We start from the raw sequence: 72089 nt of genomic DNA, 5'->3' as shown, positions 1-72089 counted from the left end.
AACTTGATCATCTGATAATTTGCTGATGACACATAATCGTGTCATCATGGCACGGTGTCATTTTTTTCAAAATTTTATGTCATCTGCCTTATTAAATCTTCTTGATGTTTTTCTTTTAACGTTTTAGGTAAACACATTTGGCAGTAGATAGCATCAGCAGTCCCCCGTGGGATGGGGACAGGCTGTGGGAAAGTATATAAAAGCACTCAAATGATGATCACCCTTCAGATGGGACTCTAATTGTCGCTGTCTGAACACCTCCTCCCAGTCTTAGAGACACTGTCGTCTGAAATTCGCTGACGCTGTTAACAATCGTCTGCTGATGTGCGCAGCAGTGCCTCAGCTCCAGACATTCGCTGCAGTTGGTAGGCCGACAAACCTGATTAGGGTGTCGGAGTGCTCCAAGTTCCTTGGTTGATGCAGTAACTACATGTTTCTCAGACAAAGTACTGTAGATGCAGACAGATAAATGCAGCTATGACGAACAAGTCAGAATGAAAAAGATAACTAAAGATTAGCTTGAAGATTTACTGTCACAAGAAAGTACATCCTCTGTTAACTGTAAGTCAGGATATAAAAAAACGATCCAGTCCTTACCAGGTCTGAAAACTAGCTAAATGCAGCTTGAGATGAAAAACAGTACATGACTGTTACACTGTGGCATTATTAAGAAACAGTGTATAAATTAGGTACACCATTCAGTATCATTAGGTAGCTTATAGAACCACTTTTATCATTTAACCTAATTTTAACTCAAAGCCTCTGACATTAAATTCTTTTTTTTACAACGTTGCATCAGTTCATGGATGGATGGATGGATCAGTTCATTTTTTAAGGTTCAACAACAGTATTTCTGTCAGGCTGAGGTCTGGACATTAAGTGGGCCATTGCAGCACCTTCATTTTTTATTTTTTTTTTGCAAACCTGCAAATCTGCTTTATAGATGTGCTCACTCTGGCTAATGATCAATTAATCAAGTGCATGTGATTATCAACATCTGACTTACTCTTAACCTCCACTTAATTCATATGGAAGCAGTAGAGGCACACTTAGTTTTTCACACATTGCCTCTGTATTTTAACTTCACTTTTTAAAAAAATACATAATGAATGTGTAAAAGGTCATGTTCTGTATATCATCTAAGTTCACATTTAGGTAATTTTTTTAAGAATAGCTGAGCACCAGATGATTTTTATTATGTCCTAACATGCACAACCTTAGACTTTAAAGAGACTGTACTTTGTCATTACTCTATATTGACCTTTATGAAGTTTAATATCAAATTGTTTACCTGTTTCTTCTCAAAATGTGAAACACTATCAGACATGGATTGTTCTCTCCAAAAATCAAAATATTAAATTATAAATTAAAATAAAAGTTGTATTTTAGGACCATATCAATTAGTTGCATATTAGCTTATCTGGCATAAAATCATGCACAATTCACAGATTCTTGTAATGAAGTGATATACAGATAGAATGATTTTGTGAATTATAAATGGCTAAATGAACAACGAACAGATTGGATACCTTTTATCCGTCCTTCAGGCTACTGAACTATCAAAATCCACGTATTATTCCTTTAACACCCAACAGCACTGTCTCTTTAAAAGTCCAGGCCAAACACAGCTGCTTTGAGCAAAATCAGCATGCCAACATGCTCATGATTACAAAGTTCACATGGTGATGTTTGCCATCTTATTCCCGACATGGTAACGTGCCATCGTTTGCAGATTAACACTTCAGACAAACTACAGCAGACTTTGATCAATGGTTCAAATTCATTTTGACTCGAGGCAACAGAAATTCAGTCCATGAGCAAAACACACGCATCAGTTCCACTGTTGTCTATTTACTGCATCCAAGGGTTTGCAGATGTGGTTCATCACTGCACACAGAAGAATATAGTAAAAAGAAATCAACATGCAGGATTGGTAACATATTGTTCGGGGATCCATCCAAATCCCTCGCAGAATGCTGAGGAAATTTTGGGAAAGGTATGATTTTTAGAAAAGTGCAGGTGATCACAGGTCTTCCCTGTACACTTGATTGGCACTGTCAGAACAACCTATTAGCACAGCTGACCCCTTTGAACATTTAAATCACATTTAATTAAATGTTACGCATTCTAAGCACGTGAAGCATAAAATTAGCACAGAGACCCAGGAAAAAGTCTCTCTCATTTTGTTTTAGAAAACTGGAATCTCCAGAATGCAAATCACACCAGACTCTTTTTCCCTGTGAAATAAACACATCAGAGTGGATCAAAACAGTTTAGCTTGAGTCAGTGTTAAATAAGTCCCACATTTTGGCACTCGTGTGCTCATGTACAATCAGGCAGATGGAGTAAGACATTTTGCACCTGCTGATAAAAATTGTACAGCATGTTTCATGAAGTTTAATAAGGCAAAACCACATATACAGCATGTAGAGTCAGCAGGTCAGCATGTACTCAACCAGTCATATCAAAAGAGCAACTAGTGCTGCCATGTTTTGGTCCCTTAGAAGAGCTGTAAAGAAGAGAATAGGGGCCACTAAAATGTTAGGATTCTGAGTTTAAATCAGAAATGTGAGATCTTAACTCAGGATTTGGACTTTTTCTCAGATTTCTGTTATATGTGCTTTTATTTATTTATTTATTTATCTCAAAATTGTAATTTTTTTCATCATTCTGAGAAAAAAAAAGGCCCAAATCCTCTTCCATAGAGGTGAGCTGCCGCACATACTTATATGAAAGCGTCTATGAAAATGTGCCTGTAACTACATTATAAATGTGGCCTCTGATTCTGCCAGTACTGAGTGTCTGAGTGAAGCCATGACAACAAGTAACATAAAAGTTTAAATTAATCCAAGTCTGCTGACATTCATTAAAATTCTCTCTTTAAAAGAATTAGTTCTTATAAAAAGAATAAGAATCACGAAAATATATATTTTTTTATCCTTTATGCCACACACAGGCCACACACGGGATATTTATAGTATAATATACATGTCCCAGTAAATATAGTGGATGTGAAATGTACCAGAATAATCCAGGGGAGGAAAATGAGCCACTTTCTCTACCAACAAACTGGAGAGATTTAGGAACGTGGCCTCAGACTTGGCACAAATATGGAAGAGAGTCACGAAGTTGAATGTGGGCAATAAACAACAAGTCACGCAAATGTACAATTCACATGCAACACAGTTGGTGATTCACTTAACCGTCTGGCTGAAATCTTATTCCGTTTGGCTTCGGTTACATATGCCATCATTTCTTATTACAGCAGAGAAGAGACAAACAACTGAAGCCGAATGCAGGTTATCAATATAATACTCACAAATTACACCATGCAGGGAGAATCCAAGCAAACCACTTTCACTGCCAACTTAATTTGAGACAATGGAAACCTTTTGGTCTCCCCTCCCTTTTGAGCAGTCAGAACACTGCTCCCTCCTTACGTCAGCTCCGCTCCCCTATTAAAACAATATACGAAAGACTTTGTGAAATGCTACTAATGACTAAAGGAATTAATACTGAGCTGTGGCCATGTCTCAAAGGGTTATGCAGACTTCCCACACTATGAGAGACTGATACAGTGGGCCTCCATGACCACCAGCGTCGTCAGGACATCATTCCTCTTAATTGGATGCCTTTCATCAAACAGTTACCAGCTTGCTTCTGCCAATGAGCTGGGAAGGGAAGGGCTTGAGAGAGATAACACAATTACATACGGTGGATGAAGGCAAGTGAAATCAAACATGCTAGGGCAGCAAACGAGATACGCAGGCAGAGAGCCAGTCTCAAATCACTCTTTTCCTAAACACATTACGGTTTCTCCTCAGTGCCAACGTAATTTATCAAATGAAAATTATAAATATTTGTAGGCCGAGAAGACTTGCAGCCTTTTTGATTCTGACTAATGTCATTTAGTTATAACGAGCAAATGAAAAGAGCTCTTGTCCTGCAGGAACATGCATTAGAGATTTGTTTGATTTGCAGAAAAAAATCATTTGTGAAGTATATTGTGTAATTTGTAAGAAGACGTATTTTAGAATAAGGAATGCCGGGCAATTCATAAACCCCTATACAACATGGTCCCCACTGGACAGGTGTTTTTACTCATTTTGGCTGATTGGAGCTGTGCTGAACACTGTGTGTGGCATCTGTGTGTGTGTGAGTGTGTGTCTTGAGGAGGGCAAGTTGTTAATTTCTTTGTCTGTCAGCACGATTATCCCAAACATACCAGGCTGAATTTCATGAAACTTGCTAGAGGGGTGATGCATGAGCAAAGGAAAATCCATTTATATTTTGATGCAGATCCTGGTCCCTAAAAATTGTGACATTGGCCTTGGCGGAGGGCTGTGCTCGCCAAGTGCACTTATAATTGCATCTGTTATGTTCGAATTGTGCTTCCCTGGGATAGACGTAAATGTCTCTGTGGAATTTATGCAGCAATGGATGGGAAAAAGCTCACAAAAAATCCCACATGCACACCTCCCAATTTTTTCCAGCAGGCCTGCATGTTGAGCAAGATTTTTAATTCAAGTCCTGTCACAACGCAGGCTTAAAAATAAATATGAAAATGAACATAAACATGTTGTAGCAGATGCTTCGCACACTTTGCACTAAATGCTTTAGTTGGCTGTTTGTTCTTATGGGAAATTTGTCCATCGTCTGATCAAAGTTCAAATTGGAACTTTCTGAACTCAGAAAAGAACAGCCAGACATTACACAGCCTTAGAAAAGAACAGTATTGCCTGTATTAAATTACTTTACTCCGTTATTTAGGGCCTTAGTCACTAGTTGGTTAGAGAATGGTTGGCGACCTCCAGGCAACCTCTAGTTGCTAGGGAAAAAAATGTGCATATCTCCACCATCTGGCGAGTGGCTGTCAGAGGTTGCTTGCTGTCACCAGGTTGCAAATTGAGAGTGCTGCACCGAAACTCCTTCGGCGCAAACTATAGTTGCCCAATATTTTGCGCCGAAGGCCCAAACCTCTGTGCAGGCTCAGGTTATTCAATGCAAATTGGAAAAAGAAGAACATTCACGATCAAAGTAAAAGTTGTGCTTTACCACTGCAGGCAACGCACTTCCAAAAGTGCAACTTTTACTTGGAATGTGAACTCTCTCTGCTCAGGCATTATTGATTGTACAGAGGAGGCGCAGCTGAAACAGAGGTGAGGTTTCAGGCACAAATTCGTTTACTTCCAAAGTCTTAAAACATAGAGAAAATCTGAAGCACATCTAGCAGTACTTTTTCAACTTGTAACATTCATTGGGTTTAGCACTCAAGCAATAATTTGGTTCTTTGCACTACATGTTGCTGCTGAATTACCAAAAACAAAAGAAAAAGCAGACTACAGGCTATATTGAAAAATAAGGTGGAACACAGAGAAGGACATCGGGGGCAATAGTAATTTCTTCTAACATTATAAATCTGAGTATTAGCCTGTGATATATTCTGGCCCCTCATACCAGAAGATTCATGTTGTGTTTATGATGGAGTTAGCAGGTTTCGATTCAAGGAAGCAACCTGAAACAAAGGAATACGGAGACTGACCTGACCTGGCTTTGCAGTGTGAAATCCCTCCCAGGTCACATGTGTTTCTGTTCATCCCCTTCACCTTGTGGTTTCAGAAGACGGCACAGATAGCACGCCATGGTGCACCAGACCTGCTAGAGGCCACCATGCCAGTCCAGATGCGGTCTTTCATCTTTTTTTAGAAGCACAGCTCAGTAATGATTTCTGCACTGACAGAAAGCCTGCGTATGATCACAGCATGCTGTTGCTCGAGGACAGAATAGGCATGCGGACTATTATTCTAAATCTGGAGTATATTTCATGGAAATATTCTTTGCTTTTCAAAGTCTTTCACGCTATTGTTGACAGCTTCTCCACAGCAAGACACGTGACTTCTGGAGCTTCTCGATCTGCCTGCCATTTCAGACGTGGATCTTGCAAAATGCTCATTGTCAGATTTATCACACTGGTGGAGTTGTGAAACATTCTGGATAAAACTCATAGGCTCATAGTTGACAGTAGACAGTCCACCACCCCATCGAGATCAAATGAGTGCCATTACGAACTGAATCGCCGCAAGTTTTTCTCGATAAGAGCAGCAGTGTGAGGCTCTCCAGACCAGCTCAGCTGTCCCTGCACAGATAAATGGCTTCCTCTTTTGAAAGGTCCCACTCCTCATTTGGATAAGAAACATAATCAGCAAAACACTTTCAAAAATGATATCCTAATTAATGTTCACTTAAACTTTGAAGCAGGGCATTCTTGTTTGCACCCGAGTCAGTCTGGACATAATCCATGCACCGATGACTCTTTGAAAAGCTGAAGCTTCATTGTTCATTAACAAAGGGATTTAATAATTCATTAGAGAGTCGAACTGTTATTTTGGCTTTGACAGAAATGACATAAAACAGAGCTTCTGCGATGAAAATGAAAAAAGAAAAAAAAAAGTCTTTTGTCTTCCCAAATGTTTCATGTCAGAAACACAAAGGAACATCACAGCTGCAGACTCACATTTTTTGAATAAAACAATCCTTTTTAGTTTAAATTTACATAACTTTAAGCCTCGTAACAGACGGAGCATAACAGCAAGACATAATTTAGAGTGAAAACAGAACTTAATGACCATCAAAAGCAGATGGCAGTGAAATGTCTAAGAAGATGTCCAAATATAGACTCCTTCTACTCTTTCACTTAAAATAAATGCACTATTTTTCTTTTAAATGCCTCATCACTTTACAAAACCATTTTTGTACCTTCTGTCTGTTAATTCAGCAAGAATGAAGCAGAAGCGTCTCACGTTAAAATCAGAATTTCCACTATTGCCCTATTTGGTTGGTTTCAGGGCAAAAAGCTGTGAAATATTCAATATTCACACATAAAAAATGTTCAATGTCAGAAACCACTGGCTGGTGTAAAATTGAAAACACCTAACATGAGGTTCCCCGCTGTTTCCAATTACCCTCTACAGTTATCCAGAAGGACTGAAATACAGTACAGCATGTGGTTGTATTTAAACATGTGCTCTACTTGTCTGACTAGTTGTAAACACTTTGTCAGTGTGGAAAAAAATGTGGTACGTTTTGTATCTTAATAATTCAAATATAATAAAAATTGTCTAAAAAGTCTTGAGAGGTAAACAGTTATATGACAGTTCTCTTTAAACTATAAAGGTATTTTCAGTTTGGAAGAGAAAAAACATTTTTAGGCAAACTGGACTGCGTTTTTTCAATAAAGTTCATGAAACTTTTGTACTTTGTCCAAGTTCACATGGGCATCTGTAGTGTAACCTCTGAAGGTGTTCTTACGAGAAGACCTATAAGCTGTTCATTTTGAAAGAAAGCACAGTGTAAGATATACATTACTTCTTAATCACTTCCACTCTGACTGCAGTGACAGTGAGGTTTGCAAAACTAACACAAATAATTCAACATGTTATAAGAGGATTCGATTGTTGCAGTCATAATTTCCTGCTTGCAAAATATATCTTGTGTGTACTTTCATGTGAATAAGTAAAACCAACCTAGAGTGACTCTGACTGTGGACTAATTTGTGTTTTATCAAATGCTGAAGAGCTCAAGGTGCTTATACACTGATATTTATGTACTAGTTTTCTACTCAAACATATACACGCACACACATTTGTTTAGGGCTTTTATTTATTTCTAAAATAACTCTCTAATATTGATACACACACTCACGCTCAAGTGGATCCTTCAAGGGCCATTCAGGTTTCATTTCAGTATTTCAGTATCCAAGGTCACTTCATCATACAGACGAGAGAAGCTTGGGATGGAGCTTACTCACTGATTTTCCTATTAGTGGACAACCTGTGCTACAGCCTGGGCCACAACTGCCCCCAGTTACTCCAGTTCATGCTGTCCCTCTGAAATGTCATGGTTTGCTTTGTTTGAGTCTGTCACATGTAGTAGCTGGAACGGGTGTGCATATGAGATAAAGGCAGGTAAAGGTAGTCTTTGACTTCACATCACAGGCTTCTACAGGTTTTAGTTTAGTTTAGGGGCGGCTGTGGCTCAGTAGGATGGAGGGTTGTCTATTACACACAAGGTCAGCGGTACAATCCCTGGCTCCTCTGGTCACCTTTAAAGTATCCTTGGGCAAGATACCTTGGAGCATTGGTGTGTGAATGGGTGGGTGAATGATGCTTGTGGTAAGAAAGTGCTTTGAGTGCTCCAACTGAGTAAAAAAGCACTAAGTATTTAAATATTGTTGACTTATTCCTGGGCACTGTATGTATTTAATATTGAAAGTAAGTGTCCCTTCATCTCAGCAACAATACTACTCTGTGGAACTTGGATTGTTTTGGATGTGGAGAGTCGAATGTTTGCACGAGGATGTTAAATAATCAAAATTAATAAACTACATATTTATTTACTTCAGAACAAAACAATGGACAATAATAGAGTATCCACAGAAACTAGATAAAATCAATTTGAAAATTACAAAAAAAGAGAAGAATTTGGTGATAAAGTCCTTGCCCACTGCAAGTGGCACATGTGATCTTCACTGAATTAAAAAAGCAGGACTGTGTTACCTTTTATGGCTATAATAAATAAATAAGAATTATTCTGAATTCTGAAAGCCACAATAAAAAAAAATAAAGAGAAATGAGCGTAACTGGGTCCTCTTTAAAATGTATTGTGAGAAGAGCTTCTTTTCTAAATGAGAAAAAGGCCTGTTTCCGCTGTCCTCTTTTAAAATTTGCTTTTAATCTGTATTGACGCTGTTGCACAGCATATCAGCCAGTCATAACAGGCTTTTGGAAAAGGGTGTAGACTTAACAGTAACAGATTAAATTTATGGACACAATGGTTTAAAACTGAGCCCACCCCTGACTGTCAAAACTAAATGAAACTTGAGCTCAGAAGAAAGGCTTGTAGAGTTCACAGAGTAACTGTGTCAGGAATGAACTTTGTTGGGCTGTTCGTTTTAAATGGAAAAAAAGACATTCAATTTTTTCCCATGTGTGTAACATCTTTCATTAATGCTGAAATACTTTACCAGTTGGAATGTTTTTGAGATTTTTCCCTATTATGAAAATGCCAACAAAAAACAGCTCTGGATTTACTGCTTGTTGTCACTTCAAAGTGCTTGTAAATCTAAACTTTGAGAGAGTAACCTGCTGATGTACTTTGTTATCTGTTAGCTACAAGTCACCAGATTAACCTTTGGCATAGCTTCTCGTGTGAATTTAATGACAATCAAGGTATTGTCTTTTTTTAAGTAGCTCTGTCATGATCACATTGTTGTGTTTCTTGTATGAATTGGGCCAAAGAGTGATCACGCAGCCTGTGCTGTTTTCTCAGCTGTTCAGTCGAGTGTCCGCGGTCATTGTTGCGTCCTCGGCCTCCAGTCTCTGCATTGTTAGACAGGAAGATAAATGCGACTGCTATGGGCAGCATCATTATTAATGAAAAGTGACATCATCGCGTGGTCTGCTTAACGGCAATCAGGCCTCTTTCTCTGCAACGCTCAATGCAATCCAGATGTCCGTTTGATTAAAGGCTTAAACAAGATTGGAGAGGGTGAGAAAGAGGAGGCATAGCACAGGTCAACCCCTGGATTTTAAAACAAAGGGTTTTATAAATTTCTCCTAAAACAAAAACACGTGGATGGAAATAAACCCCTCCAACATTTCTCCCGCTTCTTAAATGACGGTCGTCACCTGGTTTCAAGCAAAAGCACTTGTTCATCTGCATGGAAATTCTTGCCTAATTGAAACCACGACTTACTGTGAGATATTGCATATTTCCTATTCTAGTAGTTGTGGGAAAGTTTTTTTCTTTCTTTCTTTCTTTTTTTTTTGGGGGGGGGGGGGGGGGGGGGGGTTAATCCACCGCTGGAAGCTAATTGGATAGTGGACAGTCACTATTTGTTGCAATCAGTGTTTAAGCAGCACCAACAGTGTGGCTCTAGGGATGGCAATGTTGGTCTGTTGTTTAGGCAGGTCCCTTTGGTTCCAGTCTATCGATAATTTGCCAAAAAATTGATGGTCCGCAGTGGATGATGCTGACAAACTTTTTTGGTCTCTGGACTTTTTCTCCAGCACTAACAGTGGACTGCAGCTAATCAAATGCACTTGCAGTAATATCAACAGTCTTGGTAGGATTTATATAACATTCAGATGCTCATCATTCCCAGACAATGAAGTTTCCTCGTGCCACGCCATGAGCATGTCAGTTCAAAACATTACTCTGTAGTGTTTTGCTTTCAAAGTCATAAAAAAGAACATTTTCACAGGATTCTGTGGCATCCTCTAAAAAACTAAGTATGCTGTTTCCATAGGACTTAAGTGTAAATAGCAGCCAGAATTTTCTAATTAAATTCACCTCATTAGTGTGAGTACCTCTATATAAGTAGATGTTTTTCGCTCTAAAATGAACATGGCAGCACAACTTGAGTATACAAAGTTGTATCTGAACACATGACTTCTGGAATAATTTCTTTTGGACCGATGAGACCAAAGTGGGGATGTTTGGTCAAATGCACAACATCATGCCTGACAAAAACCAAACACAGCACATCAGCACAAACACCTCATACCAACTGGCAAGGACAGTGGTGGTGTTATGGGCTTGTTCAAAGCCACACAACCAGGGCACTTTACAGTCAGTGAGTTGACTTTGAGCTCCTCTGTGCACCAAATTATTTTAGAGTCACATGTGAAGCCATTTCTCTGACAGCTAAAACTTTGATGAAATTCAGTCATGCAATGAGACAATGATCCCACATCACTGCAGTAGATCTACAACAGAATGGCTGAAAAAGAAAAGGTCAAGGTGTTACAATGGCCCGGTCAAAGTCCTAACCTCAACCTGACCAAAGAGAGTTGTGCATAAATAAAAATCCACAAATGAACTACAGCAGGACTTCATGAAGGTTAAAAGTGTCTTTTTAATATAACTGTATCTTTTTCATTGAAGTAAATCCTGAAGGCATATTGTAGAGGCTGTAGACTAATGATATCCTCGACATTTAGACTGGTTAAAACTCATATTATGCAATTCTACCTTCCACTTTAAATTGCTAGAAAACTGTAATGCAGCTAACAAGTCAAAACTGATTGTATCTGTTGGTATTTTCTGACTACACCAATTTGAGAGTAGTAAAGGAACATAATTTTGATATAATCCACTTTGTCTTAAATAGTATTTCAACATGTTGTCTAAATCAGGAGTTAATGATGCCTTGAAAGCCTCAAAATGACAGATCCAGTCATCTGGGGGGCAAGAGACTGTCTAGCAAAGAGAGATTTAGGTAAACAAAAAAAAAAAACTCAAATAAAAACACACCTGTCACAGCCCAGAATGAATTAAGTCTACCTCGATTTTTCCCTTCTTTCCAACCACCATTTGACCTATGATGGCCACAAGAAGACGCGGGTGGTTTGGACTGACTGCAACCTGAACTGCCACATAAAATGACTCACCTGACGCTGGCTGGGCGTGACCATCATCAGCTCACATTTTCCTCCAGCAGTTCTTTTTGCCAGCAAAGCCGAAGTTGAAACTGAAGCACAAACCCACCCAGCGCTTTTTGGCCCACTTGTTTTCTTTAGCGTATATGTTGCTGATGCAGAATGGATAGAAGGATGAAAAATGAGAATCAGTGAGTCACTTTATTTGCTTTTTTTTCGTCTAATGGCAGGCACGATGTTTATCATGTTACTATGGTTGCTCTGAGGGTATCCCAAGTTCTGTGATGTGCTGTTTTCCACCATGTTTCCATGTATGGGGGTCATTCAAAAGTCTAAATATCCCCAAGACATGTATTTATGTTTTATTTTGACTGCAGGTAGCAGACAAACATGCAGTCCTTTGGAAACTCCCGTTTCTGCTGCCAAATAATATACAGGGGTAGTTGTCGCTCACTGTCAGGACTGCAATGATGCTATCTGTTGGTATAAACTTGACAGGTACTACACATTTTGGCTACAGATCCTGTGAGGGTGGAGGGCCACAAGGGACCTTAAGGCAGTTATGCAAGGAAAGGTGTTTAAGCAGGAGGTAAAAGATGACATCAAGCAAAAACAACAACTGAATGCAGACTGTGTGAGGACTGTTTGTCCATCAACTTATTTGGGTGTTTGTTTCACCAATGAATGTTGTTTATTGCTTTGGATGTTGGAAGTGGAAGCACTTTTTAAGACAATTACACTCACTACGTAAAAAATAATCTGTGAAAACATCATACCATTTTAAAGGTTGGTCTGCAGTTTTTAATCAGACATTAAATTTTGAAGTTTGCCATTTATGGAAACTTACATTAATTAAAAAGCATAATGTGCTGGCAGAAAACTACCAGGGCTTTTATCCATTTTTTTTTACACATTTCTTTTTACAGTGTACTACCTCTAGTTAGTATCTTTCTGAAGGTTTTATACAGCAGCAGCAGCAACAGCATAATTACAACAAATACTCCTTTTTGACTAATACAATTCGAAATGAACTCATACTGAAGTATGAACTCACAGTACTTCTGTTAAATATTTGCAGTATGTCAACACTAGGATTGCTTAAACAGTAACTAATTTGACAACCTTACGGTACTCTGGTGGCCTGGGGTTAAGGCACACACCATGAACCACAACATCCTGTACAAGGCTTTTGTGGCATGTCTTTCCCCATGACTCTTTCCCATCATTTCCTGCGATCTGTCTAATGTACAATAGAAGCATAAAATAAATAGCCTGAAAATTGCCATGTACTTTGCCATGCAATAGGAAATAATATTAGATAATAATATCCTATTGACCCATGGATAGATGTTATAGCCGAAGCCTCTAATCAAGTAAAACCTAAATATTTTTAAAGTGAAAATGATTGTAAATTTAGCATGATAAATATTTGAAGAGCAACACTGGTTTTCAAAAGACAAAACATAACTATGTCATTCAAAGCTGCAAAACACAACAAATATCTTTATCTCTGTTTAGACATCTTAAACTTATCTTATCAGGAGGGACTTCTGCTTTCCAAACACAGCCTCAATCTCTTTCCTCTCTAGTCCAAAGAGACATGCAAAGCAGCTCTCTAGTCTCAGGATGTCTGTACCCTGTTTGAAGTTTATCTAACTACCATATGTATTTGTTTTCCCCAGCAGAGTAAATGATAATTCTCTCTGTCCGCTTATCATCCAACGCTCCCATCTCCACCCACCCAAGTGCATGTTATTTATTATGAAATGACACCTCACTGTCCGGAGAGCCTCGCTGCAGTGGGCATGATTCACGGAGACACAGGATGAGACACAGGAAGACCATTAAAAAACCTATCAACATCATGATGCAGTCGGTGTACTAAGAGTAGGAAAAGGGGAAGCCAGCGAGAAGTCTTGAGTTCTTGTACTTTATTGATAGTCCAGAAAATGGCGATATAATCCAACATTTATCCCTGACTTCACATGATTATATTTTCAGTCATCTAAATCTTGTTTGACATCTCGGAATCTGCTCAGAGTCCGATTATACCACTGCGATTGAAACCTTATTGCCTGGAGGTAACTGTTGTTGTGATGTAGCTCTATATAAATAAACTGAATTGAATTGGTAGCACTCTACTAACACGTAATATGTCATTTGTTTATTTATTTAAAAAACAATCATTTAAATAAATGATTTACATTTATTTACATCATTTATTTAAAATGATTTTAAATAAATGGGTGTGTGCTAACAGAATTGTATTGAATTTTGGCTTTAGTAACTCATCCAGTCAATGGGTTTTGAACTCTGATAGGGCCAATAGCATTCATAGTCTTTGTACACCATCTTTGGCAAGATGATGAGTGAGTGTGATTGCTGTGTGGGTCTCTTGTGGTGAAGAGAGAGCTGAGAGTGAAGCTGTTGGTTTCCTGGGTAATCCACATTACTGGGCTCTGTTACTGATGTGCGCTTTGGATATTGACTAAACTAATGAGATGCAACTGCAGGAGATGGAAATGAACATCTCCACCTGTGCATATGAAGATAGGATGAAGAGCTCAGTCATTCAGTTCAGCTCCACATAAAAGGGAGGCAGCTGAGGTGATTCAGGCATCTGACTGGGGATGCTTGTTGGGAACCTCCTGGTGAGCTGTTTCTGGCATGTCGCAGCAGGAGGATGCCTCAAGGGCAGATGAATGAAACACTTGAGAGATTACCTCTTTTGGGTGATTTAGAAATGACTGGGTGTACACGTAGAAGAGTTGGAGGAGGTGGCTAGGAAAAGCAAGGTTTGGGCATCTCTGTTTAGACTGCTGCCCCCACCCACCCAGACCGGGGATGAATGGATGGATGGATAAGAAGGTATAGCCATGGCTATATGTAGAACAATCTTAAATATTACATGCAATGAAAATCTTTGGTTGAATTATAGACATACGTACAACAATTAATTGGTAAGCTTTGAAAGATAGATTCCCCTTCATGTACCTCGCAATGGATTGGTCCACTGCCTACCATTCCCTAACTCCTCTACTTTGCAAACTATAAACAAAGAATGTGTGAGACACCTTTATTTACTTCTACTACTCAGTAAAATTAAACACATTTAACACAGATTATATCTTACTGGCTCCATTACCTCACTACTAAACTTTGTTCTGCAATGTGACTATGATAGGACTACTGGGCAGCTATCATTTCTAATGCATGTTTATGGAGGTCTGTGGACCATAAAATTATTATAATGATTTCATGTAATATTTCTGAAAAACTTTAATGAAAACAGCTATTAATGAAAATCGAAGGGAATGATATGCAGATATTAATTGAATTTTTGGAATTTTATTTTTAGCTTTGGCATGCTGGCTTCAATCTGGTTTAATGTTAAACATGAGCTAACTTTCTCCTTTTTCATATCTATCAAACAGACTTTGTACTGATACTAATCATCTCGCCTAACTCGTGGGATCTGAATCTCAATTTGAATAAAACAATTTTCCAAAGTGTCAAACAATTTCTTTAACAGCTTGTGTTCTGTGAAGGAAAAAATGACTTTCTGAGTAAAAGGCTGCAAATATTAACAGGAATCTGGTCTGTTTGAGTGCATTTAAAGACACGAATGATATATGTGGCATTACTAAAGCTATTGCAGACACACATGAACGGCCTTGGCAAATAAATAAAAATATACCGACAGTCGTAGATGTCTGAGCTCAAATGGCATGCATCAGTCTGAGCTGAAAAACATCCAGCATGCAATGTTTATGAAACTAAATCCTTAAGAGCCCAGAAATTTCAGCTCAGTGATAAATTTCCTTTTTGGATTTTTTCAGTCTTCAAATGCACTTAGATACACATTCAAGCTCCTTTGAAGACTGAAGGTGGACATATGGCTTTCCCTTTCCTCCCTTCAATTTACTGATACATACCAGGTGTTATACTTTGCAAGCTGAACTTCCCAAGATAAAGGTTTCTTTCCTAGTGGAAAAAAACAAACTTATTGATGTGCTACTAATATTTATTGTATTATACTGTGGCAGAAATGAATTTGAGTTTCTTTGTCTGAAAGGATGCAAAGGAATTTGTTACGTCCCATGTGGTCCTCAGATGTTACTGTTATTACCACCGTGCTCAGGCAATTTATTATAGTGCCGTTTGTGGCCACAAAGAGACAAAAAGAAGCATGAATTTCCTGCATCCTGCAGAGGACAAAAGCTGCTATGAACTAAATGAAAAAACAAACAAACTCAAACAGCTTTTTGGAAGGAATTTTGGAAGTGCATCAATAATAAACAGGCAAGAAGGAATGAGTGGCTTTGCATTATGCATAAAGGTCTCTTTTTTGTATATTCAAGGTATACGGCTGTTTTACTGAACAACTTTGATAAGCTATTACTTTTTATATATATCAAATATGTATACTTAAGTTTGTTTACAAAAACTGATAATGTGATGTGCGATGAAGGTTATGTTTACACGATCAGACATGTATGGCCTAGTATCGGCAAACACCAGCCCACTTTCACTCACCCCCAGAAATCCGTAATAACAAAGCTGAGTCCTCATCAGGCACAGATGAAGTCAATTAATACTTTGTTATGTTTTACTGAACACAAATGATTGTTTAGTTTGACTATAAAAACAACCTACTTACAACACACTTTTCCATCAGTGCAAGTAACAGAAAAAAACACACTGGTTTATTTTGTGGAAACAAAGTACAAAAACACAAATTTAAACAGTTATACAAGTTGTATAAATAACTGAATGGCACAGACTAAAAAACACAAACACGAATGTGTTTGAGTACCTTCCGAGTCACCACACTGCTGCATTACTGACTGAAAATTTGAAAGTTGAGACACTGGATGATAAGTGATTCTCTACCAGGTGTGCAAATCGGCACCATAAGCTCACTAAGTTTCTCTCAGCCCACTTGAGTGTAAATCCTCTGGAAAAATTTCTGAGAGGAGACTTATAGTGAAATGAAAAGTCCTGCCCTGTCAGGAGGGACTGCAAGAACAATCCAGGTTTATGTCAACATTCCTGTCAAGTCTGTGTCACTCTTTTTTTCATAATCACATTTAAAGTTTTAATCAGATTAATCATGTACAATACAAGCTTACCCCATGTGTGGTCTCCTACCCTACACCCCACCCCAACCCAAATCCTATTATCACCCATTTTGATTAGAGGATAATACCTGTGGGATATTATATCATTATTGTTGCTAATATTATTAATATACAAGCGACTGTTGTTAGAGTCGCATGTTTTCCCTTTTTAGAACACCTTTTCAGTAGTGAAAAAGCGGACATGTAGTGTTACTGTATGGTCGGTGTGTTATCATAGGGCGAAAGATGCTACCACTGAATCCTATTACTCAAAAGCTTTTGGCAGTTAAATGTCAACAAACCAAGTTGGAAGGCTTATATTGGATATACAGCAGCTGTTCCTTCTATTTTAATATCATGTGAACAGTGCATTAAGTAGTATTTGATTTAGCTGCTAAATGTAGAGAGCATTACATTCATTTGTAAACTCTGCTGCTGTAAAATTTTCCCCGTTAAGCCTTAACGCGCTTGGCTCGTGTTATTTTTATCTACAGTGTTCACAGTGCTGAATCAAACTCTTTCTAATTAGAGGGAAGTGAGGGCATCGAGAGGCAGGGAGGTCTGAGGAAACCCAGCCACCGAAGGTGTGAAAGATGAGGACAGATGTTGTGCTGTCTCTGATGGTGAGGTCACTTTGATGGCTTTGACCTCATACACACGAGTCAGTAGGACTCTTGCAGCCAACAGGTCATAAATATATGCCTGGGATCGAGAGGCAGACATTACCAACATAGCGCTGCATGACCTAATGATCTGGCAGGCTATAGATGGCGTAGTGTGTTTTTTTGGTGTGCCTATACTACCATTCATTCACAATGCAACATAGATTTATTGCCCTGGTGTAATAGAAGGTACAAGGGATTTTTTTAAAGGATGAATTTCAGTTTATTTTTTCTCCACTTGGAGCAGTTTTCATTTTCTGTGCTTGCTATAGATATCATGCCAAGAAGGATGTCCTCGACCTTGTACTTGTGTGATAGCAAAGGTAATTACAAATTGGCTAATAGAGCACTCATTATAGCCTCATTATAAAAATTAGTGCTGGTCTAAACATGACCTGTGTTTGATAAGGTACAAAGGGTCCTGATGCAAAAAACAGTGATGCGTTGCCCACTGTTGGCAGGAATTCATAGTAACAGCACGGTCACCATTATACCACACATCCATCACCTAGCAATGTTAGGTTTTGGGGAGGTTTGCTTAGTATGAGCTTTGTTTTCTGCAGATTACAAGATTGTTTGGGGACCACAAATATGATGACATTCATAACTGTTCCCAAGCTCTTCCCTGTTGTTTTGCAAAATGACTGTATCACTGATCACATCCCCGTGCAGATCAGGCAATTCCAGTTGCAAAGCCGCATGGAGGATTTATTAGAACCAGATGGGCTGTGCTCCCTTACAAGCTCAGCCGAGTCGAAAAACACTGGGCTGGCTTCTCCCAGGCCTGCTTTGGGGGAACGGAGAGCGACTGGTCCACCCATTTCCTTTCCTTGCCCTTCCCAGGCATGTCAGAGAGGAGCCAAGCCAAAAACATCAAACCTGCAGTGGCTTTTGGACAGGCTAGTACTCGAACAGTGTGGTAATTACGGATGGCAAGAGGGAAGGTGTGCGGTAGAGAGGAAGGGGGGGTGCCAGCCGGAATCATCCCATGCCAAAAGCTTTAAAAGTGCCACAAATGAACGAAAAAGAAAACAAACAAACAGATCACTAAAAAGCTCTGGCACTTTTTTTCCCCCTCTGACATTCTCTTGACACTGACAGCATAACCAGCTAAGGTTGGGTTTCTTTATACTCACTGATCATTTACAGTGACACAACATAAAGCCCATTGGGTCACTGAGGTTATGAGAATATAAGGGAGAGCGAAGAATCATGGTCAACACAAACAGATTCACTGTCTTGTATATAATATCGATGGAGCTTGTGCCCTTCCTTGAATATATATATCAGCTATCTCCTACCTACTCTTTGAAGGCCCTCAGTTATTACCAGCAATTTACACTTCTCTCTAAAACTGATTCAATTCTGTTAAGCCACCTGTTCTTCATTGGTCAGACATACTTCTGGTACCCCTCCACATCGCATAGCTAAGACAACCACTTTGCTCCCATGGACTAAACCTGGCTGGCAGAAGTACAGTTAACAGAGGTTTTTAAAAGGCTTCTCTTGCACTGTGCAGGAATTTAGAAATTGTACTTATTTTGGTAAAGCCACTGAACATGCTCACCTATCCATTACCAAAAATGGTAGGGCTCTGCACAGGCCTCTTGTTAACAGACTGCTATTTGCAATTTTGATTTAAGACTTTGGTTCAACTTGCCTTGAAATCAAGTCTCAAGTAAAATTTCAGGTATGTGCATGGACTTAAGTTTAACAAAAAAAAAAGTTATGTTTCCAAACAAAATAATATTTGTATGTTGTAACAATTTTTTGCACCTTTCTAAATATAAGTTGAGATAAATGCATATCCAAAATCCCAATATGGCATTTTGCATTCTGTGTTTGCATGAATCTGTGTCAGAACAGAATTTGTCTTAACAGTTGTACTTTACATACAGAGCACATTCACGCATTTGGGCAGTTATTGAAAGCATGAACATAAAAATGTTGAGTTACATTACAAGGATTTGGACTCAGCAGCGGGATATCAAGGCTCAGTTTTCCCATTCTCCCACCAGTTCCTTTTTGACATGTCTACATGAATCACGAACAATATTAGGTGTTGCAGAAGATGAATCTGCAGAATGATTCATTTGCTCCGATTTTGGGTGCAAAGCATCGGCAAACTTTATTTGCTCATTAAGGGCCTTGCTTATGATCCTTCACAGGGACCAGAAACGATTCAAACATATTTCCAAACAGGTGGAGAAACTTATGAGCATGGGTGGATTTCCTGAGGAGAAGCATAAAACAGAGGAGAAAACTGGAAAAGTTGCACAGCCCTATTAGGAGGATCTGGCGTTTTCTCTTGTTTGTAGTAAAGCAGTGGAATAATATAACATTACACAACTTTGTTTTGGGTGGCCTTCCATATCCCCCCAAGAAAATATAAACAGACGCTGTCCAGGGAATGCCCAAACATAATTCATTGCTTGAGGAGAAGATTTTCCTTACAGCTGCCATATTTTGCCATGACAAGTACATGTCTCAGAAGGATCATGTTAGAGAAACATGGCCAGAAGTAAAGTTGATTTACTCCATGAACTGCTCAAAATGAGAGGGCCTTTTGTTGCTAAACATTGATTGAGGAAACAGGTAAGTATCAAGGCCAAACCCCCAAACCAAGGACAGGGGCATGTCTGCAGTGCAGCAGTAATGATGGACAACTTGAGAAAGCAAGAAAGAGGCTGATGTTAAAAATGACTAAAGACCTTGGAAGAACAAAACCGTTTATTATTTATCTCCCAAAGGTTTTGGTTTAGTATCAGTTTGCTTAGATTCATGTTTCTACTGAGACCTGTCGAGTCTGCAAGGCTCAGATGAGATCAGACGTGCAAGATTTACATGCTACTAAAACACACACGGGTGTACTACATTGCATTTCCCGGGAACAGCCAGAAGCCTAATAGGCAGTAAAACTGAGCTATTAGGAGGGTATTTGCCTGTGATATGCCACTCAGTGAGAAGAACATCAGTCAGCCACTGGAAAGGGCAAGCAAATAAATATTTATAAAAGTGTCAGGGCATTCAAAGGTTGCATGACTTACAAACGCCCCATTTATGGGCTCAGTTAATCATAGCTAGTAAATGAATAGTAGGAATCAATAGGAATTATAGGAAATATTCAGTATTTAATATTCAGAATAGGAAAATGATGAAACAAGTTGCGGTTTTGCAAGGGGCAGCTCTGTCGTCAGCATGAGGCAAGCAGCTGTCAGGTTTTCCTGGCTCATTCCTCCATTATTTGTATAGCGCTTCTGTGATTTGACAGTTTTTGCACATTAAAGTTGTTCTTTTTGAAAGATCTATAAATTATGTATAATACAGAAAGAAAACAATAAGCAACAAGCAAGAATTTGGGCATTCAAATTCACTGATCTCAACAGAAGGAAGGAAAACAATTGCTCAAACTGAAAGCAGCAAGAATCAGTCGGCAGGTTTAACCCATGACAAAATTAAGAAGAAGTCACTTTGGAGCATTGGGTTTTGTTTAAAAGAGTGAGACCAATCACGCGCTTGTCATGGATGCAAAAAATAAACTCTAAATTGCAACCTCTCATTATAATAAACTAGCTCGAAGTCTATAGAGTTCTTTCCCATAGGGGTTGGGACACTAATGACTTGGCATTTCAAATAACTAAGCACATTTGCTGGTTTATTCTTGAGAGTGTGATTAATGTAGGTAATGTGCACGCCAAAACTAGCATATTTTTTTATTTGAATGTGCTGTTGTGCAGGTGTAAATATTTGCAAAAGTCACATAAACAGATTTCAACCTGCTGATGGATACTAAAGCGTCTCTCTTTATCCCGAAGGCTGATGCGAGCCCTCGTGTCAAAGCAACAGCCAGACCCTTGATGTGGTCAGTCATTTCCTCTGAGCTAGCCTTGCAACAGCATATGGGGTTTGCAGGAGTGTGGGAAAAAAGTGGTGTGAAAGAGAAGAGAGGAAGTGTGTATTTATCTCTGTTGGTGGGGCATGATTTTAGACTTTGATCTGACCAGCTCCTTGACTGCCTTGTAGGCAACAGGAGCCTGATGGTCACTGTGTCAGCCATGAGTGGTCGGGCACAATGTTTGGGCACCAGCTATTTAGACGAGACAGTCCCCACATCCGGTGGAATAGCAGCAGGTGGAGTCAAGATTTGTTGACTGTTGCTACACTGTAAATGATTGACAGGGCATGGCATAACTTTTATGTAAGAAGATTATTATTATGTTGTTCAGTGTCATGACAACTTCCCTTTATGCCCAAACCAAGTTTTATTTATTATTGATCATTCAACAGCAATCAAAGGATTTAAAGAGCCTTAATGGCAAGACAGACTCTGTTCAGCACTAATGAATCGTGAAGTGAGTTTCATGGTGGAAGATTTACAGTAAAGGATATGATATCATGGGGTTTGGTCTCTTTTGTAGCTATCCATCTTCAATCCATCTCCAAATCTTAGTCACTGAGCAAACAACCCTTTATTTGCTCTTCTCATTCTGCTAGGAGTGGCTGATTAAATGATCCATTTTCCATTGTCTGGAAAATTGTATATTTAATTAACGCACAGGCTGCATGTCAACACTTCCCCCAGTGTACAGAGTGAGATAATACAGTTGCGTTTGCGTGTCATTGTGTCTTGAATCTGTAGACAACCCACACTTAAGTCTGCATTCAGAGGGCTTTTTACAAAATGGGGGTCCTTTGCCAGGAAAACCGTTTTCCCAGAATTTAGTTGCATCTCATGTTTGGTCATCCTCTCCTAATGCACGTATATCTACACTCAGGATTTCCACCTGCGGGTACACCCAGACCATCTCCAACTCCTTCTGTGCTCACATGGAGGAAGTTGGTCAGCAAGAGTGCAAGCGGCATATGGTAGTAAATGGTGGCCTGAGAGAAGATTAGCTGCTTCTGTGTATATCTGGTGCTGACAGTTCACACAGACCCCTTTTTTCCACTGCCCCTGGGCGTATCAACACACTGTTTCCCTTCTCATAGGGCTATATCTCCTGGCCTCAGAGCTGACAGAAGACATTTTACATAGAAGGAGTGAGCATAGAAAGGACATGAGAACATCAGAACAAAATCCAAATGTACTCAGAAACACATGCATTATATAAATGAATGTTTATAATAAAACATGGCAGAAAGACAGTGCTTGTTTTGTGCTTGAGTTGTAATGACAGTGAGCAACAAGCAGTATTCAAACTTAATACAAACACATTAACAACGATGCTAAAAATATCACACATGAAGAAGAAGATAGGCTGGTAGAGGTATCTGCTGCAGCAAATAGCACTGGCTTTGGCATATCAGTTTGAGTAATAGTGTGAAGTGCTTGCATATAACAGGAATCCTGCTCACCAGCATGAACATGACTGAAATTCACTATAGTCAGCTGAGCCACATAGCTGTGAATGAGCCACTGATAGCAACAATGAAACAGCAGATGCAAATGCAAATGCAGTAAGATGATGTAAACATATGCATCCCTTTGCTCTCTTATCAGTGAAAATATTAGTAGGCTGCACATAAGAAAAATTTTAAATTGATGCCCCCCGGGGTAAGATATATAAAAAGGCCTATCATCATCTTCTGTGCTTCCTTAGTGATATGACCTGTAGACATTGGACTGATCATCACAACTGTATCCATGAAACCAGGCAACACCTTGTCGTGACCAAGTTGCAACCTCTGGTTAACAGTCAAGAAGTAGTGTCACAACCTGCAATTCCATTAATGGCCACTTGAATCTGGCTCACAAAGTAAGTCATAACGAGCCCAAATAGTGCTGCGAGTCCTAAAACCCAGAAATTTGTTACTATTTTTATCATTGCCATTTTGGGTCAACATCTGGGATAAGATCAGCTGCTCCTCCCTGAGTCTGGCTGTGCCGGAGGCTTCTTCCTGTTACCAGGGAGTTTTTCCTTCCCACTGTTGCCAAGGTCTTGCTCATAGAGGGTCAACTTAATGCTGGGGTTTTCCCTAGTCTTATTGTAGGGTCTGAATAAACACATAAGAAAAGTGTTTACAGATATGCAACAGCGCCATTTCTATGGAACTGGGTGTCTTTTTTGCAGCCACAGATGTCACCTCCTGCAGGCCAATAAAAACAATGCAGATTCAAGAAAATTCAGACCCTAAAGCTACATTTATCTTTTATACAGAACTGAAACTATATGTTGCTGAACAAACACATTTCTCATCTCATAATAACTATATAGGGTGATGTTTTTTTGTTTTCTTAAATATTGTATATATGTATTTTACTTTTGATTGGCTGACAATTAAAATTAGGGGTGTAGCTCTTTTGATTGACAGCTGTGCTGACAAGAACAGCTGCTGCTGATACTGTCTGCAAGACTTCACCTCTGCTAATTTCACTAACAACTGGACCTATATGTTTGTTGAGTAGGTGTGTTTTGGTGCATTTATTATGAATTTATTTGAAAAAAATGACTTGCTGTGGATTACAGACCATTTTACAAACCATCCAAGAAGTTGTTCTACAGTTTTAGTGAGTGATATCTAGCATTTTATTACTTTTTAATTGCTATTTAGCAGGTATCTGTGATTAACGCTTGCCTCAGTTCATTGATAGTTAACTGATAACAAGGCACCATGTGCTCTGGTCTGAATCATTTCTGGCTTGGGGTTTTAAAAAAACCCTAAAAAGAGAGAGGACAAAATGCCAACAGTGAGGGGTTCAAAATGCAGAAACCAATGTCACGGTGACTAGGTCCATTTTTTATATCCAAGTCTATGGTTACAACCCAGCTCATAAGTCAAAACATAAAATGGAAACTGACACTAAAGTGTATGAAAGCAATGGTTTTATTTCAGTTAAATTACTTGAAATTCAAATCTGGGATAATGTGTCAATGCGTTTCAGCTAGCTGAAAGTTTTGAGCCCCCCCTGAAGCTACTACACGCATGCCTTTACTCACACCTCCTCAGGTCTGGACAACACAGGTCTTGGGAAGTGCTGCTGCATGTTTTGCCAAAAAAGGTTGAGTAACAAGGGAGATGGGAGCTTCATGAAATCTAATAGACTGCTTTAAGTGATATCGCTTGAGGCAAAGACTTTTTTGCTTGCTAAACTATAAAGCTGCCAGAACTGAGCCATATTATCTTGGTGGTAAATAGTGTTTGAACTTCTTGAAAAGGAGAAAAATGTGCAAAATAAAAAGGCCTTTGTGGCTTTAAATTTGATCCATTTTTTTCAGTACTGGGATTATATTACTGTTTTTCATATCAGAGAAGGGGAAAGCTTACATGTAGCCGTGAAGGTGGTGGAATCCACTGAATCTGATCTTTGGCAAAGTTGCCTGACATGTATTTACTGTGGTTATTCAAGGTCAAAATCACCCAAGCATCCGGTTTCTATATTTGAATGTGTCCTAACAAACACATCCGATGTCTTCACCCCTGACTGACTCCTCAGTGTGTACTTCAGGCACCCATTAGAGCACCCATCTGCCTCATTATTGTTATTAATGATGTTCCTTCCTTCCCTGTCACATCAAAAGTTTTAACTTATGGTTCTAGCGATACTGGTGGTCATTAGGAAAGCTCAAAGTGTGGGATCTCATCTGGAGTGTCTCACACCAAACGCTGTCAGGCCAGCAAAGCTGCTCCAGCAAACTTTCAGCAATTGTCTCAACCAGGTCCCCATGTTGTGGACTACAGGGCTGAGAGAGACAGAAAGTCTGTGGATTGTAATTCTCCACGCAGATGGCTCACTGAGTGCACCAGAAAAAGTAGTCATATTATTTGGAAAAGTCTTTAAGGGGAAAATTAATGAATATTCAGCGTGGATGTAGTGGACAGGAGCTGGCGAATAAAAAATTTATTACAATGAAATGAGGTTCTCATATCAACAGAAAACTAATTCCCAAAGTATGAAAAAAATGTACATCTCCTTCCAGCTTTTAATTATTTATCCATATCAAATTGCCAATCATTATGAAAAAATCCAATTGTTACTGATTAGCATAAATAAATGAGAAGTAAATATTAGCACTTGGAGCCTTGACAGTTATGCAGGCCTAAAAAAACTTTCCATTTGTAGTCACGCACAGTAATGTCATCACTTAAAGGGAATTTAACCCTCCCGAGTATTAACAATGCCAGAAAGTTTTGCAGAGCAGGTTCAAGCACCTGACGTCACAAGCTGTGGTGGGAGTAGGGTCTTTCATATAGGCTGGCAAGGGTGTGGTTCTCTGAGCCCAGAGACCATTAAACTGTCACCACTCTATTTCTGTAGTGGGACTACAGAAGGGGTTCTCTCGTCCCCTGCAGCACTGGTAATGATGAGATTTGAGGCTGGGCTAGCCACTTTGCCATGTGTGCAATTTAAACTCAAGATTGTATTTGCAGCTACTGTTGAGCTGTGGCAAGTGCGTGCATGCAAGGTGTTATGGGCACACTTTGCTTGCATGTTTCTTTTGCAGATGCATGTTCAACACTTTAAGAAAGCTGAATTATAGTTGCTCAAAAAGGGGCAATTAAAACAGATTGAATGTAATTGCCAGGTACTGTGTGTGAGTATATCCACAGGCATCTCTGTTACACACTCTGCTAATCGGTGGCTATAGCAACCAATGTTTTTGTGTTAATCACTGTCAACTTACAGTTTACAATTTACTCAAATCAAGGGTTGCATTGCAAAGAGCAGTTTTGCTGTTGTTATACCTTCTTATTTTAAGACTGGGATGTTGTTCGTGAAGCCTTTAATTTTCTTACAGGAATGGAAATGTACGTTTAATTACACAAAAAGACACATATTGAAGCTATGACTTCATAAAAAAGAAACCTTGACTGAATGAAGAAAAGCACGAAACTGTAACCATTGAGAATATTTTACACCAATGGCAGTATAGTCTTGAATACAGGAACTTTGAATCATTTTGCTCCTCTAAGATGTTGAATTGGTTGCTTAAATTAAACATAAGCCCTGACCTTAAACACATGGCCTTTACCCTGTTAGTCCTTTGTCTGCTACATCAGCAAAATAGCACAAAGATACTGTAGCACCCCCTTGTGTTGTGACACAGCTAAAGGTTAAAAGGTCTAAAACAATGGGGGTTTTAACGTCATCAAATGTAACGTTCAAAATTAAACTAAATTACATTACTGCATTATCACTGCTGATAGGCACAGGGAGGACATTAAACATTTTAACTCAAAGACTGAAAGAGACCACAAACATAATATGTAACCTCACGACTTGGTTATACTTTTTCAGCATATTTCGCTCTGGAGAATTTCACAAGCACTCAGTGACGAAGCTGGGCGGTATGAGGGCATCCCCTTGGCCTTTATGGCTTACGCACAGAGAAGAGTAGAATGGCTTGTGTTGGCTAATCCTCCAGCCAAACACAGCCAGACACTGAGTTGTTCTGGCATAATTAGAACCTGCTGTAGATGTCTGAAGTATTACCTCATTGCAAAGAACATGGCTTCCCCAGCTAACAGCCCCAGCTGGCTGGATCTGGATTCTGTTCTACTACTGATCAATGGGGAGCTCCCTACAATAACAGTTACCACTGGTGCTGTATATTGACCAAATCGAACAAGAGGAGAGGTATGGTGGGCAAGATTCGCTTCTCCGTCAAGCTCTTTGATGAGGGGAGGCCAGTTTTCCGTGTATGAAACTGGCTTTCATGCAGTTATAAGGGTCTTACCCCAAAGGTCATGCAGTACAAATGTTTCTTCACCACAGATATGGACTCTATCCAGAGCTGGGACTGGGCACTCCTCGTTTTTGATGGATGTTTTTCTAGTATCCCTGTGTTGTAAATGTGCTTACACTTTTATACTCACCAGGGGAGACTGTAAAGTGCAGAGTAAAGTCGGACTTTGCAGTGAAACAGTATTTTCTTCCATAACAGCTGTTAAAGTTTTTCAATGTATTAATAAAGGAATTATTACAGAACTTATATCACATAAGACTATGTTCTGTTATCAATACACAAACACAATAATATTTATGGGTGCTTCCCAAGCTGCACACAGCTCTGCAGAGTCTCAGTCAAGCACTTTGGCTGAATTGTTTCTGCGTATTTACACTGCAAATAACAATACAAATACCAATCACATAGGCTGCTAGGGATTAATTTTGTACAAGTTACAAATGGGTGATAGACATATGCATGCCTGCAAGAGATTTATCTTCATTTCTTTCCCCGGTTTCATAATGATTTCACTGCTAGTCTGTCTGAAGCACATTTTATTAATTTTCATATCTCAGAGGAAATGTGTAATTACTGCCTGATATTTTCTCAGGGATATGAGTGTTTTTAATATTGGAGACGTGGTGTCATTGACATCAGGCACATATTTGTGGATGTGCTTTGCTGGTTGTGAGTCATGTCATGACTCGTCTGTGTGCGTTCCATAACCCTGGTCCCGACAGAAAACCACATCACAAAGAAACTGGTGGTAATTGTTTTAGTGGCGGGAAGAAAAATCACATTTGTCAGGAATTCTGAAGTGTGCAAGTCATATTAATCACCAGATATGGGCAGATATAGCCTAATGCATTGGTGGTGATGTCAGCGCAGGCCATGGGTCCGATTTCTCAAATCTATCACTAAATGATTTATATCAGAGGTATATAAGTATGCCTTTGTGGGAAAAATTCAGGAGTTGGCAGTGATTGTACACAACTAATGGGAGAATGAATAAATTTACATGCATCAGTTGGATGGAATATTAAGAGGACTCCCTTGGTGTTTTCTCCAAGCGGCAACTTCTGGGACTGAAAAATTAAATCAAAAGTCTTCACAGGCCCACGTTAAAATGCCAATTTGGCCTGAAACTAACATGGTATAAAGACTAGCTTACCAATTAATAATAAATATATGCATTTGTTTTTGTTTCTTTCTTTTCTTTAACAACTGAAATTTTTAAGATTTAGCAAGTCACAGGTGCTGCTAGACCTCACTAGCACTAGTCTCCATTGTGTTTTGCCATTGTTAACTCTTTTTAGTGTGGTTATTTGACAAATATTATGAGTTGCTGTGTGGTAGAGCCCATCCAAAATATCTTTCCTGCTGTTTTGGTAAGTCTTATTCCAGTATCTTTGTATAGATGCAACTAGCTAACCAAGCTTACTAGTGTTGGTGGAATTGCTAAGGTAACCATTAGCACTAGCACTGTAACACCAGACACACAACACAGATATGTGCTAAGTTATTAGTTAGTGCTTATCTATCTATCTATCTATCTATCTATCTATCTATCTATCTATCTATCTATCTATCTATCTATGATAGTGGTGACCAAATGCTAACAGTAAGCCTTCAAAATGGAGTGGGGCACAGAAACCAGTGGGCAACTTTATTGTGGCTATATCCATCTATACCAGGGGTGGGCAATTACAGGCCTCGAGGGACGGTGTCCTGCAGGTTTTAGATCTCATCTTGGGTCAACACACCTGAATCACATGATTAGTTCATTACCAGGCCTCTGGAGAACTTCAGGAGCTAATTTAGCCATTTAAATCAGCTGTGTTGGTTCAAGGACACATCTAAAACTTGCAGGGACACCGGCCCTCGAGGCCTGGAGTTGCCCACCCCTGTCTGTGAATTTCTGTGGTATATTAAAATGTTTCAGTTGAACACTTAATGGTCATTTGGTTTAAAAATACATTACTCAAGTACATAGTTCAGACTGTAAATCCGTTGGTGCACAAAAGCTCATGTGTAGCAATGAATTTAGCTTTATTTTAAAATGAACATGGTGCTTTACTATCGAAAACCCCTTGACAGAGGATGTCCATTTTGATTTATGGAGAGGAAATAGCTGCTTTCTCCTAGCGGGTGGGCCTGTAAAACCCACGTCCCACCTCATTCTGGTATGGTGGCCTTGTGTAAGCAGCAGCATAAGCCCAAATCACAAGAGGTCACAGTCTCCAGGAGTGAGTCGCAAGCCTCAGATTACAGCTTAGTCACTGTAGAGAAAAATTCCCAGATGTAGCTTCACTTTGACAGGCGAAACAGAGCGAAGATACTTGATCAGCGGAAAGGAAGGGCTGTCCTTTGCATATGTTTAAAGGCCATAATGGAGTGAATCCCTCAATGATTGAGAAGGAAACAGAAAAGTATGATTGAAGCAAGATAGTCTAAAATCATAGCATGCGTAGAAGTTACTTTAAATTATTTGGAAGACAAAAACCTCTGATATTCTGGTATTCTTTATAAGGGAGTAATGAGTGAAATGTCATATGAAGGTAATAATAAAACCAGACGTGGTCTCATAGCTGAGTGCTCATTTACTGCTTCTCTGGTTCTCAATACCTTTTTCAGTAGACTATAAAAGTGCAGAATGAATTCACATAATCGATGGTGGTTACTACCTCCCCAAAGACTTCAAGGTGAATGTATCAAGCACAGGTGTGCACATGTAAAAACCATAACAAAATCACAGTATGTGACTTTATAAAATGATAACTTTATTTGACACCTGGAAAAAAAATTTAATATCACTGCTCAGTGGGCATATAAAACTAAAACAATCATCCTAGGAGGTTAATAGGGGTCTATAACCATGAATATTATTGCAAAGCAGTCCAAAACAGTTCAGATCTCATGAGTGCCTAAAACAAAGCAACTAATTTTCTTTTTCATGGTCAAGTCTGGTTTGCTGCTTACGCAAAGCTCTGACATTTATGCTCGGTTGATTTCAGCGTCACCTCAGCGAGATGTTCTCATGCCGTCATTGAAAAATATGTTTCTGTAGGACTGGAGACTGTTATGTCTCTAGCTGCTTCATAACACTGCAACTGAGCTAACAACCACAAAATTGACTTTCTCAGAGGTCCGTCATATCTCTCCGGAAAACAAATTGTGAGGACCAAACTAATAAACTCGAGCTCTTAAACACAGTGAAACGTTAGAATGCTATAAATCAAGTTAAGGATCTTGACAACAATGGGTGTGAACAAGTAAGGGACCAAGCAAAACTCTGGTCTGTCAGTCATTGGAGTTTAAGAATGAATTAGAGTGCATTAAATGCAGTGTATCTTCTGTAATGCTTGTGATATAAAACTGAATGTAAGTTTCTGCTCATAAATATGGGAGTATATTACTTTTAATACTTTTTTTAAAAAAACAACAACAAAAAAACAATGAAACAATAATGATTGTGTGCTCACGGTAATTCTACGAGGCATTTTCCATTACTATACCAAAGGTTGTTCATTTTTCAATGGCCGTAATCACTACAGAGCTGGATGAACTCCACTGTAAGAAAAAGCAAGCAAAGCATTTGGAATGATCTGCCTTTAAAATTATAATTTAATTTGTTATTTGGTACTCAGCTAAATCCACCCTAAAGTCATGAAGGTAAATGCTTAATGAGGTAAGGAGAAAAAGCCAGATCTTGGCGCTTGATACCCATTAAAACTGTAATTGCTGGAGTGATGTCATTATTAAGCATGTTATTAATATTTAAATGAAGATGAGCATTTAAAAAAAACTAATGCAGAAAACTGGGGAATCCTGTGTCTGAATACATTATCTTTCCCCTGTATATGTCAGCCAGTTGTTTTATGAAAAGGGAAAGACTCATTATACGTCTTCCTGTTTACACATGAAAGCAATTTTTAATGATTTACCCCTCTAATTTAGAGATTGAAGCTTACCACTAATGACAGAACACAGTTACATACGGATCTCACTGTAGTCCTGAAAACCACAGAGGATGGTGGAAAGTGACTCATTTTGTTACATATATAGACATAGTGATTCCACCTCTCTTTCACCAGAATGGAAGGAATGTCTTGATAGACCCATTCCACACACGCATCCATACAGAGTGAAAAACAACCACAAAATAAGGCCCTAAAATGATTCTGCAGACACTGTTATTACACTGTTATTAAATAATAATATCATACAACTACAATACCTTTAAACGTGTGAGTTCAAGCCGAAAAAAATCATTTTAGGATTTGCATAATGGCAAACCAGCAGACACCTAAACAATGCAGACAGAAAGAACATACCATAAAGGAAAAATAATGTTGCTCACCAACAAATGCTGCTCAGTAATTGCATTTTCAGATGCAGAAAGTGGCGTGATAAAGTAAAGCAGTGACCCTCATAGTTTTAACAGAAAGTTGGCAAGAATTGTTGAAGCTGTTAGAACACAGACAGGAAACTCTGGCTTCCAACTTGAGTTGGACTGACAGCAAATATGAAAAATGGTAGATGAACAAAGTGTATCAGTGCTGACAGCAGTAGTAGGGAATAAAGCACAAACAGGATTTCCTTCACAAAAAGCCACCCTGAAGCAACAATACTGGAATGCTAGATGGTAGTAGCAGCTAATATTGAATGCCTTTTTCTTAAGGGTATGTTGGGTATACGTAGCAAAGCAAGTCCAGAAATACTCAAGACCCAGTGCTTCAGAGATAAAGAATACATCAAAGAGCAAAGTAGATGATTGTACCATCATTGTCATCTTTGTCATCTTGGAGCATTTAATGTCTGCTGGTATTAAATATTTCTAAATTCATTTGCAATTCAAGTATCTTGTGGTAAATTAATGGTTAAATAGTTGTTCCGTGGTTATGATAAATGACAAATTATGCTGCGCCATGAGCCTGAAAAACTCACAACCAATTTGTTCCAGACAATCCTACACATCAGCTCCAGTCTGGAATTGTTTTTTTGGATAAAGCCGGGCTCTTTCTCAGAAGAAAAGAACGCAAATATTCAATGCTTCTGACTTTCAAAACATTGGTCTACCACAGGTGCAAGTTTTCCATACCAATTAGCAAGCGCTCCACCCACAAATTTTCCATCAAAATAAACTGGGAACACATAAAAATTGCACATTAAAATGGGAGTGATTGTCTTTGATATTCAATGCTTTAATTGAAACCAGGCAGCTAAATTACAGAGCTCTGTTTTGACGGCTTCATGTTTTCCATCAGTAAAAGGGGATTCCTGAATGATATCCTGAGGAACACTAGATTTCCTTTTAGAGGAAAACCAAACAGGGTAGCACGTCATTGTTTTGCACTGGCTCCATGGTCAACTGGCATTATAGTTTTTCTTAACCTGTTATGGACACTGGGTCAAAGGTTCATAATGTTTCTGTCTGCCAGTCACACGTGTTGTGCATATAGGTTTAGTAACCACTTCACAAATGGCATGGCTGGGTAAACATCTGTTAATCTTTGTTTCAGCTTCTCAATAGTTCACCAGACTATGGTCTCGCTGTGTGTACTCAATCTTCTCCAATTACATAGTTGCTGGCTGCTCACTTGAGGTTACGTGGACAAAACGTTTGGGTATTGCGGAAGGAGTTTCCACAAAATAGGTGTTGTCCAAAAATTCCTTGCACTTATGGAAATAAACCCACAAAAAGAGGACACGTTATAGAGACTGAGAAAAGTAGAGAGAAGAAACTTGAAATTTGGTTGAATCAACTCAAGTTTGTTTTTTTTTCTTTTTTCATCAGTAGCTTTTCTTTTGCAAATTCTGATGAAATCAAAGAATTTATGAGGAAACCTCTTTCAGCAGACATTCAAGTAAAAACATACAGAAAATCAAATCTGTCTCTTAGTAGTTGAAGGACATGTGCACACAACAGAAGTTTCACTTCATTTCTAAATTAAACGCATTCTTAAACCAAAATGATTTCAATTATTCTTTCCATTGTGGTTGCGTTGACTTCATAAATCACAAGTCCTGGATGGTATTAGCCTGGCAGCTTCCTTTTGGAATTTTCAAAAGAAAATGTCACAATTATTCCAGTCTCAACTCGATGGTCCCCACCCTCATTACAGACCCGGTCTATTGTACTGGCACGGTTTAGTCAAACATCCTTCAAGCTTTGTGTTGATGTAAAGCTATCTGCGTTCACAAACTGTAGCATATGGACAGTAACTTCACAGGCCCCTCTGACAAGGCTGTTTTTACCATGTTGGCAGGAAGCCAGACCAGGCTGTCAGCCCAGGCTCCTTTTCCCAAGTTCCACCCAGACGCTGCATGCGCCGTCATCCTGCTGAAATGTAAACCCCAGATTCAGCTGTGTTTGTTATGGTTGCGCCGGCCCTCGGTGAACACACAACGCTGTCACAACGTACCTATAACAGCAGGGCAATATTTCAACAACAATCTATTTGGTCAGCTGCAATTACATCACTAGGTGGTCAAACGCATAAGTTAGCTGGAATGATAATTAGGATTATTACATGGGCACTCTTAGAGAGGGTCAAACACGAAGTTTTTATTTTCTAACACACCTCGACATTTAACGCAGCGCTTTAAGTCAAATGCTTTTAAGTATGTATTCACAGGGGCTCAACTTGACCCCAGTGGACTGTGTTCACAAGAGCACCATCATCATTGTTTTTGCTATTTAAAAGCATGTCTCCTGTACCCCATTGGTGCTTTTAATCATCCGACTATAGCATAAACAGTAGTTTAGCCTGAACACTAGTGTTGCTCTTGAGATCATTGGCCTGCTGCACTAATGGCTATTTACTTTGCAGAGAAAATGAGTAACCAACAAAGTCTATTTTTATCCCGAAATGACCCCCGAGTCAGACCCACTGAGGTGACGGGTGACACATCCGTAACTTTAATCAAACCATCGGGCCTGCAGGCTGCACGCTAGTGCAACAACCTTTGTGTGATTAATTTTCTTTTCCTCTTTCTGTCCTCTTATCGGTTCATGGGACCCACAGTCACCATAGCATAGCAAATGCCAAGAGAAACTAACGTTGAAATATAAATCCATAGTATGTCTGCAACTAGCTGGGGGTCTGTGCAGTGTGGCATCAGTCGGGTGGGTAATTTATCGTGGGAGCTAAGTGTTTCCATTTGCAGTAAGAGCCACTAAAAACAGCCTCGCTGAAGATTTCTGGGGGGCCTGCTTGTAAAAGTTCTGATGCGGTACGAGCTGGCTTATGGCCTGACAACCTGTTTGGGGAGCTGTATAGATGGACTTTTAATGAATACATAATCCAGTCATCACAAAAAGGAGCCCTCAAACTTGCCAAAGCTGCAGGTCTGGATTGTTGTGTTCTCATACACCTTAAGCAGAAAAATGAAATGTATTTAGAGATTTGGTTTTTCCAAAGAAAATAAACAAGACCTGCAATGAAATTTTTATTGCTACTACTACTACTACTATAAGTATTACTATTGCTATTATTACTGCTGTTACTAGGGCTATTATCGTTTTTATGAAAAAAGCGTGGAAAAAATGTAATACTGACTTTAAAAATAAAGCCATTTCTATGATGATATGCTGTATAATAACAGAGTGTAACATACATCAATACATGTGTTTTGTAAACATTTAAATGCATTTCATATACCTGGTGGACACTCCCCCAACACACACACACACTCTTTCCAACGCAACACCAACCAAATAAATTATGGTAAATTAATTTTTTTTAGTCAATGAAAATTTCATGCTGTGACTGGTAACGAGACCAGGGCCAGGTTCTCCTCTTAGGCTCCAGCACCCCCTGCGACTCTGAAGCTGCTAAGAAAATGGATGGATCAATGGATGGAAAACTGACCATCAGCAACCCACTCCTGCCATCTACTGATTCCCATGAGTACACATTAAGGATCATTTTGCTAGAACAATATTTTCGTTTTTCACCATATTATCAGACCCTGTATTCGTGTGTGAATGAGAGAATGCAATCCTACATGAGCACAGGAATCATGATAGATAAGAATATGATCTGACGTACAACTTCTGAGAAATGGCACACAGTGCTTGTAAACACTTTATATTTAATATAATTTAATTTAGTTTGGCCGACTAGCTGTTAACTCTGTCTTGCAGAAATGGGAAAGGTTGGTGAAACAAAAGCCAGAAAACCAAAGTACTAAGGAAAGCATAATGATGTGCAATGGCATATGATATCATCATGCAGCTCAGCATTTGGGAAAGTACCGCATTACCAAAGCACATTTATGATTGTACTAAACTGAAAGAAAGAACATTTCCAAAAAGCAGCTTCATAAACATTGTGTATTCATACTTTTAATAAAAAAATAAATAAATAAAACTCAAATTTAAATCTACAGGTTACCTCATCCCTGCAAAAAATGTTTGTATCTGACCTAAGCAAAAGAGGCAAGGTTATCAAACTGACACGCACAAACAAGAAGAGAATGTTTGGTGTCATCTTGTTTTCTGTTTGAGACTACATACACACCGCCTAGTTGGACTCAAGCACCTTCCCTACAGGAATGTTTTCTCCCAGTTCTAACATTAACCAACGGGCCTTATTTCCTGTAACCAGAAACTCCCTCAGCAAAAGGAAACCCAGCAACACCTGCACTAGAAACAGGCTGTCCAGGACGTGAGTCAAAAATCAGGCCATTAGACTCAGACATGGTCTAATAGTGCAGTGGAAGTGAAATTTCTCTAATATTTTATTTATGTATAGTAGATCTGCTCCTCGTCAACAATTACTCATGAAAATAGATGTGTAATACTAAAACACGTTTATATAAAAACACATTAATTTCAAACTATAATTGCTGCATCATTTACACATTGCCAAGCAACACAAAGAAAAGTGCTTCAACTTTAACATAAATATAAAACACTGAAGAGCTGGATGTTTTTTTCTGGGATGATGAATACACCCTTTTCTCTTGCAGTCACATGACTCCATATTTTGGAGTGCAGTGCAACCAACTTGTGCCCTTTGTAGCCCACAAACTTTGGCTGTTTTTTTTCCCCTGCAGGAGTTGATTGATTGGCCATCAGTGCAGACACGCTCCTTGAATGAAAGTGCTCACCACAGAACTATCAAGTAAACAGACTTGGAAGTCAAGGCCAGCAAAATCCCTTGTGTCTTCATACCATCCATTGGGAAAGTAAAGCCGGATCTCGTGTATCTGTGGTCAGACAAGACCGCCACCACTTCCTCGTATTGCAAGGCTGCTTGAAAACCACGCCAGTGTGTGTTCTATTTCCCCTAACCTTTTTTAAGGATTGGAATTCACATAACCATGTGGTATGCTTCTGGAGTTTGGGACTTTCAAAACTCTGTTTATCACAGAAATCAACCAAAAAATGACCCACAGTAAAAACATTCTCACTTGTGCAGAAGAAAGCATAACATCTCACTGAGGCCTTCCTTTTTTTGTTTAGTTTTGAGTGTCACATCTTTCCTGGTGGGCTCTGTTTAATAGAAGTGATAAGTTCATGCTAACCGGGACCAAACTGTTGAATGAGGCTGCCAGTCTTTCAAACCTCTTTATGAAAGACTTCTTCCTGATTCATAATTAATTACTCAGACACTTGCCAAATCAAATGTGGTCTCCTGTTGACATGAAGTAGTCCCCCCTTCTGGTAAAAGCAGTCCAGCTGGGGTGGTCAAACCAATGCCAACAGCCCCGGTGCCAACAGGATGTTATAATATTAGAGGGAATAAAGTGAGCGACTTCCTCACAACAGCATGCACAGCGACGGATACCATAATGAACTGTTTTCAAGTCTTCTGTTACAGTTTGTCACATGTGAGCTGACTGTGAGGGGCGTTTCCCAATTACTTTCTGTTAAGACCTAAAGCCTGGTTAAAACTCATTTCACTGGCCCATTTCACAAGTCCCACAAATAGTAATCCTATTTTTTCATCTAAAAAAGTCAGTCGTATCTCTTTCTTTAATGGTCATTTTCTCTCTAGACGCTATATAGGGGAACACTTTTTAGAAGAGATGCAAATTGTGATGAATATAGTTCATGTGTATCATGGAGCAAAACACCCTGAAAAACTACATTTTCAGGGGTTTGCCATTTCCCATCATCAGTAGGCTCCAATGTAACATTTTAGCTAGAAAGAATGACATATACGTTGGTAAATTAGATATGATTAATGCGTTGGTGAAGTGATGTTTTTATAGCAGATTTAGCATTACTTTGTTTGTCATTTATTTTTTATCACTGTTTTTCTATGGGAGCTGTTGCAAAAAAAATGGTGATTTCATTAGAGGTTTTTTTTCTATAACTAGCAACAGCTGAGTGAGTATATTATGGTCACAAAGCAAGATGAGAGATAAAGAAGTATTCACAAGCTCCAAAAAAACACACAATGGTTAGCTGATACAGTGTTGAGTAATAGTGTTGAATCATCCATCATTTCTTTACATTTTCCATGCAAGATTTTCTTAAGCAATAGTTCTCCAGGTTTTCTGAAGGTATTTCAATATTTTTCTTTGGACATTGGCTGCTTTTTCACTCATTTGTACTTAAAATTGTCCCATTTTTTGTTTGTTATGGCACTTAATACTGACCTATGAATGATTCAAGCATAAAAAGCAGGGTTTTTATAGTTGTGTTTGCATATAACAGAAAACCTATTTATGAATCATTTCTAAAGTGTATATTTAGACTGTTTATAACTTGCAGCCTATTGAAAAAACATTCCCTTAGTTCATTTGTTGTTGCTGAAATTTTTGTAATATCTTGCATGGTGTGCAGGGTATCCTTAAAAAATCTGAGGAAACTGGACAAGCGGAGTTAAAAAGAAGAAGTGACAAGACTAAAACCCATCTACAGTAGATGAACAGTATCTGAAAGTTACGTCTTTAAGAAATAGCAAAAAATACAAATGGAAAAATGACCTAACACAGGACTGTGTCAGGTCATTTCATTTCTGTGAGTCTCATCAGAAGTTATCTGTCTCACTGTGACAGATTAGTAACCTATGCAGGCGTAGCCTGCTACTCACCCTGTGACAGCTGAGATAGGCTCCAGATGGTTCACAACATTGCAAGTATGTATGAAGTAGGTCGGGGGAGAGGTACAACAGCGCGTGTCTACAGCCATTTGTTAAACACGGTGGAGGTTCTGCCATGGTCTGGGGCCTTTTAGCCAGTGGTGTTGTAGATCTTGTCAGTATTGATGGAATTGTGAAGGCAGGAAAGTACCATCATCAACCATGCTATGCCATCTGGAAAAATCTGATGGGCAACAGTTTAAAATTTTCAGCACAACAATGATCTCATACACACTGCCAATGCAGTAAGAGATGTGGAGATTAAAGTTGTTGTTTAAAGACACACTACCACAGCTGCAACACCCTGTGAAGTAGCGAACGTGTACTTCAGAATGGGAAGGACATGATTTCTCTTTTTGTGCATAAACACAGTGTGGTGATTAGTTTAACAGACAAATGTGGGAGAGTGGATTTGCACAAAAGGAAATGGCTTTTAATGGAGAGATGCAAGGTTATCAATGGCTACATCCTAATGCAATTAAGAGGATGTATGTTGTATCACAAGACAACTGATCAGTATATATTATATATATATATATATATTTAAACGTGGCCCTAATACTCCCCAGAGCTTGGACATCAACATCATTGAAGCAGTGTGAGATCGTCTTGGGAGTGAATGGAACAAAAGGCAGCCAGTCTTCAGTTCCTATTTCCCTAAAAAAAAGAGGGTAACCCAAGACATTTGCACAGCACTATAGCTAATGCTGTCACCCCAAATGCAACTAACAAGCATGTTGGTGGTTGTGTGGTGGAGAAAAATGATAAAAATGAAACCAGACTCGTTAAACAATGAACGGAATAATATACAGTACACATCTTAGTCTGGACAGTATACATTACACTTAGTTCAAGGGGGTGTTATTTGAGGTAATGAGTGTAACAAGAACATGCTGTAACAAGCTGCTTGTCGAAGTAATGTCACCCTGCACTGCTGACAAAAGTACTGAGGGTGAACCAAAACAAAAGACTCAAAGACGCTAAGAGGCCTGCAAAGGGAGACTGCAGTGTGTGATCGTATCATTGAAGCACACACCTTTGACAAGCACAATGACACAGATTATGGCAACTGTAAGCAGCACTTTCAAAAAAGAACAAACAAACTACTTGTTTAACTTCAGTTTTATTTACATTATATGCTTTCCAGACCTTGAATGGTGAAAGGAATTCATTCATTGCTTATAATGGTAGTATAGTGCAGACGGTCTTCCCTTGTATTTAGAATGAGCGGTTTAGTTTCATTCGTTGTCACGGTAATTATCACAGGAAAAAGTAAACATTGATAAGATTTTTAAACTAGACATATATTTAAATTAACCTAGTATCTAATTACACATTCACAGCGACAACAGACTGTTATAACATTACAGAATTACATTGTATGTATCATTTACAGATAATACAGGCTTAGAGGAGAATCGAGGTATATACAGTAGATGTGGATCGGTAGTGTTTTCTGTTTAAAGGTCCAAGAACTTGTTGCAAATTTACATTTTTCAGCAATATATTGATATTGATGGAAGATTTTCCCTCAATGTTATACAAAGCAGCATTATTGGGACATGCAACACTAAAAGGGATACGTGATACACAGAACCTGAGAAAGACAGAGACGGTTATAAAAGGAAATAATGGCAGTCGATTATCAAAGAGAGACCCGACATGCAGCTTGTTTTAAATGAGTTACTGCAGAATTAATGTACAATATATTCTCTTTTCATTTCGGGATGTCTTGTTCTGTACTGCAGATGTGGAGGGTGTACACTGCTGCCTGTCTACCCTGAAAATATGAAATCATCTGCTTGTTTTTCACCTGCACGACGTGCACTTGAGATTCCTGCCACCTCCCACTCAGGTGACACGACTGATTGGTATAAATCACTGGGGCATTAAAATCTATGTGCTCCATCATTGGGTTCCCACTGGTAATATTTTAAATTGGGGTTAACTGGCTACATTTTTTTTCTGTCATGTGCCGATTAGGCTTATATACTAACACCTGTTTGCCAGTATTCAGAGGACATCTGCCTTTCAAAATGTTGTGCAGCTGAGAGAATTAAAGCCAAATGCAAAGGCCACAGCTGAAAAATATGCATTCACAGGGAGAGCATTTACTCGTGCTATGGCCAATTGAATGTTTTGACCATTTCCAACTGAGAAGGGCAAATTTAGAATTGATACGATGCAATTTAGCAAAAAGTTCAAGTTTTCTCATGTAGAAATGTGCACGGCCACATGTTATCTACTTTCTCTAAAACAAACAATTGTGTTCTTTTTAATACCAAAGTGAAAACTTTAAAGAGGTCTTGTTTTAAGTGGCCATTGCTGTACTTCCCAAGAATTAGTGGCCATCAAATGCAACTAAATTAATTTTGAGACTACACACAAGTCCTTGTTGATGTGCGTTTTTCATGGTTCTCAAACTGCATGTGAACAGTAAGAAGGTTTACGGTGTTTTTCTCAGAACACTGAGCCTATGTGCATCTCCTTAAGCGTCAGGACTACAGCAGTCTTTTCATGCGACAGGTGTGCTTCTCTATGTGCATGGTGGTCCGGTCTGTGGAGCTCGTCAGGACATCCAGGGCTTCATCCTGGCGTTCCAGCTCAGTTTCGGCCTCCAAGGCAAGGTTCTTTAGCTGCATAAGCATCTGCAAGCACACCCACACACCACAGCACAATAAAAAGACACAACGTTTTGTGTTAATAAGAAGTACGGCACATTAAAACAACACCACAGTGGTGGACCAGGGTGAACCACATATGGAGAGACATAGACATTGGTCCTTTCTAATGCTTAAACCATCTGATTTAAGCATTAGAAAGACTTGCTGTTAATTGTGCGCTGATCAGAAATGAACAATGGAATTCACCACAATAATAGCTGTTATTCATTTTGCAGATGAAACTTGATGATACACAGAGGGGGAAGTCTTGGCTTGATTCTTGGGATCGGTGATATCATACTGGGTTTTTTCCCCTTACTTTCAGTGAGTTTAAGGGATATCACAACTACATGACCATGATCCAGCAACTACATATGCTGTAGTTGCTGGAACAGTTTTAATATATTGTGATGTGCCAAGCAAAGCCTAATAAACACTCACCTCAAACCCTACCACTATGGTTACTTAACTGGTAGTATTTTATGCTACATGATCTGCCTCACACACACACACACAGCTACATGATCTGCCTCACACACGCACACGCACACACACAGACACACACACACGCTCACACTCCACTGACATTATGTCATTATGTTCTCTGGCTGGTTTATGTGGACATTTCAGCTGAGCACAAAAACAGCTCGAGTTAGCAGTTTGAAAAACAGATAATATGTCAATACACACCAAGGAACAACGATATTCATTCACTCAGGTCTGTGACTTTACAATTTTAACTGAGAGGACATGACTGAATCACACCTTGCAGTTAACATTCACAAGAGCTTCGGTGTGTCATAGAAAAACAGTAAAAATGAACACTTCTCGCCGCTGTTTATATAATGGCTAGGGGACTTAAGTCATGTAGAAACCCTTCAAATCAAACATTTAGGCTAGAGCTAAAAGAAAAAATATATTAGCAAAAAAAAGTCTGAGTGTCTCGTGTATTAGGTGCGGTAACTTTGGGACTGTGCATTAGCAGCACACTCAATTTCATATTCTTACAGCATATTTTTAGCAAGTGGGAATTTCCAACCACAAACAATAATAAAACATACAAATGCTGACACCAAAAAGACTATTTGGCACAGCACTTAGGGCAGGACATGAAACTGAGTACAAGTTATCAGTACCAGTTGGCCCACAGTGATTCTAATCTTGACATGGATTACAGTAAGAGCAGGGTGTGTACAAAAGCATAGCATTAAGGCAAAACTGGCACGCTTTGAAATGTAACCCATTATCAGCCGCAGATAACATGCCATTTAAAACACAATAGGCTAGCCAGTGATTGGCCTGGTGCTGTTATTGCTATGGTGTGCTTGTTTCTTTTTTATATTATTATCCATCCATCAATCTTCTTCTGCTTATCATGAAGAAGGTTGGAGGCAGGGGAGGGGGCTGGAGCCTATCTGTCATTGGGTGAGAGGTCAGGTCGGCAGTTTACTGCAGAGCGAGACAACCGTTCACGCTCATATTCACCTCTACGTACATTTAAGAATCACCGATTGACCGAACATGCAGAGCAGTGGTTAGCACTGTTGCCTCACAGTAAGAAATTCCTGGGTTTCATTCCACTGGCTCGCTGGGGCCTTTCTGTGTGGAGGTTGCAGGTTTTCCCTGTGTATATTAGTTCTTGCCAGGAATGTTGTTAGGTCCTCAGAGATATTATTTTATATACTACTATAAGGCTGCAAGTAAATCTTAAATGGACTGGTTCTTATATAGTGTTGCTTTCCTCTACTGGAGCACTCAAAGCGCTTTATACAACTTTTTTCTATCCCTCTATCTATAAAATTCACACTCCAATAAATGCATCTGAGAGCAACTTAGGGTCTTGCCCAAAGATACTTTGACAAAGTGACCAAACAGCCAACCTTTAGATTAGTAGATGACCTACTCTACCTCCTGAGCTACAGCATGAAGCTATTTGTTAACCCCAACAAAGTATTTGTCTATGGTGTCACTGCTGTTGTTGACAAGACATTTGTATGTTGTTGCTTTGGTTTTTGATTTGAGTTAATATGTTTATGTGTTAATATGTAATGCAAAGCCATCTTTGTCTGCTACATATTTCAATACTGGCACATTTGCACCATTATTAATTGTATTTGCTTAGTTTCTTCTCACTTGTAAATGTTAATATAGTTTTTTTCCTTTACATATAGTAGAGCCTTGTAGACTGAAGTCACTCATTAACTTTGATCATTTAAACATTATATGATAAAACAAAGAGCAACTTTCTGAAAGTTTTACATGAAAAATCCTAGTCTAAGCAACCTGTAATAGCGATTCACACACACATTATAAAAAAAATTTAAAAAAAACTTGCCCGAATCACGGGTCTGAATTTGCGTCACTGTGTAGGTCTTGCCACCACAGACCGTGTCTGTAACAGCATTCAGCGCTGTGAGGTTCTGAATGGAAAGACATTGTAGGTTCTGACCAAATAACTAACCGTGTTTCTTTTCCTCTCTTAAAACCAGGATGGACATTGGTTTGTGGTCTCACCAAATAACATTTTAAACATACAGGATGAAAAATAAAAAAAAATCATTATGGTGAATTGTGGTTTGGACTGGAAACATCAAAATACGTGTTGCTGAGACTCTGGGATTATTTACAATAGCAGCTACCCCTATTTGAATCAATCTGTTCCCGGAGCACACACGGCTTTTCATTTGTGTTACTTGTCTTGTGAATACAAATATGAAACATTTTAAGGCCACGGTAGTGTAGTCATAAATTTGGGAGTCCAGCTTTTCTCACCTGTTTGAGTTCCTGGGCCTCAGCCTGACTGACAGATGGCTGGAAGACATGCACCTGCAACTGGGACAGCTCTCCAGCGGGGACCTCCAGTGGGAGCTCTGTCTCTTGGCACGTCTGCAGTAAACCTGACTCCATGGGTGGAGATGGTGAAAAAGTGCAGAGTACATATGTTGTTTATGAGGAAACCAGACAGTAAACTCAGAGTACAGCAACTGAGGCAATCAGGGTGAAGTGACTCATCAAAATACATTTCTGTCAAGGAGACACCAATAACCATGATGAAATGTTTTTACATGTGGCTGCACACTTATAAATACACAGAGGTGGAAACGCAGACCTTTACTGCCACTTAGTGGTCAAATCTATACTAGGCATGGAAACCACTGTGGAATAAGAGTGTCTTTATTTATCTTTTGATGTGTTCCTTACCTTCAGTCCAGCTTTTCCCTTCTGTGTCACGTGGCGATGAAACTGGAGTTGTCTTAAAATCTGTGTATTCGCTTGTGAACTCTATCTTCTTTTTGTACTGCATCTCTAACACGGACAAAGCCTCTGGCATCTTGGCGGACAGGAGCCTGTAACATATGTCTGGCTTCCCGATGAAACGCTGCCTGACTGTAATCTCATAGGGGCTGTGCAACCTGATTTCATCAATTTCATTTCGCTCAAATCTGTGAAGGAGCTGGCAGTTTGTGTTTCGCACCTCCAGCGAGGACACTAGCACCGACAAACATCCAGGCTTCAAGTCCGATTCTCCACCTTTGGACAGCACTGCTGGGATGCTTGTGATTAACTTATTTCTGCTGGAGCCCCTGGCTGCTGAAGAAGAAACAGCAGCTGCAGCTCTCGCAGCATCATCGGCCTTTGCATCCTGCTGGGTCTTCCAGGGGAGTTTACCAAAAGGCCACCAGGAAGGAGACTCCAGTTCTGACAGAAGCCTGTAATACAGAGGCAGGAGGAACTGATGTTAGTCATAAATTAGGCCTTGTTATAGTTAGCCAAGCAATATAAACAAGACATGTGCAAAACTTCAATAACTAAAAATATCTTAAGATAGTTACTTGTCAGCCACGCCCAAGTCAGAGTCAATCTTCTCCAGGCCCTGCATCATATTGTCAAACTGCTCTCCCTGATGGCCGAGGACTCTGCCAGTGTCCTCCAATCTTTTCTGGGCCCCTGCCACCAGGCTGATCAGCTCTCTTCCCTTCGAAGGCTGAGCCTCAGCCCGCTGGGCTTCTGAGCTGGGAGAGAGAAGCCGCTCTCTCCAGAAATGCTCTAACACATTATAAACCACCACCCTGTTGGGCTTAAGGGAACCAAACCAATGTTTCACGTTGCCTTCTTCAAGTACTGTGAGAGTGCTGAAGATGAAACTAGATGACTCCATCTTGATCTCCACAATCCTCGAGAGACGGAAGCTGGCAAGACTCTCCTTGCTCTGGTTGGAGACGAAGCACACCGTGGTTCTGGTGAGAGAGAGGGTTCCGTTTTCCCACCGTTTCTCACTGTTGATGTAATAGGAGCCTGGCCAGCTGTGGATGGGAACGTCCCGGCTCATTGTGATGGAAGGAGATAAGACAGGTTCACCTGTCAGGGGGACAAATAGGTATCAGTTTAACATGACAACAACATACACACAGGTACTGCTGCAGGTTAAGATGAAATTACATCAGAAGCACTTTGTACTGAGTGATCTACGAGTCGTGATGAAGAACATACTTTCTTTTGAGTGTAATCCAGACAGCAAGATGAGCTCAGTCGAGGCGTTCACACTGGCAGCTTCAGCTCTCTAGCCAGCTGACCGCATTACGCGTGCGTCATTATAATGTTATAACCCTTTTAACGTGTTTTATATCCTCTCGGTGCAATTAAACCCACACCACATTAATCGTCAACACCGGGCTGGGCATTACGTTACCTCGTAGTCCTCTCAGTAACTCGGCTGTTTGTTGCGGAAGTGACGTCACGCTCGAGCACGGCCGTATTTACCGTCCGACTTGGGGGAAAAAAAAAAACTTGCTGTCAAAAAAAAAGAAGCACTATTGCGAAAATGTGTGGCGAAAAATAATGACAGCGGCGGCGGTTTCGGCGCTTTCCAAGCGATACGAAAAACATAACGTTAATATAAATGTATTAAATATATATATGTATGTATCGTGACAAAATATAAATAGCAACGGTTTTATATGCGCGTCGTTCAGGAGTCCCAACATGCGCTAATGTGTAGCTGCTTGTGATAGTGGAAAATTGCGTTTTTCTTAGTTTAGTATCTTTTTCTAGCTTAACCAGATTTTCAAATGTGGCAGAAACGTGAGAATACGTACGCGGTGTAATGGCGAGTTAATCTTCCAGTTAGCTTTTCCCCTCACAGTTCCCCCGCTGTCCAAACCCTGACAGCTGAGCTTGCTAAATAGCTAGCCGAGGGCTTGTTTACCATCATGGACAGGGAGGCGTACCGTAACTGCAGCAGCCTGGTCAAAATACCAAGGCAGTCATATGAACAGTTTTGGTCTTCGCATTTTGTAGATTACATTGACAAGGAGCTTAGCTATTCCAAGTTTTTCAAGAAATATCTGCTCCCCAATCACCCTTGTATGTTTTCAAGGAGATTCACAGAGGAGTGGAAGTGTAGGAAACAGTGGGTGACTGAGGATGGGAAACCTAATTTCCAGAAATTGCTGCAAGAGTTTGGTAAAACAAACATGCATTACTGTGTAAATGTCTGCAAAGATAATCTGTAATAATTCTTAATAACTGTTACTGTTTCAATCACAGATGAGACTCCAGTCCCTGTTGCAAACTGCAATGCGAAGGAGTACAATGCCAACCCCAAACAAGTCATGCCTTTTAAAGAATTTATACACTACTGGAGGGAATACATCTTGAATGGACACTCATCACCCAAAGGATGCCTCTATCTTAAAGACTGGCACATGTCAAGGTATCACAGTAATATTCATCCAAAGAAAAATGTTTACACCATTGTATGAAAAATGTGTAACTATCCTTTGTAAATTTCTCCACAGGGACTTTCCAGAACATAATGTTTACACCACACCAGTGTTCTTTACTTCTGACTGGCTCAATGAATACTGGGACACCCTCGAAGTGGATGACTACCGATTTGTCTACATGGGACCTAAAGGGTCATGGTATGAAAACATTATTTCAAAAAAACACAAGCTTATATAAAATGTTTCATGATCTGACCCAGTGCACTTCCTTGTTACCAGGACACCATTCCACTCTGATGTGTTCCGTTCATACAGTTGGTCTGCAAACATCTGTGGCAGGAAGAAGTGGCTCCTGTATCCTCCAGGTCAGGAGGAGTTTTTACGAGACACTCACGGCAACCTCCCTTATGATGTTACGTCAGCTGAACTTCGAGACAGAAGCCTTTTTCCACACGCTGAAGAAGCCTGCCAACCTCTTGAAATCATTCAGGAGGCAGGAGAAATCATTTTTGTGCCTAGTGGTTGGCATCATCAAGTTTATAACCTGGTAAGAGCTGTAGAGGGATATCTACTGTTGATCTAGAGGAAAATGGTCTGCCAAGTATTATAAAAGACAAGTTGCATTTCTTACTATGAGAAGTGTTTTGTTAGACTGAATGTAAACACCAGCCACAATGTTAGGTACACGTGTTCAGCTGCTCATTAACACAATTATCTAACTCATTGCATTAAGGCATGTAGACATGGTCAAAATGACCTGCTGAAGTTCATATTGAGTATCAGAATTAGGGAAAAAGGCCATTTAAGTGGCTTTGAATGTGATTGTTTGTGCCATACCGGCTGGTCTTAGTATTTCAGAAACTTTTCCCAGCTTACAGAGAATGCTCTGAAAAACAGAAAATATCCAGTGAGCGACAGTTCTCGATGAGGTAGCAGCAATTCAATTAACCACTCGTTAGAAACACGTTTTGCAGGAATAGCACTTCTGAATTTAAAACATGTCAGACTTCGAAGTGAGTGGACTACAGTAACAGAACACCATGCCTGGCCACTCCTTTGAGCTAAGAACCCTCAAAGCGGCCCGCATGCGCAAAAGAAAACGTCACACACAACACGCTCTGTTCAGACCCAGACCAAACAGTATTGTTTGACTGATGGCCCTTAATATAAAGACTTGTTTCGGACTTTACGTTTCCCAATTTTGCTTTAAGTTATAAAGTTATTTTGTTATTTGCATATGGCCTAATAATTATCCTTATTGCTGTTTTAGAGAGGAGCGGTGCTTCAAAGGATAGTTGCAGATTTCTGTCAGAATCTGCAGATTATACAGTACAAATAAAATGTTCACGTTTCTCCAACGTTGTCTTCCCAACAGTTTCACTGGATGGCCAGGAAGCTTTCTTGGGCGCTTCTCCGGTGCTGACAATTGGCGTCTGTCTTGTGTCAGTGACGTAAAAGACAGATTTAATGTGACATGACCATTCAAACAGCAGTCGCTTTCTAAAACATCAGATATGTATTGGATTCAGTACCACATACGAAAGTGACCCAGATCGGATTTGAAAATATTGGATTTGTGCTGTTCACACTGTCATACCATGATCGGATATGGGTCGCATAGGGTCAAAAAAGTCAGATTTGATGCGCTTTCGCCTGCAGTGTGAACATAGCCTAATAGTCTTTAGATCTAGTCGGAAAAACAAAGATTGATGAAAGGAAGTGATAAGTTCAGATGCCTACAAATCTAATGGACTGGATTACTTACTAGATGACAAGAGCCCTGATAATGTTTTTTCAAATTAGGTTTTAAACAAAATTCATGTTTTGTTTAACATTACACTCATGTTTCAATACAGCAGCTCTGGTTTTTCTCCTGCAGTCAACATATCTTTCATAAATTTAAACCTTGTGTATATTTTTTGGTAGAAATATGGCTTTTTGCAGGAAATGATGACATCACAGTTACTCTAAGTTGTATAACACTGCGTTTTATTTATCACCAGTTTGACATATTACAACATTCTGTTTCATGTAGGAGGACACCATCTCTATTAATCATAACTGGCTAAATGGCTGCAACATTGACATCATGTGGCAGTTTCTTCAGACTGAACTGTCATCTGTTCAAAAAGAGATAAATGAGTGGAGAAACACGATGGACTCGTGGCATCAGCACTGCCAGGTACAATGCATGGAACTTTTCAGTCATGACATTTAAACGTGCTTCTGCTCTGATCATAATAGCAATTGCTTGGTGCGTTTCCTTTTAGGTAATTATGAAGGCTTGCTCCGGTATCAATTATGGAGAATTTGCCTCATTTTTGAAAATTATTGCCAACAACAGAATGGCTTTCCTTAACGCTTGCTCCTCTGGGGATTCCTCTGATTACTCACGTCATCTCTCAGAGATTCTCACCACGTTGGGACCTTACCATGCGGCCTTTGACCTACAAAGGGTAGCTCATATAATCGAATGCCTCCTGTGCAATGAAGACTTTAAGAGACTCGATCACTCAACATTGACTCTGCAGCCAGAAACAATGTTACAGCAAATTCGTGACACCATACAGTCCACAAGAGGGCAGCATCTCCTTTATCAGGAGTAATGTGTTCGGCCTCTCACCATTGTTATCGACTGGAAATAGCTTGAATGAAAAGTGCCCGTTTGCAAAAGTGCAAAAAAAAAAAAAAAGATACATCTGTTATTGCATCTTTGGGTTGAGATGAACTGGAATCTCAAATATTGTTTGTGAATGTCTTGCATTTGTTTTTGCACTGACAGATTAAATACATAAAAAAAAAAAAAAAAAAAAAAAAAAAAAAAAAAATCTGAGTTTTCTCTTTTAAATATTTATTGAATAATCACCAACACTATTTGTGTCCAGTATGAACAGAGCTGTGATAAATCTATAATAGTGCATAGTTTAGTGGTAAATAATACTTAAACAAAAAATCCAAAACACACACACAAACTTGGGCTTTATTGCAAAAAAATAAAAAAAATACCCAAACATGGACCAGTGCCACACAGCTGTTAAGCAATGACAGTGTAACATACTGTACTTGAGGGTTATGTCTATGAGAAGTCTGTCAGATGTGATACATGTCATTTTTAGGGAGCTTTAAAACATTCCCTTCAGTTACATTTCGCATCTTCAGGCCACCAGTCTGGCACGGAGGCTTCGAGTGTCACTGTCGTGTCGTCAGAAGATCTGAGCGTCAACACCTCTTTGGCGTGCGCCATCCGGATCAGACTTAGGCCCAGTTCTCCTGTCCCTGCTCTGTGCTTCCCAGCTGGCTTGCCTGACTGGGTTAGCAGGGCCGTTCCTTCCTCGAGGTGTTCCACTGGAGATGACAAGCGTACTGGCATCAGGCGTTTTCGAATCACACCAGTGTGATGAGTCCTGGCTGTGAGTTCCTGGCCAATGTAACAGCCCTTGCTAAAGCTGATACCCTGCATGTAGACAAGATTGGACTCTAGTGGAAGTGCAACCCCAGGAGGAAGGTCTTTGACTCCCTCAGGTAGACCTAGACAACAAAAACAGCAAAGGACACAAACATGCGTCATAAAATAAGAGTACTTTTTCAGACAAATAAAAGCTTCTTAGAACCACCCCCTCCTCCTTTTGTCTGTGCTTGTCTGTCTCTTTGTTAGCAGTCTAGCATCCACAGCTTTCAAGACATCATGTTTAAATTTTGTGTGATGGTAGATTCCAATGCCATTTATCTTCGTCTCAGGATCTAGCTAGCGTTTTTTTTTTTCCTGGAGCCTATCCCAGCTACGGTAGGGCGAGAGGCAGTAACTAAGTAAGTAAAATGTCTTTATATAGATCTGCTTAAAACAGGAAGTTTTTTCAAAGTGCTTCACATGGGAATAAAAGCATATCAAACGAAACAATAAAAATGGTATAAAAGCATATCAATCGATACAATAAACACTATAAATAGGGTATAATAGCATATCCAATAAAACAGTTTGCTACATATGGCAGGTCTGTCGCACGCCTAACACAGAGAGACAGACAACTATTAACACTCATGGGCAATTTAGAATGGCCAATTAAACTAAACCCACTAACTGCATGTCTTTGGACTGTGGGAGGAAGCTGGAGTACCCAGAGAGAACCCAGGCAAACACGGGGAGAACATAAAACTCCACACAGAAAGGCCCTGGCCAGGCGGTAGAATTGAACTCAGGACGTTCTTGCTGTGAGGCTAATCACCATGCCACCGTGCTGCCCATATGGGTAAATCTTATTTTTGTCCTTATAAAGGTAAAAGAACATATTGTATTAAAAGCAACCTGTCCTCCCACTGTAATAAAAACATCCCCCGCCCCCCAAAAATTCAGAGTTTTAGTAAAGCCCTTGCCCTTCGGAATAAGTTGCTCTCTCTCTCTGGGTGTTCTTGTTTGTCTTTGTTCAAAGCTGGTGTCATACCTATGGCATAGCGATGTCTGTGATAGTCTTCAGTGTCTCCTTTCTGACAGGATGCAATGACTTTGAGAGGATCAACATCACTCTGTAGCACAAATCTCCAGCCCATTTGCTGAGTTCTTGGATCAGCCTCCCATGCCAGAGCTTTATCAGGGGAAAAAAGCTCAGGCTTACTGAACTCTTGACCTGGCTTGTTTTGCTGGGACAGCACAGCCCACACAGAGAGCTCTGAACAAGGGCTAATGTTGACTTTTCTGCGGAGGTTGTATACTTTCAAGTGTTTCAAGATGGAGTCCTTAATTGTGTTGTCACACTCCAGGAAAACACCGTATCCTCCTTCTGTTTCTTTTAATCTGAAAGCAAATATAACTGGATGAGTGACTCAGAAGAATGCAAAACAACATGAAAGCAAACACACGCAGATGTTTTCACTTATTTTGTCTGGTTGGGTGACCTTTGATGGAGCATCTGTGGTCACCCACTGTGTCTTACAGATAAGGAGAGAATTATTAGCCCTCCTATGAGAATGTAATTTTTAACAGGATTTGCTGTAACAGCAAATACTGTCAAACAGAGCAAGGAGTTTTTAAACACAGCTTTACAAAGTACTACAAAGACTAGTAAAAATGCTGTTTAGATATCAAGATGAGTTATGAGTGGTGAGAACTGCAACTATTCAAAACTGGGGATATTTACAACCAGGTGTACAAGAATATCATCTTAAATAGTTTAAGGTATAGAAAACGTGGTTCACCCAACAATGTACATCAAAACTAAAAGAACATTGATCATGTGTCAGACACTAAAAATTTGAGATGCTAATATTGCAAAATGTCTTTTTGCAGTTTATTAGAGAAGTTATACTCTATAATTTAGATGTACTCAAGTACAGCATACATGACAAACGTTTTTTAATATAGAATTTTAAAAATGGTTTCTACTTCAACCATCAACATTAGTCGTTTTTTGCTTTTTAAAGTTTCATTAACATTATTTTTAGTAACAGTAAAAATAGGCAAGTGATAAAGAAGAGCTGTTGTTGTTCCTGTGCTGAATTTTACAGCTTATTAAATAAGGGTTTGTCAGCCCGAGCTCGTTTTCTGTCATACATTTGGTTGTTTCTGGGGTTTAAAAAAAATAGAAGGAAAAAAGAAAATAAGCTTATGTCGGCCAGTGTGACGCCACGGAAAAAAACGCCTTTACGTAAGTAGGCTGTAAGCAGACACACCCTCTTGATAACGCGTTTACTGAATGCACTTATAAGCGTTTGAACAGTGTTCTACGTTTGCTCTTACCTGTACAATATGATGTCATATAGTGTCCTTCCTTGCACGTTTAGCATGTGTGCGTATAAAGCTCTGTGTTCTGGCTCATCCAGCACCGCCATGTCATTGGTTATAATACCCTGGAGAAACGCGCTCGTGTCTTGTCCCTGAATTTTCAGCAGGCTCCTGTGCGGAAGGTAATAGCACACAAATTGCCCCGGGGAGTGTTTAGGATTACCCGTGTCCTGGCTGTACCTCCTGACACGGATCCCAGCTGGAGCTAACACACTCGAGAGAAGGGTTACACACAAACCTCCGGGTTTTTTCCTGGCGTAAACACCGAGCCCGGAGGCGGACGCCAGCACTCCCCGAGCAAAGCACAAAACCCCCATGATGTACAGTGGCACGGGAGTGTACTGAGTCGTAAAAAGACTGCCTACTCCACTAAAAACGACAGTGGCCAGCTAAATAACCAAGGATATCACAGCGTACTCTGCACAAACAGCTCCATTTTGAAATCCCACAATGCATTGCTCGATAGCACGTGTGTGTCAGTGAGCGATATTTGTTCCCGTCGTCTTCTCGTGAGGTATGGGACGCTTATTGATAGAATAAAAGCTCTCCTACTATCCCTTTATAAATAGTTATCAGATTGTAAAACATAAAAACGACACACAGAACAGCAAAGCAGCAAAAATCAAAGTTATTAAAGTTGCTTGTTTGCGAGTTTTTTGCATATTCCTCAGTAATGATATAATTTTCAAATTTTGCGTGATAGGCAGACAACAAGAACAGCTTGAGCTGATTTAATTTTGTCGAACGTCTCACCAAATGTAAAAATAATCAGTAAAAACTCTGTATTGCACACGTTTTTTTTATTACAATCTTCAAACTCCACAATATACTAGGCCTTGAGGGACATGAGTACCTAGGTTGGCTAAACATATGACAGATAGTGCTCAAGATCAAAATTGACAATAAAATGTAAAGAAACCATATTGAGTAATATAGCATATGAAAGGGCATGGAGAGAGCTGTACAACCCTCTGTAGAATGACACCATAACAGGCTGATACCAGTTTGTAATAAAAACATCAAAGTTTTAGTTTAGGCCAGGGGTGTCGAACTCCAGGCCTCGAGGGCGGTGTCCTGCAGGTTTTAGATCTCACTCTGGGTCAACACACCTGAATCAAGTGATCAGTTCATTTTCAGCCTCTGGAGAACTTCAAGACATGTTGAGGAGGTAATTTAGCCATTTAAATCACCTGTGTTGGATCAAGGACACATCTAAAACCTGCAGGACACCCTCGAGGCCTGGAGTTTGACACCTGTGGTCTAGGCCTTGGCCTTCAGGGGGAGTAACGCTCTGTGAATGTTCTTGTTTTAATACTATCGTGGTGCTGTGAATCTGTAAGTCAGCGGAGTAGCCAGCTCCCACATTGTGATGTTGATCTTTCATTAGCTGTGATTTTATAAGACAACAGATTAAATGTTTGAAATAATTAAATGTAGGGCAACTAATATTATTTGGGGCAAATGGAATGAGAAATAGCCTGAAAATTTCCTATATGTACCTTAATAGATGCATATGCACAGCCTGTAGAGCTTAAGGTTTGGCATTGATTACATAAAAAGGAGAAATAGCCTTTATTTTATTTGAATGCAGTTTGCCCAGATTCATATGAGCACAAATAGAAATTAAACTATGTCAGTAAGTAAGTGAATTTACTTACTTATTTACTTAAGTAAGAATATCTAAAAGCTAAACAAACAAACAACAAAGGTATCTCTTCAGCTTAGGTTTAAAAAGGTTCAGAGTCGATGCTTGTCTGAGGCCACTTGGGAGAAATTCCAAAGTCCTGGTGCAATGACAGCAAAGATATGACCCCATTTTAAGATAAGGCTCAACCGGCAGATGGTCAGAAGTGATAGAGAAGTACCTGCAGTAACATCCTAACTTTCTTCAATGCTCTAATTTTTAGTCAGACTTCAATCAAAGAAACAACTTTAAAGCGTTTGCACTTTTAGAAACACTTTCTTTATTAGCACAGTGAGACAAAAGCAGAGTGCTGCTGTAAAGACAGAAATCTGAGGTTTCAAACAAGTTTATTTTTGTTTCATAAATAAAATACTTGAACAGTCTTTTAAGGTTTGAGGCACTTTGTTGTATGAAAACAGCGAAGGCAGGATTAACCATTATTATGAAAGCAATTATAGAAACAGAAAAAAAGGTAATAATCTCATTTAACATGCCAAGACTTAGGAGCTTATTGAATAGCTAAGGACAGGATTTTTACTATAGCCTATGTCTATGCTGTATGTTCCCAGCTGCAAAGCATGCATCATCTACTTTAGATTGCATAAAATCAGTATTTAGTGTATTTTCTATTTACTTACCTCTTTCTGTTCAAATGTGACGCTGCAAGGCTTTGGGACACATTGATTGGCGATGACACTAAGAAGATTTAAAGCCTTCAGTGTCAAACAGTTTGCATTTAATTTTCTTGAGGGGACACTCATCCATACTACATCCAGAAATATTTCTAATTTTAAAATGCATCTTTCTAATAATAATAACATTCATCATTCTTCAGAATGAGCCATTGTGCATGTGTACAGTGTCTTAGACTGCATTTTCAGGTTTAGATCCAGTTGTGTCCTTTCAAAGTAAAATTTCTTCAAATCAGTCATGGTAATTAGCTTGAAGCAGTCTGTTTATGCTTTGACATTTTAATTGGAAGTAGATGAATAAACTGAGCAAGCATTTGTTAGCCTATAACCAAAATCTATGGCAAGCACAATATGACACGCTACAGTAACAAAGAAGATTTATGATACTGGAGTTAATAATTCCTTCATGTTTATTTTTTATTCCCCCAAATTGTCTTCCTACTTTGTACTTCTTTAAAATAGTGAGACTGAAATTTCACTTGTTATTGTCCAAAGTTGTATCTCACACAAACACATACTCCACCTGGGTCACTTTGAAATTCTGGGGATTTGATAGTTTTCACTGTTATCTACTAAAGGAAATTTATCACTAGATCCAGACAGAAGTCTTCCCATTTTTTACAATGGATGCAGCCTTCTCTGTGGCTGACTTGGGTCTTGCTCCTTGTTTCTCTTGGACTGTATTAACTCGATTCTGCTCAGCCATAGTGCCTCCCGACACAGGACTACTGGTTCTGGAGGTTTGTTGGTTGTTTTTGGTTTGGTAGGTTTGAAAAGCCATATCAAGCTGCTCTTGTGCCACCCGTAGATGCCGGTGCAGACTTGCAAGATCAGAGGGGATATTCTCATCTGGGCTGGTGCACTGCTGCTCCTGGGCCACATTGGCCATATTCTGCTCATGTGTGATGAGGCTGTTGGGGATCCTGCTAGGCTTTTCTGTCTTCATCACAAGATTGTACCCTGGAGGGGATGCTGGGATGTTACGGGAGAATGGGTAGCCGTATGACATCCGCTGGCCACGGTTCCTCTTCATGCGAAGAGTATCCCGAAAAGTGCCAATCCCCAAGTGAAGCATCTCACAGACATTTAGCACGAGACAAAGACAGCTTACCACATACATAATTAGGAGGAAGATTGTTTTTTCTGTGGGCCTGGAGATGAAACAGTCCACTCTGTGTGGGCAGGGCACCCTGTTGCATACATACGAAGGATTAACTCGAAAACCATAAAGGAGGTACTGTCCAGCAAGGAAAGCAATTTCAAAAATAGCTCTTGACATGAGTTGGAGGACATAGATTCTCATCAGGCCTTCTTGCATTATTTTTCTGCGGCCATCATATTTTGGTGGGTCTTTGCTAGTACTGCTTACTGGTTCAGGTTTGGCCTCCTGCACCTCCAGTGTATCCTCATAGATCATTGGCTCTGCATCGTCATCTTCCTCCTCCTCTAAGACTTCCTGCAGATGGTGGCTCTCTCTCCATCTCAAGTGAGGAGGTGGCTTTTTGCGAAGTCTTTGCTGCTTCCTGCGCTCCTCCTCTGAACTTCGGGCAATCTTGTGGATGGCATAACCCATGTACATGACAGAGGGAGTGGAGATCATGATAATCTGGAAGACCCAGAAGCGAACATGCGAGAGGGGAGCGAATGCGTCATAGCATACGTTGTCACAACCTGGTTGCTTGGTGTTGCAGGTGAACTTGGTCTGCTCGTCCGAGTAGATGGACTCACCTCCGACTGCTGTGAGCACAATGCGAAAGATGATGAGCACAGTCAGCCACACTTTCCCCACGAAGGTGGAGTGGTTGTGGATCTCTTCCAGGAGGCGAGTGAGAAAGCTCCAGCTCATGTTGCTCTAAGAAGCTTTTCAACTAGAATCTGTTAAAAAGAAAATAAGATAAGTAATAATTAAATGTAAGTAAGGAACTATTCAAGAGATGTTTTGGACTGATGATGTGAACATTTTACATTTTAGCAAACTGTCAGAACTGTAATGAACTCTAGTCTTTGACTAATCAACCCATTGTATTCATTGTGTGGTGTTCTCTAACTAAAATGGTTTTAAGTGACAATTAAATTAATCTTTTTTTTTTTACTCTTCTGTATAAAGATACAATTACCAAAAATATACAAAAATGGCATTAAAAAAAAATCCCACAGCTTTTTAGATCCCAGGAAGACGATGACAAGAAAACAAACCCAGAAGTAATTTACAGTCCCTGAACAGCAAAGCATCTGAGTTTCCTTAAACTTAAGACCAAATTATAGTCTTAAAATATTTTCTGTTAGTGAAGTTTTTGCTGAAAAGTGTGGCGTCATTTTTCAAGAGAAAGGCAGTTATTGCAAATGAATTTTAATTTTATGATAAAGGTGTTTCACTGATTTTGTTGCTATCTCAGACTTAAACAGTCACTTTGCAAGCATACTTGCTGAAACATACATTATGGATGTGTGACCAGCTCACTTGGCTACTTCTTTTTGTAAAGGATATTTCTCTTTTCAAGTGATTGCACAGCCACAAATAAACAAAGCCTTGTGTTGATGCATAGGGTAAAGTCATTAGGACATCCTGGAATAGTTTTTGACATGGTTGAAATAGTACAAAATAGCTCAGGGAAGATTAAAAGACAAAAAGAAAGCATTCCATCAGCCAAACAAACAAACGCGCCATCAATCATTTGATTAGACAGAACAAAACCGATTGCTACAAGAAAAGAACTCGAGCCAGTTCGGAAACCGAAGAGCGCCTCTTCAAAAACATACTGCAAGCTTTGTTTTAAAACTCCACGCCAATGATCCTACACAGAAATGAGATCTCACAGTGTCATACTCTTCTCATAGCCTGCATCACAACTGACTCAGTGAGGCAACTGTAATGGAGGGAAACAGCGTAGTACTTCTGTCCCTTCATTCATGGTTCACGGTGATCTCATGAATGCAACACTGCATTCCCTGGCGTGTGATGTGCCATCTCTGCTGCCATCTGAGAGAACAGGAGAGGCTTGTTGCTCTGCCACGAGGCCTCCCCTGCAGATCCAGCACTGCTGACGCTGGGGAGGGCTACGGCGTCATGGAGGCAGATGGCACCTATGGTGGGCAGTTCACTTCTGCCCCAGGATGGCATGACAGAAGGGCTGTTTCATGTAGGATGCAATGAATTTGCTGTGTAGCTTAACATCAACCTTATTCTTATAACAACTCATATACATTTACGCTCGCTGCTGATGTGCTTTGAAAACCATTTTTAATTTAATATCAGTTTTGTTTGTATTGCAGAGCTGCAGCAATTTCAGCCCAATGTGCCCCCTGAGTTTTAAATGTCTGTGGAACCTGATAGATTTTCTTAGGATATTTTTTAGGATTAATATAAATTGGCCTACAGTAGTAGTAGAGTAACTATTCTTATTAATTACATGTAAAAATTAAGGTTGGATATTTAATTTAATTTAATTTAATGCTGTAATATTTTTCCAAATCATTAAAAAGAGGAAGAGCTGCCATATTTTTTGTCAAATGTCCCAGAATCTGTTTATTGTGTAAATAACAGGGAGGTATTTAGTGAAGCAGTTAGAGGTAGTTATATAGGACGTTACACAAAATATTTAAAATGTGTGGTTTATGCATCTTGACAATAATGTTTTACATAAAACCATATTATGAAAGGGAACTCTGGCTAAATTAGAGTAGTATCGTAAAATATTTTTAGTGACGAGCTTCCTCTTGGATTGGGACATATTTTTTGCACTGTACAATATAAAACAACTGCTACACATCTTTCCATTTAGTTGCTTTGCATTTGTCAGTGTTTGATATTTGAAAGACTGCTGCAGTAGCGTTAAAATGTCTTTCAGCAAGGTTTGTTTTCAGAAACACGTCCACGCAAACACATCCATGCTGCCATGATGCAAGACTGTAGTTGAACAAATACTAAAATATCTAGTTGGTTTAGACTAGAAAAGAAAGTCGTCTAGAAACAACTCACCTGGAAAAGTTGCACATGTTTTCCCCATCCTGAAGGTCTCCTTTGCCCTCTCTAGATATCCCCTCCACAGTCTGATCCATGGAATACCACTTCCATCCTAATGTCCTGGCCTTCTCCGTCTTACTGATCACTTCCAGAATCACAAAAAAATAAGAAAAATGACTAAACCTGTGGAAATGGAATTTCTTTTCATCCCGTTTTTCACTCTGTTAAGAAGTGAAGTCTCGCCGCTGTGAATGCCTCACATTCTAGCCTGTGTCTGGTTTCTATTACACCAGCCTCCTGCCCAAGAAGGAAGTATAAAAAAAACAGAGAGGCAGAGAAGAAAAAATCCTCCTCTGGCAACTGACCCTCATCCAAGGGTTCAGACTTGAGGATATGGTACTGCAGATTGAAACGAACACCCAGCTGAGGGAGGACGTTAATCTCAACACAGTCAACCTCCCCCCAACGCTCGTGTGCAACATTTGTAACACAGATGATGGAAGTATCACTCTCTCTCTCTCTTTCTCTACTTTTTCTCCCTTTGTCATCGTCTTTATCGCGTTCTGTTTCCGACAACATACAGTAAGCACCTCAGCTTCTAGCACCTTTATATTTTAATGACTGATAAACAGTTTTAGTTCTCTCAAAAGATCATTTAAGACATCACTACATTTTCCTCTATCCCACTCTTTCTGCCACATACAAGCATATCAACAAAAAATAAATGCAGACTGGCAACCTCTCTATTATCAATTACATAACAGTTTACAGTGGGTGACGGTCATGAAAAAACAACTTTGGGGAGGCAAGTAAGTGTAAGGACAGCAGTGTCACTTAGATATAAGCCACCTTGCCTCAATACAGATCCGCTAGAATGTAACCAGCAGGTATGCTCAGTTATATCAAGTGTCATAATATTTAGATCTTCTGTCCAGGCAGATGGCCAGATAGAAGCAGTGGACAGGTCGCAGTCTTTGCTGCGGCTGCACGTCTTTTCCCAACTTGGTGTTTATACTTAAAGCTTTCACCTTGGTCTGTGAAGTGCACCGGCATGCATTGTTACTAAAGAGATGTAATGGCCTTTATTTTATCATGATGAAAAGACTTGTGCTATATAAACAGAAATCTCACACACATACACGTGCATTACATTAATTGCTTCAGAAATGAAACACCAAAATACAGATGATGAAGCGATTCGTGGAAGATTAGAAGTAGGAATTTCTCCATCGCTTTCTTCTGTGTGCCAGACCTTGCCATCAAGTTTTGAAAGAGATTTAAACTCGACTACTTTTAATAGAAGACAGATAAACTGGTTAGTGTCTGGCTTGCATTAATGAAATGTGCCTGGTCATTGTCACGTTGGCCATATTATTATAAAGTTACTTTCACCAGATCCCCAATAACTCTTTAATTATGATCTGTATACAGCTATAAAGCAGAGAATAACGTTCAACAACATCAGCAAGTCCACCATCAATCAAATCACAGTTTCAACTCAGAAATGATGCAAAATTCTTGATATCCAGTGTCTTTAAACACTGTTGCAATATTATGAGCGCAGGAAGCCAACAGAAATAAATGCCCAGATTAAAACAATAGCAGTAAAAAAGAAGTCTGCATTAAAATCTCATTCTTTTTGAGTCATTTGTGGTCTTAATAAATCTTTGAGTGCTAGCCATCTGGGCCTGTAGGAGCCTTCCTCCAGAGGCCTCGCCTTCAAGTCTCGCCTCTCCATTTGACTGAGGAGATGCGGTGTAGCAAGCACCACTGGTGCAGCAGTGAGGAAAAGAAGATAGGGGATGCTTCTGGAAGGGCTTGAGCATTTGGCGTTTGGACATGTGCTTTCCCTAAGGGACCATTAAGCACGTGTTTTTAAGTTGTAACGCACTGCTCTCCCTCTAAAGTCCTTCCATCATCCAGAAGACACAGATGGTCCAGTGAAGATAGCTGAGAAGTGAACATTTGTGTGACTTAAAAGTGAAGTCAGTTAGAGTTTATGTTCCTCAACAGTTGTATAAATTGCTCACTGTTGATGTGAACTGCATTTATCACTCTGGTATCATAACATTCTGAGCGAAGGAAGCACTCAGAATATTAGAAGAGATTAATATGCAGATGTATTCAGTCAAGATATTAGAACCATTATCTACTAAAACACCTTATGTAATCAAAAATGTATGCCTGAGCATTGCCTTTTTCATTTTATTTATAAATAACTGTTGGCAGGATTACTGTTTTTACAGCAGAAGATTAAGAAAAAATTGACATGATATGAAAATTGATAGTGGCAGTGACAAACAATAAAAACTCAGCTTTAAAATGCGTGCATTTAAATGCATGAGATGCTTAAACGTACTGAATAAAAACAACCCATAGAGTCAACCCATTGGCTGTTTAGCTTTGAATACACAGTCGTTGTGTCCTTGGACAAGTCAGACTGTTCTAGCTTTGGGAAACTGAAGTTCATGTTGATAAGTATTGATTGGACTGCCCTGAGCCAGGAAAATATTACAGTATTCCCCTGTAAGACATTGTTTGACTTTGCTGTTGTTACAAGGACTGGCCACATCTAACAGCCAAAAGAGGGTGTTTAATATTCATTAAGGTTATATTTATTGTTATATGTTAAACAGATCCCTTAAAATAAAGAGAAAAAAGACACTGGAATGTCTCATGAATTTACCAGATTAAAAAAAAAGGTTGTAAAAATACACTGAATTGAATACTCACTATATAAACCATTTCATAACCATTTTCATAGCCCCTGGTTCATGTATACTGTATACTTATACTTCATGCATCAATATTCCAACCAAATAAATGTAAGTTTTGAGTCGCAGACGGTTACGTCTTAAGAGGTCACTGTAAGCTTTTAAGTTTTGTGGCATAGTGACTGCTGAATGATGCAGCATGGAGGAGCGAACATCTCAACAACTGTCCTTGGACGCCGCTGATGACATCACAACAGGTTTATCCGCATGTATTTACTGAACAAAGTTGATGCGAGTAGACTGGGGGCTGTGAAGGTCTGTGTTTATGTAACAGATCAAGCTCCACCATGTGACTTGGATGTGTCCCACCCTCTGGGAGAAAAGAGTGACACAAGACACCCGAGCAAAAACATGCAACTTGGCTCTTGGACTCCTCCTCTCTGATCCTCTGCTACCACTATCATTAAACTACTCTTACCAGGCTGTGAAGGGGTGTCCCACAGGCAGCCTGAGAGTGGTGGCAGTCCCATCGCATTTGTTCATTTTTCTCCCAGTTTCTCAGCTGAGCATCTCCTACCCCCGGGGTGAGTGCGTCCCGTGCCAGTTTCACTAAGGCTGGACTCCACTGAAGCGACTGCATGAAAAGCCTTGAGGAGGATGCCAACAACTTCCCTCAGACAGGGCTCTGCGTCCCCCACACATGAGCAAAGCAACTCGTATTGAGTGTGCATTACATTACGCTGACAAAGGAACTGAAAGTTCATATTTGTTTAGTTTCAATATTAAAGTGTCGACTGGGTTATTATTTTTGAATGTGTTAAATGAACAGAGAAAATAAAACATTAAGAGTCCGACATGCAGGTAAAAGCTCTCGTCTTCATGCACGTCCATATTCACTTAAAGATAAATATGACAAATAGCGTGCAACACTGCAGCAAATATGGCAGTCACAGGGATTTTAAAAAGCTCTATTACTAACAGGGATAATATATCCACACTCCCATTGATCTATAGGGGGAAGATTAAAACATTATTATTATGTAAACTTCAGAGCTATATCAGGGCAGCCTTCATTGCCAGTTAAAAATTAACGCATTAGTAGTTGTCTCATTAGGTAGTTTATAATATTGAACTATTCTCACCTATAGAACTGACTGTATGGCTGTGGTGAATGTGACACGGATGAATTATGCAATGTTTTTAGTTAAATCTTCTCAGATATGTCATTTGATTTGACTTTAAATAAAAATATTTGCATGGAACCAGTTGTCTAGTTATATTTGAAAGTGAGTAACACACCTTAACACAAAGTAATCTTTGTTAACCAAAAGAGCTATAGAGCCCTATAGAAGAAAAGAAAGCAGCTGAAAAGATGCTGAAAAATTTAGAAAGCAGAAGAAAATTTGCCGTCTTAAACAAGAAAAGTAATGAAATCGTAAGTTATCCAGTTCACAATCCCTCACAGTTCACAGGTTAGTATCCATAAAATGACCTTGACCTTGAACTTTATCTCAGGCACAGTTTGGATGAAAACACACTGGGTGATTACTGAGTGCAGGTTTCACGAAAATCTGGCCAGTGCCCTGGGAGGAGCAGAGATTCTTGTGAAATATGACCTTGAACTTAACCTTGATTTGTGTAACGACCAATTAGGTGATCATGTGTGTTTATTCTGACTGATACTGTTGAGGAAGTATTGACAGATACCTCCTCCATGGGCATGAGCTCATAGGTCTGTTTGTAAGCTATAACCTAATATAGAGTTTCAGTGTTAAATTCTGAAAGATAACCGAATTTTAGAGAAATTTTAAAAGTTTTCAAAATGTTATAAAAATATGGTAGCAACATAAAAGCTTTGACTAATATTGTAAAATTCAATGTATAAACATAACGGCATTCACTGTGTAACTTGACCACCGTTATTCATATGATGACTTTCTGATTAGGTTTTCCATCAGAGCAATACAATCCAACTCACAACTAGCCATCAAAAAGAAAGAATTGAAATAACAGCGCTTTGCTTGCAGAGCTGTGAGGCCTTGATCTTTGACGTTATCTTGTCTTAAATGTCTATGTCAAGGAATGAGCTGGGGCAAGCTCAAAGGAGCAGCAGACCTAGTCAGGGTTCATTTGCACTATCAAGGGTATGTTAAGGCAGCTCCTTCCTTCTTCTGGGCATCTTAGTGCAGTTGCCTTTCTCTAACTGAGTGAACTCCAGACACTGATAGCAACGCTGCAGGACATCCTCAGATAACAGCAAGATACTTTTTTAAAAAAAATCTTTAATCTTCTAATGTTGTAAATTAATACAATCAGTTCAGATCATAACTCCACCTATGATTACATTGTATAGTACTATAGTACTTAACACATATAACAATTAAAGTCTTAATCTTGTGATAAGAAAAGTTAATCTACTCCGGAGAATATTAACCTTCAAGGTCACTGTGATTGTTACCAAGTAAATATGCAACTATTCATGCAGCTATTTATTATACCACTGAATGCATGTTAAGTGTACAGTAGTATATATAATAATATTTTTTTTAGATTTGAACAACTACATGTGTTAAATCTTCTTCATTTTATCCTTCTGGCATTGCCATTATTAGCCACTAGATGGCAAGCATGTACTCGTTTAAAACACACCAAGTTTGACTCCTGTTGAACTCTTAACAGACATTTAAAAGGTGTTTGACTGTTGCACAACCTAAGGCAAACAGGTGACTGACCTATTTAGGCTTTGATTAGGTGGAATACTAGCAGCCCTGTTTTTCTAAGAACTTTGAAAGTGTGTGCAAACAATAAAAATAACTTGCAGAACAGTTGAAATTGATGTTATTATTTTCTATCACAGTCTATGTTAACATGGCACAAAAACTTCAGATGGAAATCCCTGCAGAGACTGCCTAGCAATCAACATTTAGATTTAGAGCGAGGTTGTTAGGCATGACTGCGTGCTTTTTCAGGCTTTCACACATTGCTTTCCTGAGAAACTCCCCACATTTCTGCACTATTGTTTTTTTCTTGTTGTTCAGTGTTTCTGTTTAAGAAAAGTAGGAACTGCAATATAGCACAAAATATTGAAGTAACAGTACTGTGAAAAAGTTTTGAGTCATGTCTCATTTCTCTTTGGCTCATCTTTCACTCTCTCCCTCCCTTATCTTCCCTGCTGCTGCTTCTATGTCTTTGTCTAGTCTCGTCTAACTCTAACCCTCAAATAGTTTCTCAGTCTTGTTGTCTAATACCTAAAGAATTATGGATTTGATCAACTGGTCCCGTAACAAAATTGACATCCTCCTGGGCTTGGGAGAGCCCGATTGTCCTGCGGGGACGGTTGCTGCCGGATACTCGATGGTCGGTTGCGTCGTGTGTCTGGTGACACTCTCGGTGGAGGAAATTGAATGACATCTACCAATTCGGAACCACGATAACAGAGTCCTGGCTGATCGGAGCTGGCTCGGACCTGGCTTGTCGAAGAACAAGAAGCGGCTACAGCTGTTCAAAATCCAATAAAGCTGGCCGACATGATAGACAATGGGCAAGGCTGTGAGTAAGACTGTGTTATTGAACACAATATGGATAAGATCTTGGAGAAGAAGAACAGGAATTAAGGGAATTGAGAGAATTGGTAACCAGTGACGGACATTAGACCAACTATAAAAATTGGATGCAGTTGTTCGCACTAACTCAAACATTCACCATCTTTACTCATGCCGCTATCCCACTGGGGCCAGCTGAAGGCCTGCCAGGGTCGAAGCGGACTGGAACAACAAATTCTTCCCATGATAACAGATTGACACACACACACGCACGAAACATGTACAGTGATACGGATACTATCACCAACCCTCCCCCGAATCGAACGCCTCCTCCCATGCTTACCTCCCATGGACAGCGGATCAGCCGGAGGCGCCATTGAAGATTGCAGCGGTCCCAGATCCAGCTGTACACACTGGAATATTCCCCCATGTTGCTTGTCTGTGTTTTATTGTGTTATGGTGTGTTGATATCTGTGCATTCCTGGATTATCCTTTTGTGTTACACATTTCAATGGGTTTTTTTTCCCCCTGACCTGTCTCCCCAATGTGATGTGTGTGTATTGTATGTACGGTTGGTAAGGTCTGTCATCTCGATTGTGGGCAACTGCAGTTGACAAATAAAGACTATCTCATCTCTCTCATCATCTTCATATTTTACTTTTAAGGAGCCAAACTTTCTGGGGTCATTAAAGCCATTTAACACTCACCAATGAAGCCTTCAAGCATAAAAAGATACCTGAAGCAGGGATGAACGGTGTTGTGTCTACACATAAACAGAAAATGTAATGAGACTCCATTTTAAATTGTATCTTTAGGCACTTTGTTATTAGTAGCCTTTTGCAAAACACATATTTTTATCCCATTTCTTTTGTTGAATATATCAAATATAAAAAGAGATAAGGTAATTCACCTGGTATAAAATAGTATTTTTCCATCGACAAGTGATTCCCAATGTGCAAACTTGTCACATCTCAGTACTTTTCATAGTGTGTTCCTAAAAATCAGAGGAAATTGGATGTGTGGAGGACAAAAGAACAAGTGGCAGGCCTAGAAAACTATAGCAGATGAAGAGTATCTGAAAGTAATGTCTTAAAGAAAAAGGAAGAGATCCAGCAAAGCTCGGACACAGGACCTGAGAGATGCATCTAGCCCTGCAGTCGGTCCATCAGTTGTTCACTGACACCTCAAAAAGAAATAATCTTGGTGGAAGTGAGACCATTTCAGTATTGAAAATCAGTGTAAAGAGGAGGCCAGCAGAGAAGTACAACAGCACTGTCTACAGTCATTGGTAAAATATAGTTCAGCCTTTGGTTCCATTTCAGCCAAAGTAAATATATGGTAGTTTATTACCTTGAAGCGTGGTAACAGTGACAGCGTGAATAAACGGTAGTGTACCAATTTCTTAACCACAGTATGATGTTACTTTGCCGATGTAATTTATGACAAAAGGCATAACGGTATCTCACTGGCGTCACTATCACCGTAAAAGAGGCTACAGTGCACAACTTTTCCAAGACTATTATAGCACAACAGCAAAAAACTGTATCATCCTGAAGTTCGGTAACTTACCATAACACGGCGTCACGGTATGACGCTGGCAACAGTGACGCAAATATGTTACCGTAAAGTAGAGACAAAAAGTCTAACACTACGGTGGTGTTGTGGATCTTGTAAAAAAAATGATGGAATTATGAGCCCAAAAAGATACCATCAGATTTTGATCCACCATGTATGCAAGCATTTAACTGACAACAGCTTTATTTTTCAGCATCACAATGATCTCAAACACTACCAATCCAGTAACGCATACAAGGACAGAAAAACACACAATGGAAAACTATCAGTCATGGACTGTCCTCCCCAAAACATTATCAGTATTATTATTTAAGAAGTGTACAATCATCCTGCCAGAGGATAGAACAAACAGCCAACACCCAAAGAAGAGCTTTTAAAATCCTTCAAGAAAACTGGAGAACTATCATGAAGGTTACTGCCCAATAGAAGCTTGAAGCCCTTCTCCTCACATACAAGATTTTGAATTATCAGGCCCCAACTTATCACCTGATCCTTCACAATAGGTGAAGGAACTAATTTTCTACAACGTCTTTTAACTTGAGAAGGCCAGCGGATGTTTTTTCTCTTGGTTATGATTAATTTGATAACATTCACTCGATTGACTAATACTCAGAACAATGGGACACAATGAACTCAGCAAAGACATAAGAAGGAAAACTTGTTGTGAACAAGTTGAGAAGGTCACTTAAAGCATTTTCTAAAAAAACTGCAGAATCCCAGATCACCAGTTCAAACAATTATGCATAACTGCAAGTTATTCAGATGTGTCACCACTTTGCCAATGTCTGGTGATCAGTAGTTATTATTCATCTTTGGCTCTCTTCCACAGCGTGTCTTTTTCCCTGTCTCCTATTTAATGAAGCCAAAAAAAGCTATAAAGTACAAAAAAGAAAAAAAGAATTGACTTATTCCGAGGGGATCAATGGGAGGCACTCACTGATTTCCCGTCTACTGACGCATAAATTAATTTTTAAGCTTTAAAAATAATGTTCAGCATAATCAATAAAAGACAATAGGACAATAAAAGACTTGCACCTACCTGTCCATGTGGGTAAAGAAGAAAGTGTATTTAGAATTTATAGTAACGCACACTGGGCAGGCATCCAGAAGCATCCTTTCATTGCTAAAGCTCAGAAGAAGGATGAGCAAGACAATAGGGTCCTTTTTATCCAAAACCCCTCACCACCAAGTACAGGCAGGACACTCAGGAAAGCAGCATCCTGCCAAAGGCCCCATTGTTCCCGGCTCATGTGCCTCTATTGCCATGACCACCAACAGTTTATTTTGTTTCCAGGAACAGGCCTATTAAACTTACTGAGAGATTTATCAGTTAACATTAAACCTAAGAAATATTTGTAGGTGCATGAGTGAGATTACTTCCCTAAATTATTATTATCTGCTGATTAAAACAGCAGATAACCAGTGTTAGTCAAGTTACTTGAAAAAAGTAATCAGTAACTAATTACTGATTACTTCCCCCCAAAAGTAATCCTGTTACTTTACTGATTACTTTTTAAAAAGTAATTAGTTACTTAGTTTCTTAGTTACTTTTTAAAAACATGATTTACAACCTGAATAGGTAATAAAGCGATAGATCCTTCAGCCCAATTCTACTTTTTCTGCATAATCCTTCATATAAAATGTAATCAAATGAAAAAGTCTCTTTTTAAAACTTGTTTTATTAGTTTTAATATTTTAACTTTATGCATCAAGCAAAAAATTTAATTATATGCAACATTCTCTGACTGGAAGAAATTTGTTTAAGCACAGCACATAAAATAAAATAGTTTTTTGTGTTTACATCCACTCTTTCAAATAGAAGCAAGTAAAACACAGCAGAAAATAAATAAAATCAAAGTCCTGTTGCTTTATCTGTTGAGCAGGAGTTGAGCAGGAGTGGGGCAGGCAGATGTTTGCCCTGGTGCAGGTGTGTCGCAGCCTTTATGTCAGTGGAAGAATCCGGGAGTTTCTCTGCGAATTTCACATTCCCGTCGTAGCGCACTCGGTGCTTGCTTGGAAGTTTAGGGGTTTTTTTTCGCTGTAAAAATAAGTTATCTTCCCACGCAGTGAACAGTGGACTCTAATATTTTTGTCACTTTTTACGGAATTAAACTCAAAGTAAGGTTAGTACTTCCACGCTTTAAACGCTGCACGCTCATACTCTCTCCGCACTCGATATATTATCCATTGTTGATCTGCACACAGCTGTTGTCACGAACGTCACACTCGCTTACGTCATTGACATGAGACACTGTCGCAAAAAAATCACGGTTTTAGTAACGCAGTATCGCAGCATGCTTACGGGAAAGTAACGGTAATCTAATTACCGTTTTTGCAATAGTAATCCCTTACTTTACTCGTTACTTGAAAAAAGTAATCGGATTATCTCTGCAGATAACACTTATCACTTTGTGTTGTTTTAAGCAGAAAAAAATGTGATTAAGTATGTAAATATCCTGAGCTTTAATAACAATAATACTTTGAAATATATATGTGCCTCATGTTAATTCCTCCTCTGTAGCTTTTCTTTTTGTCTTTTTTTTGTCAGAAAGGTTAAACAAGAACTAAAACCTGGTGGCAGCTGCTTACCTATTTCCCAACTAGTTGCCAGATCGGGTGGATTTACATGTGCAATTCTCCCATTTATCTAGGCTTGGGACCAGCACTAGGAGTACATTAACCCTGAGGTTGGGTAAGAACTACTAAGCCACAGTTCATACAAATTAATGCAGATGTGAAACATGGGCAAAGGAAGGATCAAATTATTGATTGGTGTGGAATCATTGGCACAGCTTCTTTAAAACCATCCGATAGGGCCCTGCTTTTTTGTCATAATAGTGATTAGATTTACTTGGCTATTCCTGATCATGGTGTAATCACATAGTACACAGTTACACAGTATTGCAGTAATGTAATCTGTTATTGTATTAAATTCAGTAATTACATTACAGATACATTTATGTCATTTATGTCATTTATGTCATTTATTTGAAATGCATTTCAACGGCTGTACAGTCATCTGCACTCTGAGCGGAAAGAAAGGAAAAAATCTGTGTTCAAGACAGAAACAACTTACATTTTACTGTTAACACAACTTTGGTCTTTGCAAGCATCTGCACAAACAGTATCCTAACACAAATGTAGATGAGAACCATGCTTGCATGCTGACCCCAGTCCAGCAGCCAGACCCTAAACTTCAAAAGGACACAAAAGCAGTGATGAGCAGTCAGGCTTGCAGAACTGTGGCCTCCATTTCTACCTGTTTCTAAAATATAACATGTTTATAATATGATATTTCTGTTCATACCTAAAGCTTGTGACAGCAAATGTGTCAGCTTTTTTCTTTTTCAATTCAAATGTTTTGTCCTGTAGACATTACTGTGTACTTTATGATATGGTTTTTTGCCCTACATTTAGACTAAATAGCATAAATTATTTATGTATAAAGTCTTACTGGGTGATCTCTTTTCTTGCCTGTGTAAATTCTGTGTAAAGCTGAATGCTTTTGTGTCCCTGGGAGAGTTCAAACCTCTTACAAAGTAGGACTGCAACTGCTATTCAAAAGCTGGACTTTGTGATGTCTCTGTGATTAATTTACTTGGTTACTTGGCAGCTGTTACTTGGTCCTTCTGATTTGCTTTACTTTTTGTTTTATGTGTATATGTGTTGATGCTAAGCTTAGTTTAAGAGATGTTAATCTCAGCAGACGTTTTGTTTGAAATTAAGGTGTAATAGATAAATAAAAAACAATGTGAAATAGGTCCGTGAAGGTTCTCAGTCAGCCAGGTCTGTGTAGTCTAGACGCTTTTCTTTCCAAACTCCTTAGATTACAATGTGAAATAGGTGTAAAACAATAGTGAGACCCAAAGAGAAGGACTAACATGGATTGGGAAATGTGCTCCTGATGTGAGAACTGCATCAGAAATCTGAACCTCCTTGCTTTGCTTTGATAATTATGAAATAGATCTAAACACCAAAACAGAGCATATGGCAAGCAGATCTCTGATGTGTGTGCTCAGCAATAAATAACACTAAATATTTTAACCCTCAAGGAGCTTGTAAAACATAGTGTGAGAGTGAAGTTAACCTCTCCTTTCTTCAAACTATTGAGGCACTTTTGAGTTTCTAAATGAGACCTGTATTTACAATGGCAATGTGAATTTAATTTATATAGCACATTTTATTCCAAGTAAACTCAATGTGCTTAACATATAAGAGTAAATCATTAAAAAAAATCTATGTAGGTCTACTATGCCTTAAGGCAACAAAACAACAAAGCAAGATTTAGACCAAAAAAAATCCAAGTTAACAAGGTTTTATATGTGAGATTTTAAACACAAGGCTGTGTGTTACGTAACAATATAGTGGAATTTAGGGTATAAAGTCACTTCCTCTGTGTGTGTTGTTGTGCATTTGATCCCCTCACAGCTTTAATAAATACCTGAAACATTCATTAATATGATTTTTACACCCAACATTTAGACATTTAATCCATTTTAAACCAAAATCTTAAACCAATAAGATGAAGTTAAAGATCTCATTGGACATAAGACAAATGGACTGTTAATATGACCACACTCTAAATACTTTCAGAAATCATTGAAAGTTTTTCAAGCTATCATGTTTACAAACAGAAAGATTGACGTTCATTCAAACGCTACCAAAAAAATAGTCTCCATGGTGGTAATAAAGTAAGTCAAAGAAAAACAAAGAACTATCTAGGGACTGTGGTCATGGTGAGTAAATCGGTTTTAATGGAATTTAATTGCCCCATGCTTCACTTTATAAGGGTTCGGGTAAACTCAGTCAATTAAATAATTATACAAAAAATGAGCTTTCACAATAATACAATGATTCAATTGTAACTGATAGAAAATAATCCCAATTTTTCTCAGTGACAACCTTTTTTTTCTCTGACTGGCTTAATATCTGAGTCTGAATCTGAACTGGACATCTCTAACAGGTTGCATCGTTCCAGATCCATATCGACTGAGGTCAATTTCAGGTATCTTCACATCCGGATTCTTCAGCTCAAACTCAAAATAGACCGACATGAGGAAAACAAACTGTTTGAGCTCATTGGTGGCAAAAAAACGGCCAGGGCACATGGAGAACCCGGATCCCCAGGGCATGGTGTAATATTTTACCTTCTTTCCTGCTTTGTAAAAATCAGTTTTCTTGGTCCCGCCTGGATTCAGGAAGCGGTCATATTTGAATGAGTGCGGCTCAGGATGGATCTCTGGATCTAAAGAGGAGATGGGTATTGATATGTCAATGATAAACAGATACATGTTTGTGCTTCTTTGGGCCTCTCAGAGCAACACAGGGCCTTCTTCATTCTGGCTGCTCCTCTTCCTCATGAAACACCCAGAAGCAATGAAAGCAGTGAAGGAAGAGGTGGATAAAGTTCTGAAAGAATCTGGACAGGAGGTCCGGCCTGGTGGTCCTATGGTCAACCTGACCCGTGAAATGCTGTTGAAAACACCAATGAGCTGAAACAGTTTGTTTTCCTCATGTTGGTCTATTTTGAACTTGAGCTGATGAATCCTGATAAGAAGATTCCTGAAACTGACCTCAGTCGATACGGCTTTGGAACGATGCAACCTGTCAGAGATGTCCAGTTCAGATACAGACTCAGATATTAAGCCAATCAGATGAAAACAAAACTGTGATTTTCATTTTCTTTCGATCAAGATGGTTTGATGAGCACATTATGGAAATTATGGAAGCAGATTTAAATCTAAAGTTTTTGACATGTTGGTCAAC

At 39.3% G+C, this 72089-nt stretch overlaps 4 protein-coding genes across 5 annotated transcripts; 1 reads left to right on the top strand and 3 right to left on the bottom strand.

The window, feature by feature from the left end:
- Window positions 1-39091: 39091 nt before the first annotated feature.
- Window positions 39092-45871, bottom strand: snap47 (synaptosome associated protein 47). Of its 2 annotated transcripts, none has more exons than XM_006786331.3 (5): window positions 45142-45871; window positions 44484-45009; window positions 43852-44360; window positions 43423-43547; window positions 39092-40635 (listed from the first exon to the last, which is right to left on the bottom strand). In XM_006786331.3, the coding sequence occupies exons 2-5, from the start codon at window positions 44978-44980 to the stop codon at window positions 40489-40491; spliced, it is 1278 nt and encodes a 425-aa protein (XP_006786394.2). In that variant the 5' UTR covers window positions 44981-45009; window positions 45142-45871; the 3' UTR covers window positions 39092-40488. The 2 variants fall into 2 exon arrangements, with proteins under 2 accessions (XP_006786394.2, XP_006786395.2); XM_006786332.3 differs by having other exon boundaries at window positions 45747-45871.
- Window positions 45393-49198, top strand: jmjd4 (jumonji domain containing 4). The gene is made up of 6 exons (XM_006786333.3): window positions 45393-46113; window positions 46198-46363; window positions 46449-46574; window positions 46656-46923; window positions 48412-48558; window positions 48647-49198. The coding sequence occupies exons 1-6, from the start codon at window positions 45861-45863 to the stop codon at window positions 48980-48982; spliced, it is 1296 nt and encodes a 431-aa protein (XP_006786396.2). The 5' UTR covers window positions 45393-45860; the 3' UTR covers window positions 48983-49198.
- A 1-nt stretch (window position 49199) lies between these two features.
- On the bottom strand, window positions 49200-52598 carry iba57 (iron-sulfur cluster assembly factor IBA57). Its single transcript, XM_006786330.3, has 3 exons — window positions 52108-52598; window positions 50816-51165; window positions 49200-49904 (listed from the first exon to the last, which is right to left on the bottom strand). Exons 1-3 carry the CDS (start codon window positions 52467-52469, stop codon window positions 49513-49515), a joined length of 1104 nt encoding a protein of 367 aa, XP_006786393.2. The 5' UTR covers window positions 52470-52598; the 3' UTR covers window positions 49200-49512.
- A 1529-nt stretch (window positions 52599-54127) lies between these two features.
- Window positions 54128-67453, bottom strand: gjc2 (gap junction protein gamma 2). The gene is made up of 3 exons (XM_006786328.2): window positions 67363-67453; window positions 58508-58637; window positions 54128-56403 (listed from the first exon to the last, which is right to left on the bottom strand). The coding sequence occupies exon 3, from the start codon at window positions 56372-56374 to the stop codon at window positions 55118-55120; it is 1257 nt and encodes a 418-aa protein (XP_006786391.1). The 5' UTR covers window positions 56375-56403; window positions 58508-58637; window positions 67363-67453; the 3' UTR covers window positions 54128-55117.
- Between the last annotated feature and the right edge of the window lie 4636 nt (window positions 67454-72089).

This window comes from Neolamprologus brichardi, chromosome 18 (assembly GCF_056152115.1).
Source record: "Neolamprologus brichardi isolate AB-2024 chromosome 18, ASM5615211v1, whole genome shotgun sequence".
Taxonomy (NCBI): Eukaryota; Metazoa; Chordata; class Actinopteri; order Cichliformes; family Cichlidae; genus Neolamprologus; species Neolamprologus brichardi.
The sequence above is the reverse complement of the archived record's forward strand: the minus strand, read 5'-3'. Positions and strand labels throughout refer to the sequence as shown.

What these genes read in the sequence shown, in the direction of transcription:
- snap47 (XM_006786331.3), bottom strand. Translation starts at nt 44,980, where the DNA reads ATGAGCCGGGACGTTCCCATCCACAGCTGGCCAGGCTCCTATTACATC. An exon ending in AGGGAAAAGCTGGACTGAAG is followed by an intron (nt 43,548 to 43,851) that starts GTAAGGAACACA and finishes CCATGGAGTCAG; the next exon opens with GTTTACTGCAGACGTGCCAA. An exon ending in AGGCCCAGGAACTCAAACAG is followed by an intron (nt 40,636 to 43,422) that starts GTGAGAAAAGCT and finishes GTGTGCTTGCAG; the next exon opens with ATGCTTATGCAGCTAAAGAA.
- jmjd4 (XM_006786333.3), top strand. Translation starts at nt 45,861, where the DNA reads ATGGACAGGGAGGCGTACCGTAACTGCAGCAGCCTGGTCAAAATACCA. An exon ending in ATGGGACCTAAAGGGTCATG is followed by an intron (nt 46,575 to 46,655) that starts GTATGAAAACAT and finishes CCTTGTTACCAG; the next exon opens with GACACCATTCCACTCTGATG. An exon ending in ATCATCAAGTTTATAACCTG is followed by an intron (nt 46,924 to 48,411) that starts GTAAGAGCTGTA and finishes TGTTTCATGTAG; the next exon opens with GAGGACACCATCTCTATTAA.
- iba57 (XM_006786330.3), bottom strand. Translation starts at nt 52,469, where the DNA reads ATGGGGGTTTTGTGCTTTGCTCGGGGAGTGCTGGCGTCCGCCTCCGGG. An exon ending in TATGACATCATATTGTACAG is followed by an intron (nt 51,166 to 52,107) that starts GTAAGAGCAAAC and finishes ATTTGCTTTCAG; the next exon opens with ATTAAAAGAAACAGAAGGAG. An exon ending in CAGACATCGCTATGCCATAG is followed by an intron (nt 49,905 to 50,815) that starts GTATGACACCAG and finishes TTTGTTGTCTAG; the next exon opens with GTCTACCTGAGGGAGTCAAA.
- gjc2 (XM_006786328.2), bottom strand. Translation starts at nt 56,374, where the DNA reads ATGAGCTGGAGCTTTCTCACTCGCCTCCTGGAAGAGATCCACAACCAC.